The 72,089-nt window shown below is 35.8% G+C and overlaps 4 protein-coding genes across 5 annotated transcripts in view; 2 read left to right on the top strand and 2 right to left on the bottom strand.

Moving 5' to 3' along the window:
• FBP7 (F-box protein 7) overlaps positions 1-10,955 on the top strand; it is a 12,314-nt gene extending 1,359 nt beyond the window's left edge. Inside the window, exons 4-11 of one of the 2 annotated variants that reach the window (XM_028237065.2) lie at positions 1,986-2,102; positions 2,192-2,288; positions 6,320-6,393; positions 6,563-6,616; positions 6,722-6,823; positions 7,005-7,063; positions 8,526-8,736; positions 10,631-10,955. In XM_028237065.2, coding sequence (XP_028092866.1) covers positions 1,986-2,102; positions 2,192-2,288; positions 6,320-6,393; positions 6,563-6,616; positions 6,722-6,823; positions 7,005-7,063; positions 8,526-8,736; positions 10,631-10,690 — 774 coding nt within the window. In that variant the 3' untranslated portion in view covers positions 10,691-10,955. Of the gene's footprint in view, positions 1-1,985; positions 2,103-2,191; positions 2,289-6,319; positions 6,394-6,562; positions 6,617-6,721; positions 6,824-7,004; positions 7,064-8,504; positions 8,737-10,630 lie in introns of both variants that reach the window. The other variant, XM_028237064.2, reaches the window with a different exon arrangement.
• A 272-nt stretch (positions 10,956-11,227) lies between these two features.
• LOC114293041 (acetyltransferase At1g77540) lies at positions 11,228-14,645 on the bottom strand. The gene is made up of 2 exons (XM_028237061.2): positions 14,311-14,645; positions 11,228-11,536 (listed from the first exon to the last, which is right to left on the bottom strand). Exons 1-2 carry the CDS (start codon positions 14,569-14,571, stop codon positions 11,465-11,467), a joined length of 333 nt encoding a protein of 110 aa, XP_028092862.1. The 5' UTR covers positions 14,572-14,645; the 3' UTR covers positions 11,228-11,464.
• Positions 14,646-30,207: 15,562 nt separating this feature from the next.
• LOC114293040 (BTB/POZ domain-containing protein At1g21780) lies at positions 30,208-33,293 on the top strand. Its single transcript, XM_028237060.2, has 4 exons — positions 30,208-30,580; positions 30,714-30,859; positions 32,065-32,180; positions 32,539-33,293. Exons 1-4 carry the CDS (start codon positions 30,465-30,467, stop codon positions 33,142-33,144), a joined length of 984 nt encoding a protein of 327 aa, XP_028092861.1. The 5' UTR covers positions 30,208-30,464; the 3' UTR covers positions 33,145-33,293.
• Positions 33,294-52,750: 19,457 nt separating this feature from the next.
• Positions 52,751-58,070, bottom strand: CH1 (Pheophorbide a oxygenase family protein with Rieske 2Fe-2S domain-containing protein). Its single transcript, XM_028237062.2, has 9 exons — positions 57,660-58,070; positions 56,646-56,882; positions 56,418-56,522; positions 55,974-56,252; positions 55,642-55,789; positions 55,275-55,459; positions 55,040-55,152; positions 53,478-53,772; positions 52,751-53,383 (listed from the first exon to the last, which is right to left on the bottom strand). Exons 1-9 carry the CDS (start codon positions 57,735-57,737, stop codon positions 53,213-53,215), a joined length of 1,611 nt encoding a protein of 536 aa, XP_028092863.2. The 5' UTR covers positions 57,738-58,070; the 3' UTR covers positions 52,751-53,212.
• Between the last annotated feature and the right edge of the window lie 14,019 nt (positions 58,071-72,089).

Here is a 72,089-nt window from a genome sequence, read left to right as displayed (position 1 = left end):
TCTATGTCAATATGTGTGTGTGGACAATTTTGTGGCAAGGGTGTGAGAATGAATTGGTTACGTTCTGAGAGCACCAATTCCCTTGAGTTTGTTCATGGACCTTGAACTTAGTGCTTCATTTAGGCAATTGGTGAATGCAAGGAAGAGCCCTTCGTCTTTGTTTTTTTCTTTTCCTTGAAGAACATAACATAATAATTCAACCAAGTATTTTTGGATAGAGTGGGAGAAGGGAATTAAAGGAACTAAGTTACCAGTTCAAAATGAGCTGGCTGAGTTCTAATTTATTGTAAGATTAAGTGAACTGCATGAAAAGTAAAGATTATTTACAGTAAGGATATACAAAGGAAATATTGGACTGATGGAACTAGATTAATTTACACCAATCACATAGAGGGACAATAAGTGGACAAGCTCCTTAACTTAAGCGAAGTTAACAACCGGACAAACCTCCAGTAGCCCTTTGGATAGAGTAAGATTAAGCGAAGTTGCTTAACTTAATTTTGAACTAACTTAGTGTACTTACTTATCCTATTGAACACAAATCAGTCGTTTAATAATTAAGTCCTCATCTCAAGTTTAAAAGGATCGAAGGGGAAGTTGCATTTTTGTAAGTAATTTTTGTAATTTACATTTCATTAGTGTCCAAGTTGCGAGGCTGTTTAGTTTTGAGTAGCGAATTGCATATTGGTATGCACGTTTCAAAATATGGTACATTTTCGTTCTAAAATGGTAAATTTAATGATCTGTAGCAATCCCTAAAGTTTTTTCTAATATATATCCTTAAATGTTACCTTAGGAGGAAAAAAATCAAATATAATGAATTAAAATCTAAGGTGACTTTAAGTTTTGACAAGACAAAAACTTCAAAAATGAAAAATATATATTATTGGATGTCTAATAGTTAAAAGAAAATTACTCTAGAAGTACTTAAATTCTTAAGTGTAATACATACAAGTCTACCCCTATCGTATCACATTTTAGAACATGTGGCGTTTCACGTTCCCGTTTCACGTACCGAAATGATCCACATTCCAGTTAACATAGGTTTGGAAGTAGTTGAGTCTTAATTATTTTAAGAAAATTCTATGCAGTTTTTCATCTTGTGTTTTTTGCAGTTTCTTTGCATCGACCTTTTTTAATTTGTAAATATTACATTATACCTTTACATTCTCGAGATTCTTTTGCCAAATCAGCATTACATAGGATTTTAAAATTATGTGGGAACATGGTGATGGCTGTAGAATAAGGAGCTGTAAACCCTAAATAAGATGAAGGTCATTGCTTAATCAAAGTTGTTGTAGGTAGAGCTTGATGGCTGAAAAAGGATTCAGGTCCTGTATATTTGGAAACTGATGTCATGATCCTTTTGGTCTATTATTGAGGGATTTCAACTCCTGAAATTATGGTTTTTTTTTTTTTTTTGAAATTTGATTTTGAAATATGGAGAAAAAAATGAGGCGTTCAAGATTAAGAGACATTTGCCTTGGTGGCTTTATTTATTTAAAGTATAAAAATAAAGGAGAATCTGAGCCATATCGTTAATTTTGTAAATTTCAATGCCTGGTGCTTTTGTCTGACTCTAATACACTCCTATCTGTACAAAGTAGCTTTAGGTCAACATATGCATTTATCCACTTTTGTATAGCATATGGATAGGATATTAGCAGCTCATGGCAGCACTAGTTCTTGTTGAAACTACAAAGACCATAGGGGCATTGACTTTATTTAAATATTGTCTAGTTCTCTAAGTTGGTCTTTCAGTACCCACCCAAAAAAAGTTGGTTTTTGAGGAATACTTTTGTTTTTTGGGTCATAATCAACGCTTCATGTTGTGATCGTTTTAGCTTAACATTTAGGTTACAGTCTAATGAATTACACTAATTTAACTAAGTGATAAAGAAGCTTCTACTTTGGAGTTTTTAATTGGCTTATCTTGTATATAAATCAGGAAGTTTTATTAATTTGTCACGATTATTCATGTGCAGATATTTGCAAAAATGACTCCATATAACTTGGGGAGGGCAGCTTGTGTATGTCGAAAATGGAGATATACGATCCGTAACCCTGTGTATTGGCGCATTGCATGCTTGAAGGCTTGGCAGGTAGATCCAATATCCATTAGGATATCTCATTAGACGTGCATCAGTGTTTGTAAAGTCTCAAAGCCTAACCCTGTCTTTTTCTTATGAAGATCTCTGGAGTGGTGGAAAATTACAAGATTTTACAGTCAAAATATGATGGTTCATGGAGGAAAATGTGGCTTTTAAGACCAAGGGTCCGTACTGATGGTAAGATGTATCTGCATACTAACTTTCTAGTGTTGAGGTTTGGTTTGATACATGTTTCCACTTTATTTACCTGTAACTCAATGTATGTATGTGTTTATGTTCTTTTTAATATGCTTCCATGCTGCTGTGATTTCCTTCCCTTTTTTTTGAACCCTGATTTCCTTCCCTTGAAACTTCTTGTCTTATTATATATGCTTTTAGGAAAACTATGTAGTATTTCTTTTAATTTTTTAGTTAGTCTTTTTCTTTTAACAAAAAATATTCTACTGTATTTCTTCTGTTTTTCAATGAGGATAGTTCCAGGTCATAATCCTTTGGATCCATATGTTGAATTTGTATAATGGAAAAGGACCTGGCGTGTACACCTGGAAAGTCTATGGGCTTATACTGGAATTGCCTATGGAATCATTTCCATGTTTCAAATTTTTTTCCCTATCCTCTTTAAGTTCTCTATACTATTTGGTAAACAATTTTTAAATGCAATTGAAAGTATGTGATGACATCATATCTTGAGTATAGTTTAGTTTCTATTTTTGAAATTTATAAATGATTAGTTTTTAGAGGTTAATTGAACTGAAGTTTTTAGCTTCAAGGTATCATGATGCTAATCACTATGTTTAGTTAGTTGCACAAAGCGGGAGTGGAGGCGGGAGCGGGAGCGGGGGAGCATGAGCCGATAGAAGTTTCTTAGGTTGGGAGCGCCTCGGGGAGCGCTTATATATATATATATATATATATGTATATTATGCATATATAAATAAAATTAATTCAAAAATTTTGGAGTGGTTTTATTTAAATATATTAAATTTGATGACTTACATTGCTACACAAAAATATAATAGAATCCCATTAGAAAATTCATCACTAATACAAAATATCATTAATTTTTAATCATCTAATCAAATAAAAAGACTTGACAATATATAACCTTATTTATTATATGTAAAATTTAAAAATATATATTATTTATTTATTTATTTTTAAATTTTATTCATTTACTTGAATATCAAATTTTATTTACAAATTAATTTTTTCTTACAAAAAAAAAAAAATTATTTTATGTATGTTTAAGTTGAAAAAATAAGAATATTCAAAAAAAATAGAAAAAAAAAAAGAAAAAGATGAAAGGAAAAAGAAAGGGGTTTTTTTTGTTAATATATATATAATAAGGAATTAGGGACATCAAACGAATAGAACAGAGGAGAGAAGAGAAGAGAGAGAGAGAGAGAGACGATTGCTCAGAAAGAAGAGAGACAGACCATCGTGCAGAGTTGATGAGTTCAACACAAGCGAGAGACAAAGTCGAAAGCGAGAGAGAGACGATCGCGCTGACTCATGGAGAGAGATGAACAGAAGAAGAAGAAAAATAAAGAACGAAGAAGAATAACAGATTAGGGCTTCAACAGGTTCTTCTTCACCCTTTCTCTTTCTATTTCTCTCTCTCTGTCTATCTCTCTCTCTCTCTATATATATATATTCAATTAGTTAGGTTTTTTATCTCTCTGTATTCGAGTTAGGGTTTCTCTCTGCATATTTAGCGAGTTAGGGTGTATCTCTCTGTTTTGCTTTTCTTTTCCACCAACGATTCCATCTTGGACAGGATCGCGTTTCTCTCTCTACAGAAACGCAATTCTTACACGTTTTTTCTAAGAAACGCGGAATCGCGCTTCTTACGAAGATTCGTCACCTGGTTGAACGAATCCTGCAACTAAGGTTTAGTTCCATTTTTTTGAATTATTTTTCCAAAAAGTGATTTGAAAACTCTATTTTGAAAAAGTATCTTTGTTTGGTTTTCAAAAAAATGCATTTTTGCAAATTCATTTATATGTATGAAAACATAATTTGGTATATATTCATTTAGGGGTACATATCCTACCATTAAATGTGTGACTTTATCATAAAATTTTCACTCATTTCAACCATAAAAAACATAATTTTTTTACAAATTGGCATTAAAATACTTCTTACATAGAATTAAATTTTCATAAATGTTATACAGACAATTTATTTTATCACAAAATATCATTACATTAATACAAACATGTGTAACATCGTTAGAAATTGGCATAAGAAAATGTCCAAATTTTTTGTATTTGATATTGCAAAAGTTTGTAAGTTGGTTACGATTTTTTTTTTATTGCCAATTTGTAAAAGAATTACGTTGTCTGTGGTTGAAATGAGTAAAAATTTTATGATAAAGTCACACATTTAATGGTAGGATGTGTACCCATAAATGGATACGTATATAAAACTAGCATGGGAGTATTTTTTTGATGTGACATTTTTTTTAAAAACATTATCTCTCCTTAAATTGGAGGGAAACTTGAATTTGCAATAATGCATTTTTTTGAAAACCAAACAAAGATCCTTTTTCAAAATAGAGCTTTCAAATCACTTTTTGGAAAAACAATTTTAAAAAATGGAACCAAACATAGTGAATAGTATCCTTGCCTAGAGTTGACAAACTTAACCCAAAACCGTGAACCCACCCAGTTTTATCTGTTTGAAACCTGTTTAAACCTGTTCAAATCCATAAATGTGTTGTAAATGAGTTGCATCTAGTGAACCCATTTAAATGGGTTGGACATAGGTACCCTTTTGGGTTTGGGTAAAAGACAGCAGCAACAAAGCAAGGAACCCACCATCCATTGGACAAAGACTTTAATAAAGTAAACGAGCTGGTCGGGTTGATTTGTCTAACCCATACCCACTTCAACCCAACCACCTTTAAACGATTTATTAAATGGGTTGGGTGGGGTGGGGGGGTGGGTTTGGGTTGGATTGCTTTAATGCATAACCCGTTTTGACCCTGCTCAAATCTGCCAAACCTGTCCATTTGCCACCTGTACTTGCATGATATGAAAGATGTTTAAGGACACTGTCCTCTATATGGCCACATTTTAACTAAAAATAGAGTAGATTACATAACCTTTTTGAGGTCAAAAAAGTTATACCCAAACAAAGTGAAGTACTCTCGAACAGTCTCTTAATGATAAATACTTTGAAGAAGCAAAGAAATAGTCATATACAGAATCAAGAATTATGAAGAGGGGGACAAATTGTTTGGGTAATGGTTGCCTGCCTGGCCTGGGGGTGAGGTTGGTGGTGGTGGTGGTGGTGGTGATGGGACTAAGGAAGAAGGAACATTGAGAATTCATAGTAACTTCTTAGTGTTCAAGTAAAGTATTGCATGGAGAGAAAACTAATATTTATAGGGGTATAATCGGTTTGGTATGGTCGGGGTACAGGGTAAAATTCCCATCAAACTGAATCTGTCAGTTTTATGCATAAGAGCACCAAACCAACCAAACATATTTGAGGTTGTTAATTAATGCTATTCAAATTTGATATTATTTTACTTAAGTATGGTAACACTAAATGCTATTAATCAAACTTTACTATAAATAAAACTTTGGAGGGATGCTCTATCTTCAAGAGGCTTTGAGATAAATTGGACTAGAATAGATATGTAACGCCAAATATAATCTTTGAAAGACTAGGGAAAAAGTAGGATGGTGAAAATTAGGAGGCAGGTGATCATTTTTGTCTCATAGGTTTGGTTATTCATAGAGGATGTGACTTGGCGTGATGACTAGTCCTATTTGTCCCCAACGTTATAATGTGGATTTGAGTAATGAGAATCAGACTACCTACTGTCTCTTCCAGATCCTTTTGTAACCAGGAGCCTTGTATTATTCATTTGGAGGTAGAGATTAGAGAGGATGTTGCTTGTAGAATTGGAAGCAATATCTCTTAAGTGGAGAGTTCTTCAGGAGCATTATATGATCAATATGTACCTTGGAAGTTGAAAGAAAATTTCTTTGATACTAGTTTTGGTGCCTGAAACAATGTCTAAAAGGCATACTTGGGTATACTCTCATTGAGAAATGAAATGCAAAAAGTTGGTGCCTCACTAGTACATACATATCTTTATGCCAAATCCAGACTTTTTGTTCCCAACTATTTAATTTCAGTTTTCTTAATTTCCCAGAATTTTCTTAGTGCTGAAGTTTTGTTTTTTTATGAATCAGGGCTTTACGTCAGCAGAAACACCTACATTCGTGCTGGAGTTGCTGAATGGAAAATTACCAATCCAGTCCATGTGGTATGTTTCTATTTTGTTTCTATTATAGCATGGCATGTAAATTCATCTGAAGTTTCCATTTCATTCAAAAAAGTGTAGTAGTCCCATGAAGATTTTGGCATTGGCTGGTGAATCTATATTCCAGTTCTCATTTTCAGTACTATTCTAAATTTATTTTCTTATATTGCAGGTTTGTTATTTTCGTTATTTGAGATTTTATCCTTCTGGGAGGTTTCTTTATAAGGTTATTTTCTCAACTGGGTTACTGCATACAATACTAGTAACAAAGAGACATGTTTTGCTGCTATACTAGTCACTAAAATATTCGTGGTTGGTCTGTAATTATTAGAATTCGTCACAAAAAGTGAAGGACGTTGCAAGGTGCATGAACTTCCGTGCATCTAAAATTGACTGTGTTCATTCTGGCAATTACACATTGTCTGATGACAAGGTCAGGTTCTATCACTTGCCAAATCTTCAATTCTTCTTATCCCATTATACAAGATATGTTTTCCTTCATGTTTCATGGTATTTCATCAAATTTGAGAATTCAAGCAACACTTTTTGTTCAACAAGCATTTCCGTGTCCTACAAAACTGTGTTTCAATTAAAAGCCGCCCTTACATTTGCAGGTTGAAGCTGCCTTCTTGTACCCAGGCTTGCGTCCCACTGCATGGAGGATCCGTTTAAGGTATTTTAGATGGGTTGGTTCATTCATTTAAAGAACTCTCTCTCTCTCTCTCTCTCTCTCTCTCTCTCTCTCTCTCAGTAACAAGTAATTACTGCCTTCGTTACTCAAGCTAAAGAGATAAAAGTTGTAGAAACTAAAATCTTCTTAATACTTGTGGTGAATGCTAGTGGGCCAATTTTTTTTTATTATTATTTTATTTTTGGGTGGGGGGGATAACGGGTGCAATTATCTGCCTCCTTTTTTAATATATTCACTAAAATTTATTATTGCCAAAAGTTAGCTTCATTTTATGTTCCTTTGGAAAAATTGAAACCTTTCTCATTGATTGTATTCTTTAGATGGATGGGCTGTTGCCCTTAAACTTGAGCATTTTTGAAATGAAGAGAGTGCCCCCAAGTACTCAATCAAACATCAGAGTTTGTATTTTTGAATAGGTATAGTACATATTCATTGGTCAGGTTAGAGCAGAAACATAATTTTTGAACGAGCTCATAATCCCTTGAAATTTGGTAATTTGATTGGAAACGACATTTTAAATCAGACTATCAGATGTGAAAGATTTTGAGGTTGTCCAAAAATTATGGTTCTGCCCTCTCCCACACATCTTCCCTCTCCCTTCCTCCCTCGTCTCCTGTTCCCTTGGCACAACACAGGTTGCGTAGACAAGTAGGAAATGATTTTTCTACTAAAGCCAACAAGCTGACACTTTTTTTTCCCTTCAATATATGACAATGCTCATAGGAAAAATTATAATCGTTATTGTGAAAAATGTCAAAGGGAAAATTATTGCTAAGGGGGGGGATAACGGGTGCAATTATCTGCCTCCTTTTTTAATATATTCACCAAAATTTATTATTGCCAAAAGTTAGCTTCATTTTATGTTCCTTTGGAAAAATTGAAACCTTTCTCATTGATTGTATTCTTTAGATGGATGGGCTGTTGCCCTTAAACTTGAGCATTTTTGAAATGAAGAGAGTGCCCCCAAGTACTCAATCAAACATCAGAGTTTGTATTTTTGTATAGGTATAGTACATATTCATTGGTCAGGTTAGAGCAGAAACATAATTTTTGAACGAGCTCATAATCCCTTGAAATTTGGTAATTCGATTGGAAACGACATTTTAAATCAGACTATCAGATGTGAAAGATTTTGAGGTTGTCCAAAAATTACGGTTCTGCCCTCTCCCACACATCTTCCCTCTCCCTTCCTCCCTCGTCTCCTGTTCCCTTGGCACAACACAGGTTGCGTAGACAAGTAGGAAATGATTTTTCTACTAAAGCCAACAAGCTGACACTTTTTTTTCCCTTCAATATATGACAATGCTCATAGGAAAAATTATAATCGTTATTGTGAAAAATGTCAAAGGGAAAATTATTGCTAACTGGGATTTGTAAGTTACATCTTTGGGTTCCTATATAGTGAGCAATGAGCTGTGCTCAGCTCATTGGCTTCTGTAAACAGGTTGAGGGGAACAATAGCAGGGGCTAACAATCGGATGGATTTGGTTTCGCTTGTTACAAGTGGTGTGAATGATGGTGAGGTTTCGAGCCATGATGAAGACATTCTTGGAGTTGTTGAAGGCTGGGAGGAGGACGAAACACACAACCCAGATGTGCCGGCTGTTTCTCACAGGAGGGGTCTAACACCTTTCGTTTTTGTTCCATTTGAAGAGGTATGTTTGTGATTGATCTGGCTTTGCTACACACATTGTGCAGAAGTATTTATTGTTTCTTGAGAATTGAAGTTATGCTCTAATTGGCAGGATGAACTAGTTATTTGTTCATGAATGGTAATTCAATATTGTCAACATATAGGATTTCCTGTTTATACAAAATTGTATTTTTGGACCTTTCAGTGGAATACAATGTGAAGTTGCTAAGTTCCAAAAACAAGTCATAAAATTAGGTACTATGCTAAGAAGCAAGGATGGTTGCACATCTATGACTGTGCTGTGTCATTATCCCTGACACATGTTGAACACTTTTCTAGATGTGTCTCAACATTTTTAATATTTTTAAAAAAGCTAGACATATTTTGAAACACTTGGAGGATACGAGTGTCTATAGCATAGACACGCATTAAACACATTGGGGGATTGACACAAGTTTTAAGAAAATAACTTGGGGGCTATGTTACATGAACTTGAGTACGGGTGTTGGGTGCGGGTATATATCTAGAGGTCGGACTCGTCAAATCATAAATTTAAGGTTACGCGAATTCGGCAAAAAAATATCATATTTTTATATTTTTAATTAAGTATGTGAGATAAAATGGTGTTATATGTAACTTACAGTGTTAAAAAGACATTCCTAGCAATTATACAACAATATGTACATACAATAATAGTGTTGTTATATACAATTATATAAGTAGTGTCCGTTGAAAAGTATCCAACACATATCTCATACCCTTGTCTAAGTGTCAAGTGTCCGACACGGGTGTTTGATATATTTTGAAGAGTCCGTGTAATATAGCTTGGGGGATAACAAATAAAATCTAAACAATGAGAAACCTTTTAATTCTTCCTTTAGGCATTTTTGAAACCCTAAAGTTTAAAACCTACGCCTGCGTTTGGTTGTATTTTGTAAATGTGATTTGAGACTATGAGTTATATTTTGAGTTTGTGTGTTGTAGAATTATGATTTGAGTGTAGAAAATTTGTTTGGTAAAGAGTTTTGAAAATAGTTTTGGAAAAGAGGTTTGATTTGAGTGGGGAATTGTTGATGTGACATTTGATATGTGATACAAAAATTTACAACTCATAACTAAACATACAACTCAAAATTATTTTAAAGCATATAAAAAATTTAAAAATTTTCAGAAAATATTTTTTCCGATTATATAAATCAATTGCAAAAAAAATAAAAATAAAAAAAAAAAAATCACTGTTTCGGACAGCTGGCCGGACGACCGGCCGGACGTCCCGTTCCCTCAAATGCCCCCTCTGCAACAAACAGAATGCTTTGACATATAGACAGAGCTTCCGGCAGAGTTTTGGAAAATTAATTCCAAAACTCTTACCAAACATCATGCTCAAACTCAAGTGTTGAAAACTATTTTCAGAGCACAAACAAACAGAGCCTACATCTTTTTATCTTCTCTCTCTCTCTCTCTCTCTCTCTCTCTCTTTTTTTTCTTTTTTTTTTTTTTTTTTTTTTTTTTTGGGGGGGGGGGGGGGGGGGGGGTTGTTAATAAAACTCTTAAAATTAGATATTAAAACTTCATGTTCACCCATCTTTGGAACATATATAATGTGGAAAAAAATGAATTAATCCTTACTGCTCATAACATAAAAAATGATTTATTTTTTATTTTTATTTTTAAGCACACATATGAATATATTTCTTCTTTTCGTGTCCATCTCACTTCTTTCTTTCTTTTTTTTTTTTTGGTAGTACTCACATCGTGTCTGTTTCATGTAATTATTTCTTCTTTTCTCCCAAACTATTGTCACAACCCTTGAGGGTTCCAAGTTCTTTTGGGTATTAAAAGAATATTTTTAGTTCATATATTGATTGTTGTTCCAAACCTAACATTTTTCTTTTGTATTGTCTTTTATCATGTAGGCGGAAACATCAGTTCTGAACCTACCAGTGGAAAGGATGGATTATTTTGTACCTGGCTGATAACTGCAACCAACCAAAGATCACCAATCTGTAAATACCTATATATATAGATTCCCTTCACTACAATTTTATATTATTGTTGTACAATGTGTTATTCAGCCGATTGGCTTCTTGCCAGTGAACGCAATGTGTGTTCAGCATGGGTTTTTGTTCTGGTGTTCACCTTGTAAAATAGATCATGGATCAGATGGTCTCCGTTGTGAAGTATGAATTGCATTTTTGGTCTGTGCTACCTTTTCGTCTATGAATAAATATAGCTTGCCTAGAATGTTTGTTAATGTTATGTTATCCTTGAAAATGAGGGGGGGGGGGGGGGGGGGTTTGTTCGGTGTTATTCAGTCACAAAGATTTACAGATCAATTGTTGTTTTTGTAATTCTCACACTTCATGGATTCATTATTCGACCTTGAGTACCGTGTCAAAGTATTGAGTTCATGTTTTGAAACTTTTGAGTAATTTTCTGGATGACAGTATCACGCTCTGAATTCAGAAATTTGCAAAACATGAAAAACAAAAAATAAAATTATGCAAACAATGTGAAGGTTCAACAACTCCTGACGATTATTTGCAAGCAAATCAGAAACATAATTCTAGTTTTTCGATTGCAGTATCTCAGCAGAGATGACTCTGTAACAAGCACAGAGGTAAAGAGAAGAACCACCAGTTAAGATTACAAGCATGTCATAAAAGAAAGAGAAGAATCTTCATTAGGTATTATAGTTTATTTCCTTAAAAGCATGCTAACAGGATAACACATGCACAATGCTGAAAGCTTCATATATTAGATTTGAGATCATCCGAGTGCAAAACAGATTTCCACGATGGGTTTCGAGGAAGAAAAGTGTCCTGCCAACCAGTGAAGAAGATATCATCAACCATTGTAAGAATGAACTATCTTGTCACAAAACTTGTGTAACCATTGTAAGAATGAACTATCTTGTCACAAAACTTGTGTACCTCAAAGACAAAAAGTCAACCAGAAAAAAACCAAATTGTTAAAGGTAAAATATCACATCATACACATTAATCAATCATATTTTTCCCTTCCAAACTACTATTCAGCTAAAAAAATCATTCCACACACTAACTGTAATAAAATTTCAAAAAGTCACTAAAACAAGAAGTTAGTAAACGGGCATGGTTTAGATGTGGAACAGGAGTGCAAATACCTGGTACAGTAGCTGCATGCTCACATTATCACACAGTTGGAATGGATCGAGGCATTTCCAACCATGAGTAAGATGACCCACAATTCACAATAAGGTTAAAATGCACTCGCAATATATATATATATATATATACTTCTACGCAATAAAATTGATGATGATCCAAGTAGCACAAACACTTGTAAGGGGTCATATCTGAGCTAAACACATTGGAAACTGACACCTCATGAATACTACTAAAAATGTGCACAATGTTCCTTGGACATGTCCCAATCTGGAAAAAAGGTTTTATAACTTCACCATTTTGCTAGCACTTCTCGGTCATTTTCTGGCAAATGACTGATCTAGTGAATCCCTTAATAGGAAACCTATCCACGATTCTTAGAAATGCAAGTCACTCACCAACTTGTTCTTACAACACTAATAAAAAATGCATCATACACAAGACCAACACAAAGTAAAGTATGCAAAGGACGCTTCTAATGCAAGGAAAAAGCATGATTTCAAAGCTAAACAAAATACAGTAAGAAAGTAATAGAAATAGAAGCATGCTTTGTGTACATGATATTTGTTAGGCTTCATTTTGTTAGGATTAGTCTACCCATGTGATAAATATGGGTCCCATACAATTATTAGGCTTGTTTAAACATGTATTTGGGTTAGGATAGTGGAGTCCGGAATCTATTGGGAAACTAATATGTGTATGATTTGATTACCTAATTGTATGAAACTAAGATTCTCATGGGTAGGCTATTATAAATAGTCATGTGGACTATTGGGTTTTCTTGAGAAAGATTAAGAGAGTGGTGAGAGAAAAAAGTAACAATGTAAGGGGTGAGAAAAAATAATGTATGGGTACGAGGTGAGCAAGGACACAAACTACCCTTAAGCATAGCGTTCGAGGTGTGGGTTTTGAGTGTTTTGGACATCTCACATGTATTCTCTATTGTATTCATGTAGTGGAAGCTCTCTATCCCATGAATGTAGGTGTTTGGACTGAACCACATAAATCTGTGTAATTATTTTTCTCTTTGGAGAGTGCGTGGGTGTGTTTCCGTTTGTGATGGTAGAATGTGGTATAAATCCCAACACATTTCCCCTGCCATAAAATTGCCAATGTAAGATTGTGAAATTTACATTTTCTTGTATAATATGTTTACCACACACATTATGATGTTGCCATGTCTGTATCCTATTTTGCTAAGATTTTCTATGTTAGCGTGTCTTGTTGGACTTGAGAAGAGTCTTTTTAGTCCAAAGTGTCCATATGGAGTGTTTTCCTAATTTATGTTGGTTTTAGTATGGTGTTGATTACTTTTACTCATGTTTGGTTATGTTAAGACTATTTTAAAGCTTTTGGAATTGGTCTTTATAAGTGGTCTTTTGCGGCCAAGAATAGTCTTGATAGTCAAACCTCCATATGTCCCTATTTTGAATTCCTAGCCTGAGCTCCAAAGTGAACATTAAAAAAAGATACAACAGCTCAAATATACCTGAGAGTGCTATGGTACACATTGGTAGCTCTATTCTTAACAGCTTAAGCATTTAGGGCAAGTGGTAATGCAATATTTTCCTTGTAAGGATTCAATTCAATGGACTGGAGTTTAAAGAAATTGAGATCAGATGAAACCCTTCTTCTTTTCCTTGTATTGGGAATGATATGATACAAATTCTCAAAAGTACAGTGTCTCCAATTTTGATCTTGAAAGTGAATGTATTTAAATCAAAACTCAAAATGTTCAGTATTGCTCAATGTAAGGTAGTTTTAGGCTAAAATTGATAAGTAGACTTCCTTCCTTTTCCACTGAATTTAGCTTCAAAGCCTGTATTTTATTTCCTAATGCACTGAAATTATTATTTGTTAATGAACTGATTCTGTAAATTATTAGCTAATGTTTTCACCAATTCATCAATTCATTGACCTAGGATTAACTTGCAAAGCCAACACAAATATCACTCTAATGACAATTGAACTATCTTTTTCTTATACAGGTTATGACAACCACAAACACAAACAAAACACAAACACAAACATGTCGAATTCATGGAGTTCAAAAGAACCAAAATCTAAATAACATAATTCCCCCAGAGAAAAGAGAATCAAGAAATTGAATCATGGGGGAAAAAAAAACCCCCATAATTGCAGTGAGCAAATTAGCACAACCCAGTAAGAAAACCCAGAATTGCAGTGAACAATTGAGTAGAACCCTCAAAGCAAACTTCATATAATATACATGTGTGTGTATATATATATATATATATATAGAGAGAGAGAGAGAGAGAGAGAGAGAGACGAGAAACCCATAAATGCAGTGAGGAAATCAGCAAAACCCACAAAGGAAACCCAGAAATTTTGTGAACAATTGAGTAAAACCCAGAAAGAAAACTTCATATAATATATATAGGTATGTGCGTATAGAGAGAGAGAGAGAGAGAGAGAGAGAGAGTTCTTACGGAGACGTAAGTGCAGGTGGGGAGGACGGACATGGAATGAGAGTGGGCGTGAGTGAAGGCAGAGACGCAGAGATGAGAGGCCAAACCGAGGCCTCTCTTGGAGGAAGGAACGAAAGTATGAAGTATGTCCATGACTTTGCCGCCATCTCTGAGCTGGTACTGTATGTAAGCTTTCTTGTCCTCCGTTTCAAACCTCTGCTGCCTCTCGTTCCAAACTATCTTCGGTACCTCAGCCCCTCCTCCGCTCACCGTTGTTGCCATCTCTCTCTCTCTCTCTCTCTTCCCTCTCTCTCCGAAATTCTCTTATCAAAATCTCAACCCTTGTTAAATTTTTCATCAAATTGGATTTCAAATTTAACTAAAAAATTTAATTTGATAGGAATTAGACCATTTTTAATCCTTTTATCAAATTTAAATTTAATAAAAAAATTATTGAAATGGTACTCTAAATTTTGATTAAATCAATATCAAATGAAGGAATAGTTAAATTTTTCATCATAACCTTTCATCAAATTTTATAGGTTGTTAGGCTGAACATTCTCCCGAACATCTTTTTAGAATTTTCTTTATCTGAATATTAAATTTTACTCATGGTTGGATGTCAGCCGAGACAACCGGACTTGTAATAAGATTTGATGAAAATTTTAAAATAACCATTGAACTGCATTATATCACATCAAATTTTTACTTAAATTTGACGAAAAATTTGATAAAGGATTGAAGATGCTCTTACTCCAATCCATTCATCAAATTTTTATCAAAATCTTTTTTAAAATTTCAATTTTATCTTAAATTTCTCTTTTCATCAAATTTGATTAAAAAAGATCAAGTCTAATGCTCCATCATTTTATTTTTTCATCAAACAAAAATTTGATAAAAGATTTGATGAGTTCTCAATTTGATAAATAAATTAAAAAAAAAATTCTCTCGCTCAACTTGATGAATATTCGATGAAAGGATTAGAAATAATTTTTAATATTTTTTTATCAAATTTAAATTTAATAAAAAAGAAGATGAAGTATCGAAAATGCTCTTATGTAGGGTTTATGTAGGGTTTAATTACCATTTTACGCTCTATTTGGACGGAGTGTTTTGTGAGGGGAAAAAAAATGAGATAATGGCAATTTTTGTTTAAATAATTGATGAGCCGAGTAATGGTAAGAAATACTAGCGAAAAAGACAATCACACAAAATCTAAGTTTTGTTTCTTATAAAACAATGGTGAGATTTGATGACAAACTAAATTATTTTTACAAAAAGAAATTATAATATCAAGATTATTATCCCTCTAAATACAAAACAAATAAAATAAAAAGACAGGTATCTTTTTTTAGTCATTGTCCATCAAAAGAAGAAAATGGTAAACTACAATTATTAATTTTTTTTCCCATCTCACGATTCGAATGAAGTGTTAATCCTCAAATAATAGGAGTTATATATGGGATGATTTGGGATATTTTAAATAAGTGTATTTTTTACTTTTTATAAATAAAAAAAATGTGTAGAAAAGTAGAGAAAGTTGTTAGAAAAGTGGAGAATAAATGTTGGTAGATATTGATTGATGTGATCCAAACAAGTATATGTATGTAAAAAAAAATATATTTTTTTAGTATATGCCAAACACCTACTTAAAAAGTCAAAAAATTATTAAAAAAGTTAAAAAATTTATACTATTTAAAGGTAGCTTGTGTGGGAAGCTACCAGGGCAAAATAATACTATCCAAAAAGTCAAAAAGGTAAAATGATCATTTTAATTTTACTATAATATTTTATTATATATCTTTTTGTAAAAAATTAAAAAATTATTCCAAATATACATCTTTTATTCTCTACTTTTTTAACTAAAAAGTAAAAAATTGCACTTATATAGCCTTCGTTTGGGAAGTGGGTTAGCTTTTTGGCTTTTTGACTTTTTTGGCTATTTTAGCCTGGGCTTAAAAGCTTGGTTTGGGAAGGGCTTTTTGGCTTTTTGGCTTTTTTGAGTTTTTTTGTGAGAGAAGAATGTAATGATTATGGATTGGATGTGATGTTTTGTTTGTTATGGCTAAAATAGCCTATTTTGTCTTTTGTGGCTAAAATAGCCAAAAAAGCCCAAGAACCAACTTGCCAAACAGAGGCATAGCACATCATGAACAACTACTCTCAATGTTCAAATGTTGTTATTTTAATCCTTAATAGGTAAAAAAAAAAAAAATGTTTTAATTTAATCTTAAAAGTTGTCGTTAAAGCTAAAGTAAATGTAGGAATTTAATTAACAAAAGAGAAATTTGTTGAAAAATCTAATCTGACAATTGTTTAAGGCACTAAATTCAGTCAATATTTTTTTATTGGTAAGAGATCTACCTTTTATAAAATAATTTAGTGAAAAGTCCATTTATTATTTTAAAGGATATTTTATTTTTTATTTTACCCCTTAATCTATAATTTTTTTAACTATTTGTTTAATCTTTTAAACTGTCTATTCAAATGTTCAAATATTTTTTTATCTGTTAAATTTGTATCTATCTGTTGGAATATCTATTTGTTATTTGTTGAAATTAACCAAAATTATTTTTTTCTATATGTTATTTTATCTATTGAAAGAGACAGAATCTATTTAAATTTTTATTTTATCTTATTATTTTATCTGTTGAAAGAGAAAGAAGGAGAACACAAAATATTTGTACAAATAGAAAACACTTTTACTTTCTCTCTCTGCCTGTCTCTCCACAAACTCATTTTCTGGGTCTTTGAATTGCAATTAGATCAACAACAAAAAAGGAAAGCCCAAAACAAAGCTAGGAGAGAAAGAGGTGGGTATGGGATGTCTTTCGGGGTTACCAAGCACGCCCAATAGTTCAGACTCCCGATCTCCTGATCTGGTTTCACAAGTGCAATGCAAAACATAAATGAGAGTCCAGATCCAGCAATTTATGCAGAAAATCTATTTTATTGCAAAATATTTACTCGAAAATGGACTACGTCACTAGATCTCAGAGTCGCCACCTAGGAAACGGGTGACTCATGCCAAAGGTCACTGTCCGTCATAACCAAAGTTTCTCGGCTTCGGAACTTAGGTATGAGAGAGGAAGGTCATGGATTGAGCATCTCCACTCACCCAATCAAAAGATCAGCCTCTACTAAATCATGATATGATTTTTATAGTCTCTATATGTTTATATTTTGGTTTTAATATTGTTAATATTACTATCTGAGGCAAATAAATACAGATTGTATCACTGGTTTTGGTTATGCTATGATTTCATGCATTTTGGAAAAATCTTTTTTGCTCTGCTCCCCAAAAAGGGGTTTTAAAAGCATAAGGATCAACCGCATTCTAACACAAACAACACAACCTCCATGCACTATCATCCAAACAAATATTCCACTTAAGCACATAGCCATATGGTATAATGTAGAATTTAATAAATAACATGTACATGTGGGATGCTAAAACCGAAATAATGCTCACCTAGTACTCCTTGGAGGCAAGCCAAAGAATATGTCAAAAATATATGCATGATCCTATATATAAATAGCTAATACAATACACCCACAACATACAACTAAGGATTCGACTACTAACATATGGCATGTATATCATTTAAGGCATGAGATAACACATATAATCACTTTGGAAACGATAAATCCCATATGAACTGAATCCATATGCATGAAAAATGGATGCAAATCATGAATATGATAAATAAAATGTGATGGTTTACAACATATATGGAAAACATGTAAGTGAAAGGGATAAAGGACATAGGATTGAAAGTTATTACAACAATCAAATAAATAAGACGTGAGATTGGAGATTGTTACAACAAATAAATGAATAAAAGACGTGGGGTTAGAGATTATTACAATAAATGAATAAATAAAAGACGTGGTGTTGGAAATTATTAAAACAAATGAATTGATTCAGTCAAATTGAGTTGAATCTAACAAATCATATTAAAATAAAGGGTAAATTACAAATACACCCTCTGAAGTTTGCTTAAAATACAAATTGTCCCCAATGGTTTGAAAAATTACAAATACTTCATTATTAGAATTTGTTATTTAACAAAATTAACTAAAAAAATGAAATTCATAATTGCTATCCTATATAATAATAAAATTACCTAAATTATTAATTGAAACATATTTTTAACATCATTAAAAACTGTTAATTGACTTGATGATTTATTAATAAAAGAGGCGATTTGTTATGAAATTAAAAACCTCAGAGGGTGGAATGTAATTTTCAAAACCACAGGGGGCAATTCGTATTTTAAGCAAATCTCAAGGAGTGTATTTTTAGTTTACCCTAAAATAAAAGCAAATTACAAACAGCAACCACAAATTGACAGGAGAACATTTCTCAGAAGCTGCCCTATTTTGCTCCACTTTACCTTGGGACAAGGTTTACTGAGCCGTACAAAAAGTCATCCGGCTGAATGAAAATAGGTTCGGCCAGTCCAAACCTCCGAGATGAACGCTGTTTTGTGCAAAACAATAATGTAGAACCAAAACACACCTTCCAGGAGGTGCTCATCCTCTCAAACTCTCTTTTTTATAGATAAAACCTTAACTCACAATTAGCAATACAAGCAAACTACATACAATATGATATTGACAACAATCAATCAAATGACATGAATTAGAGGTTGAAAGAAATTCAAGCCCTAGAAATAAATGAGAACTTACAATCATCTCTTTGTGAATAAGGGTAGGTTAATATCCAAATTCATGTTATTCATCAGAGAGAGTAGATTAATGATCATTATTTCTTGGTGGAAGCTTTGCCTTTAAAGTAAGAGATTCATCAAAGACTATTGAAAACTTCTCTCCTATTCATGGAATGTTTCCATCCCTTTCCATCTTCACAAAAAGATTGATGGGAGAGTTTTCAATATCTTTGACCTAAAACCTCTTAGTTTACTTCCAAGGAAAAATCAATCACAATGAAAGCTAACAACTCTCCTAACACCAAATCTTGAGACTCATCCAACTAGTTCTGTGCCACAACCACAACTACTCATGGGAATTAAGCATGGATTGAGACATATGAACTCACATGTTTGGATGATAAAAAAGATGATGAGAAAGTGAATGAAAAGCAAAGAAATTACACTACATAAGTAAACTTGGGGATGGGTGGCTACTTTTAACTCCCAACTATTTCCACAAAGTTCTAATTAACACATCTATAACCACAATGAATTATACTTCTAAAGGCAAGAAAAACAGTGCCAATATGTAGGAAAAGGAAAGAAACAATCAACTCAATGGATGGTGGCTACTTTCTACTTTCCAACCCATCCATGAGGACTTATCACATGATTATAAAAAGCTAACAACAAAATTCAGGGCTTAAAGATGAAGAAGTAGAGAGGAAAAGTGAGAAAAGTTCAAAAGTTTCACCTATTTGAAGAAGGTGAGCTTTTTTGTTATCAAACTCCTCATTGGCACCCTCAAGGTCCTTTAGATATAGCTTCTGGTTCTTACAATCCTTAGCAAGAAGCTTAAATTTTAGCTTTAATGGAGTTTGGGTGGTTGATATATGAAAATTAAAAGTTAGAAAAGAGGTAGAGTGAGAAGCTCTCAAGAACAAGTCTTTTTTCCTTTGAAAATTTTGTAACCCCCAAACCAAAAGTTGGGTCGTGCTTATATAGACTTTTGGGTTCAAAATATCTAAGATATTTGTGAAAAAGTCACAAAAAAAGCCGAAATTTCCGAAAATGCTCTATATTTTGACATTTCAGCTGGTCATACTATTATTAATCTAGTCGATTACATTTTTCATCCGGCCATGAATTGTTGTACGGCTAGATAAAAAATATACCATAAGATCAATAAGGTAAAACTAACATGATTTGAAAGGAGAGACAAGTATTTTAGAGGATTTCACCATTTCTATTTCCCACTATTTCCTTCGCCCAGTCTACTAAAAAAAGACAACGCTTGAAGTTTGAAATAGAGAGCCTCGGGATATTGTAGAAATGTTTGGAACTGTTCGACCAAACGTATTTTGAAAAAGGGTTTTAATTTGGTCTAAAAAGAGGCCATTTTAGAAATGCCACCACCAAGGACCGAAAAGGAGGTGCGCGGCTTTCTGGGTAAAGTGCAAGTCGTAAGACGGTTTATTTCCAGATTAACCCTGACTTGTGAACCACTATTTGGTCTCCTGAAGAGAAGGAAGAAATTTTGATAGGATTATTGATGTTAGTTTGCCTTTGAATAGAATAAGTAGTACCTCCAGAATCCGCCTGTGTTGTTGCAGCCAGAGTCGAGGAAGCCTTTGATTCTATACTTGTCAGTAACAGACACGACCATGGGATGCATACTCGCTCAGGAATCTGAAGACAAGGTGGAGAAAGCCATTTACTACTTGAGCAAGAAAATGCTAGGTTACGAGACTCGATACACTCCTTTAGAGAAAACTTGCCTAGCCTTGGTATGGGCTACCAGGAAGTTGAGGCACTACTTGTTAGCTCACTATGTAATCTTGGTTTTGAGATTAGATCCTATCAAATATCTCATTGAGAAACTAGTGCTTATGGGTAGGCTGGCTCGTTGGTTGCTTCTTATCTCCGAATTTGATCTCAAATATGTCACCTGTAAGTCAATTAAAAGAAGAACTGTAGCGGAGTTCCTGATAAACCAATTGGTAGAAGGAGATAAGGCAGTGAAATACTTATTCCTTGATGAAGACATTCTACAACTTGAAAAGAAAACTTGGCCGATGTACTTTGATGGAGCGTCCAATCATTACGATTATGAGATAGGTGTATTGCTGATAGCACCCGACGACTCCCATATACCTTTAGCCTTCAAACTCCAGTGCAAAGTGCCCAACAACGAAAAAAAATATGAAATGTGTATTGTTGGTTTAGAAACCGCCCTAGAACTAAGGGCAATAAGGTTGGATGTCATAGGGGACTCGAACTTGGTTGTTTCTCAAGCAAACGGAGACTACAAAGTCAAAGAAGAGAAGATGAAGGTTTACGATCAGACCATGGATGTTCTGATTCCGAAGTTTGAAAAATTGATATTCATGCATCTATTAAGAGAGAATAACAGGTTCGTTGATACTTTAGCAACTCTATCGTCTATGGGCGACATCCCACTTGGAGTCCGGATGTGTCCGATTATCATTGAATACATACATATTAAACATATATTGCACGCAACGATATTAACCAAATGGACGTAATTAACGTACGTTTAAAAAAATTATTAATTTCCATGTCCGGTGACAAGCGGAGGAGAGAAAGCATTATGTTTTGTTAACACGTTATTTAATGTGCGCATACTTACCAGTTTCAACGCTTTGTTGTAATGTTCATCCCGCATTCTGCGCCTTGGTTTCACAGAATTATAATGTTTCCACGTCCCGTTGACCATGTCGTATACCATTACAGTCCAATGATTGGCATGATACACCAGGTAATGCGTGTATCTATGTTCTTTTGCTGCTTTGATTTACACATTCAAATACTTCGCTCGCGACAGTGCGCTCGGATTCCTCATTACATCCTGTACGAATTGCCAAACGAAAAACATTCAACAATTCAAAAAGCCCATGCGTTTCACAAGGCTGGGTAGGTGGATATCCATACGTATAAGTATGTGGTCATAACGTAAAAACACATACCAAGCATACGCTGTTAAAAATGTAAGATGTGTCTACATACTTGGTTTTGTCAACATTTTTTTTTTTTTGCAAGTCCATTAACATGGTTGTGCATACGTCAATCACCTACAACAATTACAGACAACGTTATCACAGTCATACCTAATCATAACTAATCGTTTCTCTTCAATCACAAAGTATAAATTTTATTAATAATAAACTTACGTTCCCTTTAATTGAGGATCGTTGCACTAGGGCACGAATATCTGCAAATAGAACTTGTATACCGCTTTCACCTCCATCCCAGATTACAGCCCTGCAAACAATAACACATCATTATCAATTCATAATATCACACCGTCCCTCATGCATAATTAACTGAAAATGCATATAAACAGGTATTCATTACCCATCGCCATCAAACGTATAGACTCTTTCAAGAAGTTTCATTTCGTCATGTTCAAGCATGTTCCACACAGCATGCTTTCCTTTCATTCCAAACCCTTGTCACGTTTTATTCCCAACTTCAACATCCTCCATGGTGTAAATTACTTCAGGACCAACTCCCTCCATGTTGCCGATATTCATTTTTTTTCACACGGCCAACTACCTTGGGATACTCGTAGCCGCTTAACTGGAACTCACGCCATGCCTTGTTCTTTACTCTTTTAACCAATGATGACATTTTCGGACCAGGACTACTAACATTGCTCTTTCTCATCCCTTCTGAATCAACGTCATCCAAAATGATGTGTCTACCTGCGTACCAACACCGAGATTTCCACCGTTGCCACATATCGCCACAATCTCATTTCTCGTAGACTCAACCCAAGCGTCACTCATATTTGCAACCCAATTCACACCATCAACGTACTCCGTCGAACCTTCCACAACTTGGACATTTTCTACACCAACTATCGCTGACCGTTGCACATTGTCGCAGCTCGGCACATTGCCGGACTAATTACTTTTCCCGGAATAATTTTCTGATAGCGTCCGCTAGTTGGAATTCTCATTCACAGCTAATTGGGTCACTTCATGGACCTCACGATCGTCAACATGGTCTTCTAATGTTGTTATCCTTGTTTCCAGCATCTTTTGCAACAATCACATCATCAAACCCGCTGCATAGATTGCTGGCCTGTGTACCTAGCATCCTCTCTATGGACTCAGCCTTACCATCTAGCTCACACACATAGGCAGACTTTGATCGAACTTCCGTCTCCAACTCATGTACTTTGTTCAAAGCTATAATTAACTGTTCCATTGCATGATTGGTCTCCTTACAAGCATTAGGCCCAAGTGGTGTGCATGATAGGTCTAGGAGATCGGGGATAACACCGGCCATTCTTCCCCAGCTACCAACATCTTCCCAGCCTCGTTGTCACCACTACACGCATGTGATTCGGGAATGCCTTCTTTCTTAATTTCCGATGTCATTTCAACCTCACCACCATGTGACGAATCTAGCTTCCAACAATCAAAACTCGGTACAACAAAGTTTACAGCATCAGTCGTCGTATTAACAGCCCCCCCGTCCCATGTACTCACTGGCTCCATTTCCAACACCTTCCCACTTTCTTCCACACCGCCTTGTGCATCTGCCATCACATTAACAAAATTCCTTTCAATTATAGTTCCACTAAGTTTATCAGGATTAACCCGCAAAACAAACAAAACGGCACCATATTGTGATAACGGAATAACCAAACATGCAACAACAACTCAACAAACAAGTCCTAAAGCATACCTTTATGGAACCCTCCATTGATAATTGCACACTTTTCAATTTCCCGATGAGTTTCCCAATGTTCTAGTGGTAAAATCGAGGTGACGCATTGCACCTATCCGGCTCTATAATGCTCGTGTGCTCACAAACGAGAAACTACAAACATTAAAAACAGTTAATGGTGAACAAAACATCAAATATACGGTGCTGTTGTGTTACACTATGTGTCTTCTCTAACACTTTAAATCAAACAACATACCAGTAACGCCACCACACAACCGGTAACACATTCTGGGCGGTGGTGCATCTCATTCAGTGAACAAATCAGAGCATTTCGAATCATTGCAGTCCAATCATACAAGCGTAGCGTCTCCAACTTATCGGTAGCCCGCACAAATGCCCAACCAATGGACTCACCTGTATTAGCAAAAAATAACTTCGCACATATGTACAGACACATTAGTTTCGCAACATCTTCTTCATCCCACTCTGTCCTCCTATGCATTGCCACCATGAGTAAGTCTCTGATTACCTTTGATGAAATCCTACTGACATTCAGGCAGCGTCTTTGAATAAAATCTAATGAAGCCTTCCCACCATGGACCAAATCCATCTTTTCCTTTCCACATTGCACCACCAAAATTAAGCCAATGTCACTATTAAGGAGCGGCATCCCTTTCCCCCCGATGTAAAATTTTTCATCATTCGGGTTGTATGTCTGAATTACATGGCACACCATTGCATCACACTTTTTATATGCGTTCGGATCCAATTCATGCATTCGAATCGCGTCTATCATGAGCCAAAACAGGGTCTTCTGTAATTGTTTAATATGAACCTCACCAAAATCAAACTCTTATCACTCCGGCAATGTTTGACCGATACATTAGCTTCGATGTGTCTATGGCGACTTTCTTTATAGGCTATGTAACTGTTACTATTTTTTTGCATGGCAGCTTTGCTTGTTGCCTCGTTGCCAACCGGATCGAGGTCTGAACTGCAGAGCGCGACTTTAGAGTTTTACATTCCACCTTGTGCCTCGCACTCTGTCGGCTTGCACTACCTGCAACAATATTAACATCACCAAATCATCACAACGAAAACACAAGTAAACAACAAAAACAATGAAACACAACAGAATCCTTCAGTCAAAATCCTACGTATGCACACTAACACTACTATCCTATCATAAACTTCTAATACTAAATCCTTCAGTCACCATTTAATCGCTTACCTCAACGTGTCTGCGACAATGTTGTCTACAGTTTAGCACTACATATGCAACTACCACAGTCATACATTTGTAATCCAAAACACTATTCAACTAACATTTCCCCCCCCAAAAAAAACACATGTGTGCGACGTCCATTAGCCAAAGAACTATATCGACACAACAAAATCATCAGTACAAACCTCACTGGAATTTAAGGACTTCACTACTTAACATGAACATTGAAATTTTAACCACACTACTCCAACTATTAACTTATTCATATACCCTACAAAAACAAAGGACCACAGCCCACCCAGAAACAACAAAAATCATTTACCAATCATGAACAAAACCTGTGGTCCCTCACCCACGTAAGCAAACACACAAGTGGACCATCACAAAAACAACAGAACCACAACAATGGCTCACTCAAACAAAGACACAAATCCACATTACAGCACAACTACATCATAATAAAGGGCACAATAGATGCAAACATTAACCCTAGCATAGAAGTCCTTCCAATAACACACCAATTTATAACACAGCACACAACATCAACCTAATTATCAACAATCAATGAGGGGTTACAACCTAACATCTCCATTTCGACAATCCCCAACGGGAAATCACAATCACACATTAGAGAGACAAACATTACATACCTGCCGCCATGTGTTCACACAACGATCGTCGACGCTGACAATATCTCACCTCCAGATTTAACGCCAATTGATGGACAAAACGTTATTGAGACCCAACTTGATGACGTTCCAACGTATTTCAACGAATGAGGGTTTGAGCTACCTAGGGTTTTCGGTGGCAAACAAATGAGAAATTTCGAATTTACATCAACATTACCAAACCAAACAACAACAAAATCACAAGAATTACGCGAACAAAATCGCTGCAACGTCGGAATCACAATCCACAACCCAGAAACAACCTTCCACATTCACCTACAGTAGATGGACAACATCGGAACAATGCATTTCAATGTTGGACATTTTGGTAAATTAAACACCAACAAAACTTGTATTTACCCTTAATTTTAGACACGTACCTCATAAAAACATGGGCTGCAAAGTCTTTAACATTGAAATGGGATCTATTTGTCTTCAAAAAAAAGAAGAAGAAATGACTAAATGGTTTAACATTTCAAAAACTAGGATTTAATGGTGCTTATGAGATTTAATTCTTATTAAAAATTCAGAATATAAAATTAATGTCATAAATAAATAAATAAAACTTCCAATGAAAATAGTTAAAATTTAATTAATTCTTAATTATTTTTTCTGTACTTGTCAAATAATTTTATGTTATTATTTAATTTAAAAATTAATTTTTAATTATTTGTTTAACAAGGGTACTATATACAAATTTGATATTATTATTACTATTTTTTTTTCCCCTGATTTCTATATTACTATTCTTAAAAAGTACCTTCTAGGCGCACCAAGATAAAAATAATTAAAAGATAGTCGGTTGTGCTTTTGTGGCAAAATTAAAGTTGAAATCTGAAAGTTAATTTTTAATTATTAAAAAGTAGCTTCTAAAGCTTAGACACACACACACTCATACACAAATTAAAAGCAATGTCGGTTGTGCTTTTGTGGCAAGAAAACTGAAATTGAAATCTTACAAGACTGAAAGGTACAAATAACTTTGTTAAACAAATACGGGTAAATATCACTTAGCCCGATGTTTGGATTTAATATATATTATTTCTTGACATTTAAAAAGTGATATTAAGTTTTTTATTATTGTAATTATTTAGGCGGAATAAAAATATTAAACTCATGCATTCTTTCTTTTTTTGTTTTGCTTTACTTTCTTTTCTTTTTTTTCCTTTTTTTTACTTTTTTTTTTAATGTAATTTCATCTGTTTTTCTATTAAGAGTTATTACCTTTTATATAAGTAGGGAGTTTGTGAAATGAAACTATTAATCACAGGGGTAGAAATGTAATTTTTAAAACTTCAGAGGATGGGTAGTAATTAGACCAAACTTCAAAGGTGTCAATGTAATTTACCCAACAAATATTAACGCCTCATTTCGTAGCTCATTATTTTAGTTTTAAAATTAAAAAATTAATAATTTATTTTAAAAAATAAAAAATAAAAAATAAATTTCCTCTACTTGTCGTAGATTTTTTGTAAAAAATTTAAAAAGTATTCTAAATATATTAATTTTTTTTACCTTATATTTTAATCAAAAAATTACTAAAATAATATATTCGAAAATGAGCGCTAACTGCCAACAATGCATCATGATAGCACAAACAAAGTATAAATTTTTGGTTACAGAAATGATACAGACCCTGCTTTTTTTACTTTTACAACTCCCATAGACACATGTCAACCAAAGAGAAACAAAAAATAAGAAAAATAAAAAGTTGACCGATCACAATATATTGAGGGTGGCTGGGATTCTCCAAAAAGGGAGTCCCAACCTTTTTCTCTTTGGTTAATGTGTATCTTAAAGTGCATGGAAATTCTATAATAGAGACTAGTTTGGAAAGACTAAATAAGTGCACTTTTTGACTTTTTTTGTATTATGTGTAGAAAAAGTAGAGAGGAGATGTTGATTGATGTGACCCAAAAAAGATAAAAAGATGAAATAAGTGCACTTTTTCCTTTGTAGCCAAACTTGGCCTTATTTTGAGAAGTGTATTATAGATATAACGTATGTGAAATTAATTATTATTTAATTATAATTAATTATATTATTAATTATGACTTATTATAATATTAATTATGATATATTGTAATTATTTTTTTCATTATACTTAATATAATGTTTAATTATGACCAACTATTATTTTTTAATTATGACTATAAATAATTTAGTTATAATTACAACACATGTCAATGTAATAACTCGTAAAAGTCATAGCCACAAGAGAAGAGTCCGGATTCTCGGCCGCCCTACCCGGCAGCCCCCCAAAACGACGTCGTTTTGGGGGAAAATTTTAAATAAAAAAAAAACGCAGAGGAAGAGAGGGAGGAAGGAGAGGAAGAGGGAGGAAGGAGGAGGGAGGAGGAGGAGGAGGAGGAGGAGGAGGGCCGGACTGGAGGGGGCCATAACTAGTAGGAGAGGAGGAGGAGGAGGAGGCGGAGGTGGGGCCGGAGGCGGAGGCGGAGGCGACGGCGGTGCAGCTGCTGCGACGAGCTGGATCGGGCGACGATCGGACTGCTGCGATGGCCGGCGGCAAGGCGACGAGCTGCGATGGCGAGCTCGCAGCCTCCTCCCTCCTCCTTCCTCCCTCTTCTCCCTCTCCCCTCCCCTCCCCTCTGGTTTCTGTTCGAAGAGAGAGAAAGCAAGAACAAAGAACGAAGAAGAAGAAAAGAAAAAGAAAAAAAAAAATCAAAAAACCCCCAAAAAGACATCGTTTTGAGGGGCTGCCGGGTAGGACGACCGAGGATCCGGATTCACAAGGGAATGAGCTGTAAATGCATGTTAAGGATTTTGATTCTACATTTTGTATAAAAATAAGTACAGTACAAAAATATAAGGGAGATTGTTGAGATTTTTTTTTTTCGTGATTTCCACTGTTTCTAATGTTGAGATTGGTCAACTTTTTACTTTTTATTTTTTTATATTTTTTTAACTCAGTGAAAGAAAAAAAGAATCGCTATCACTTCTAACATTCAATTCATAAAATAAGAATTTGATTTTTCGTGTGTCTATTGTTTGGACTGTAGTTGTTGTTCTCGTCACGTGCCCATTTTGATCAATTCAAATATTTTGGCATGAAATTTGTCAAGAAGATTATGCATGTAAAAAAAATTAAATTAATTAAATATTAATAGTCATCTAATCACAAAGTCATGCAAAAAATAATTATCTACTTTTAAAGTATACTTAAGCCTCATTTAAAAATATATTATTTTAATAATTTTTTAATTTTTTTATTAAAAGATGTATTAAAAAATAAAAAAAAATGATGTGATAATTTATAATATATTTTTTAATTTTTTAACTAAAATATTTAATTCCCAAACAAAATTTTATTGTATAAAATGAATTATTTGAATCCATCAAGTTAACTCATGATGACTTCACACAACGGCACCTCAATAATGAACCAGAGAAAAGTAAAATATTAAATAATAATCACATAACACACCATCAAAGTGAAATTTCTGACATACATAAATAAATTCACTTTTTTAGAAAATTATAAATAAGTGAAGTAATTTTAAATAATTATGCCAAAAGTGAAATATTTTTTTAGTGCAAGTATGATATGCCAAAAAAAAAAAAAAAATTGTATCATATACAAAAAAAAAAATTTACATCACTATAAAAATATTATATTTTTTTTGACTATCCAATTAAAATGTAATTTTTCTTAACTATTTTTGTACTTTGTGTGGACAAATTGACCGCAATGATCTTTTACCACTTGCCATTATTATTTATTTATTTACGGGCAAGGGAGCAATTAAATAAAAAGATTTAATACATTTTCATATTTTATTGTATTCAATAAATTTTAATAATATTTTTGTATAAATTATATATTTTTTAAGTATATCAAGATTAAGTAAATTAAAAAGAATAAAAAAATTGAGCAAAATATTTTAAAAATTACTAAAAATATAAAAATATAAATAAAAAACTTATAGAAAACTGTTTTTGAAAAAAGTGTTTATTTTTTTATAACAAATATCGGTCAAAAAGCTAACGGGAGAGAGAGAGAGAGCGCTAAGGTTTGAAAAGGAAGTACGAGAGAGAGAGAGAAAAAAATGTGATGTATTTGAGAATTTAGTCATCGTTTAATATATTTATATATGGATGATTTTATCATTTTATCTAAATTTATTTTTTTAGATAAAGTATTTTAATGAAATATAACAAATATGGGTCAAAAAGCTAACGGGAGAGAGAGAGCGTTAGGGTTTGGAGAGGAAGTGTGTGAAACAGAATGTGATGTATTTGAGAATTTAGTCATCGTTTAATATATATATATATATGTGGATATTTTTATGATTTTATCTAAATTTGTTTTTTTAGATAAAGTATTTTAACAATTGAACTCTCGTCAAATAAAATTATGATTTAAAGTCTTATTTGAGTTAAATTATATAAGTATATTATTTTATATAAATATATTTATTTAAGTCACATTAATTAATAACTCTTCTTTATATTTTATATATCATTTTATAAAAAAAATTAAAAAATATATTTATTTACCTCATTCTAAATCAATCTTTAAATTTATGACCTGAGAATTTTTTGAAAAGAGTGAATGAGGTGTGAAAATAGAAGCGTCCAAATCATGTTTATTTTTTCTTTTTGTTTTTAAAAAAAAATCTATTTATAACAAATAATAAAGGTTGACCCCTTCACCTTTTTGCATTTGATTGGTTAATTTATTTATTTTTTATTTTTTTATTTTTTTCCTGATCTCCCGATTCCCAACCCCGTTTGAGGGGATGAATCATTGTATAACAAATATGCGTCAAAAGCTATTTGCAACAAGTCAAACTCACTCTCTCTCTCTCTCTTTTTGTGAATTGGTTTTCGTCTCAGACACGGACAAACTCTCTCTATAAATCGAACTGAGAGCTTCGTAGAGGGTAAAAGTGAGAGAGAGACAGAGCTATGGCTGCCGATTCGAAGGTGGAGACTATTTCGAGATTGGCTCAGTGGAGGATCGACAACTTCGGACCTTCCACTTACAGAAAGTCCGATCCTTTCAAGGTCGGAATTTGGAATTGGTAACCCCCCACCTCTCTCTCTGTCTCTGTCTCTGTCTCTGTCTCTCTCTCTATCTATCTATCTATCTATCTATCTATATATATATATATCTAGTGTATAACTTGATTTGTATGGTGGTTGATTCGAATTCAGGCACTTGTCGATTGAGAAGAATCGGTACCTCTACATTCGTCTCTTTCCAGAGCCGTCTCGTGCCTCCAAAGAACAGCCTCCCATCGCTAGATTTGTTCTCCGTGTCTCCAATACGGGCGCTAATCGCAAACTCTACATCTCTCCAGGTTTCCAATTTCTCATACGTCTTGTGTTTCTATATATATATATATATATTCTTTGATGCTGTCTTGGTAACATATGAGAGCCTATTTTGGTTGGAATTTTGATGTTTATATCCTATGTTGAAGCAAAAAGATTATGACTTTGAAAGTCATGCAGAGTCTTTGGGCTGTTGATGCAATTTTTCCCTTTTGTTTTAAGATTATCGAAGTGTTGGTTAAAATAAAAATTTTACCAAAATAAGCTAAGCAATTATTTTCATGAAAAGAAAAGGAAAAAAAGAGAAAATTAAGGAAGATGGAAAAGGGGTCCTGCCCTACAATTCCATAATCAAATCTTTTCAATTTTAAGTGATTTCCAAATATTCTCAGCAATTGTTTAAAGTACTTACTCCATATGACTTGTTAAGTTGCCAATTGTCTCGAAAGAACCAATCAAATAAGAAGAAACCAAACTGGAGCAGAATACTAAATGCCAATGGAGTGACTTGAACCCAAGACCTTTCAACTTGAGCTCTAATACCATGTTAAGTCGCTAATTTTCTCAAAAGCCTAAGCTGATCGGAAATGGGCTTAAAAATGTATGTCAAGCTATCCAACATGGCTGATTTACTTTTTGCATTGTTCCTTTATTTTCATCAACAATTGTTCTTTTATAAAGTGGTGGTGGGCCTAGTTTGTTTTACTTTGTAATTAGTTATCCACATTGGGCTGATGGTATATTGGTAGCCTCTTATCGAAAGGGTTTCTATTCTCAACTTTCCACAACTCTATTTATTAGGTAGTATGGTAATTGGCAAGTATATGCGGCTCGTCAGTCACTCTAGGGAACTGTGGTTTAGGGAGGTTCTTTTCAATCCTTTTAATTAGTTAATTTAGTAATATGCTTTGTTGTGACCTTTTCCGCTTTCAACCTGGTTTCCTTTTGCTAGTTGTGGTAATGTATGAAGTTGTAAGTCTATATACAGTAGGGTCAATTGTGCTACCTGTGCATATAATATGCTCTTCCAAGGATTCCTATGTGAGAACCAGCCAAAAACTTTGGGTGTTGCCTTTGCTCACAAGGAGTTTAAGAGTGATTAAATTTTTTTGCAATATAGCTTTCAAAAGATTTTTTTTTTTTTTTTTTCCCTTCTTAAAATTGACCCATTAATACAAGACATTTTGGCAATATATATTTCCAATTACGCTATATTGCTTTCATGTTGCAGTTCATGAGAGACTACTTCGGACTAGTGATGACTTTGTCTGGCCAGTGGATTCGACTTTTCTTGGTCGCTTCATCATCGATGTTGAGTTTTTGGACCTGAAATTGTGCTCAATGAATGTGAGGTTCTCTGTCTAGTCATCTATTGTGTCGTACACATTTCAAAGTTAAATTGGATTGGAATTGTTAGATTATGTGATTTTATGTTTTGGTTTGTAAAGCTTCTTTCCAGTCAATAATGAATTGGAAGCATATATTAGGATCCACACAAACAAAAAGTTTATGACTGAGAATCTGCCTATTATGCCTTGTTATGCCTATCTTCGATTTTTTGAGGAATCAAATGCATTTTAGATCTGCACATTTAGAAATAGTGCAACTTCTTACTATGATTGGCTACTGAGAATCACCCACAGAATACAGTGCCTATATTAAACAAGTTGATCTTAATTTCTCATCCTTTCCTTGCTAACCTCAGGGTGGGGAAGCCAGCTCAATTTGGCCTAGTGATGGAAGGATGCAATCTCTTTCAACCCAAAGCAGTCTTCAATGCCTATCTCGTATGCTCAATGAGGCTATCCATGCCGATGTCACCATCAACACTGCTGAGGGCACATTAAGAGCTCACAAGGCTATACTCGCTGCGAGTTCTCCTGTATTCCAGAGCATGTTTCTGCACAACCTAAAGGAGAAAAAATCATCGACAATTGACATAGACGACATGACACAGGAATCTTGCATGGCTCTTCTTAGTTACTTGTATGGAACCATAAAACAAGAGGATTTCTGGAAGCACCGGCTGGCATTGCTGGGCGCGGCAAACAAGTATGACGTTGAAAACCTGAAAGATTCTTGCGAGGAAAGCCTCTTGGAAGACATTAATTCGGGAAATGTCCTTGAGCGGTTGCAGGAAGCATGGCTTTACCAGCTGGACAAGTTGAAAAAAGGATGCTTAATGTACTTGTTTGATTTTGGAAAGATTTATGATGTTAGAGATGAAATTAATCACTTTTTCAAGCAGGCAGACAGGGAACTGGTGTCAGAGATGTTTCGGGAGATACTGACTGTTTGGAAACCAGCATAAATCATCATGGAACAAGTTTGCTCCATTGGGTATTTTTAAATAATCTGTCCTTTTTTGTATGTGATATTTAAGGTTTTACAATGTGTAAATACTCTGGATTCAACAAATATTCCAGGTGTTCAAATATATTTTTTTTTGTATTTTATGAATGTCTGTTTTGGGTTTCCGGAGTGCTTATGCTTGTGAATGTTCAACAATCTCATTACTTATACATGTGAATCCAAAACAAAATAACAGTGTGTGTGTTTGGTTTGAGTTTTTTGAATTAAGTTATACCGATTTTGGTTTTGACCCGGCCCCTGTTACATTATGGATACGGGTTTCATAGTTCTGTACTGTTGATTATGCCATGATTTCCTTGTTTTTCCCTTAATCTTGGCTATTGGGTTGTTGTAGTTGTGTTTGGGACATGTTGGTTGCTTAGTTTCCCAACTCTTGTCGTCTAGAATTTTGCTCTTGCGCTCGAGCAGCACTTCTTGCGCTCGAGTCTTACGCTCGAGAGGGCTTTGCAAACTTTTAGTACTTTTGCAGGTCTACAAAATTACTGGGAGAATGTATTCTACGCTCGAGCAGTTCTTTTTGTGCTCGAGCAGCTATTTCTTGTGTTCGAGCGTTGGTCTGTTCTTTGCAAAATTACTGAGAATGTGTATTTTGCGCTCGAGCGTCACTTCTTGCGCTTGAACGAGCGGAACAACTTATTGTGTCTAACGCTCGAGCGTCACTTCTTACATTTGAGCAAACTGTGCGTATATCAGTTCATAAAAAAAATCATTTTACATCACTTTTTCGGATCTATTTCTCTCTAAACCTTAAAGTTGAGATCCTCTCTTTCTAAAACTTACATTCTCTCTACTTTTTCATCTAGATCTAGTGATTTCTCCACCCTTGTGCCTTTGTTAAAAAGGTAGAGCACCTCGAGAGCTACGTTTTGATCCGAATCAATCTTGGTTTCGGCATCTTTAGAGTTTCTCCACTTCTTCCTTGGTTTTCTAAACTTAGGTAGAGACTTTCTACACTCTCCTATGATTTTTAACTTAGTTATTTGTTATTGTGTAAACCAATGGTGGGATTTGAAGGAGTTTAGACAAATCTAAAGTTTTGGTTTAAAATCAAAAGAGAGATTTTCAAATGAAAGTATTGAAAATGATTGTGGTTGTAGATGTGAGGATGTGTTGTGTGAAAAAATTGATGATTTTAACACGTGGATTGAATTTTAAGAGAAAATGGAGTTTTGACCTAAATAGTTTAAATTAATTATTTGGTATAAATAATGGAATTGGTATGGGGAATGTGAAATCGGATACATGTTTATATGAATGGTGGAGTTAGATATGTATTGCCTCTCACCCATGGAAATTTAGATAATTTATTTGTCTTGAAGTTTGTATATCTGTTTACAAATATCTATTTTGAGCTATTGGTGGAAGATAGTTATGATTGTTGTATAAATTATATAAGGATTAGGTGAATTAGAATTAATTTTTTATTGATTGCCATTGAATATGACTGTGCTTTAATACATTATATATGTATGATGTTTGGAAGGAGAAAGGGGATGTACTCCATGTCGGGAGGAGAAAATGGATGGACTCCAGTAAATTAAGTTGGCTTGTGTGTCCAAGGTGAAAGTCCCGAAAACCGTTTATATACATAGGTGCCAATCCCACGGACAAAATTTCTGTAAAATGACAAATTATTAAGTTTGTATGATAATTATATTGATTTGAAATTCAATGAGTTGAATCCCCAGTATTGGTTGATTGAATGATATGAATAATAAAATGAGATATAAAACTTGGCATAGTATGATCTTGTAAATTATGAAAGATTTTATCACAGGCATTGTATATGCACATCATGCTTATATCTTTGTTAAGATTCATATATTGTGTTAGATTGTTTCTACTGGGTTTCAGCTCACCCTACTTGGGAAAAACCATTTTCAGGTGTTGGTGATATGCCTTCGCCAAAGACTCAGTTTGGGAGGACTGTGGGGCTGAAGACTCATTTTGTTTATTTTGTGTTTTACTTTTGTATAAGCCTAGGGCTTTAATTGTATTGAGCTCTTGACTCATTTTGTTTGTAACCAAACACGTCTTGGAAAGATGTAAGCTTTTAGGGCATTTGGATATCCATTTAGCTTTCATTTCTTATTACTATTTGTAACACATGCTGTAGATTCAGGATGAACCATTTATGAATGTATAATGCATGTGTCATCTTTTGTATACCAACTTTGATTAATGAAAATATCTTGTTTCAACTTTATATCCTTTTATGAGACATGTTTATTCTATTTATTTTGGGGCGTTACAACTTGGTATCAGAGCGTACCGGGTTTGAATATTTTGGGTACGTGGGAAGTGGTTATTACCACAATGGGTTTATCTCGCTTGATAGAGACATTAGTAAGTATGGTATGTTATGTGATAACATGTATGTGATTATGTGAGTATAGAATTTAGTTCCTAAGATATTGATTGGGTCTACGGATTTCTAGAAGTCCTATTAGAAAAGCACTTGATCACTGCTGTTTCTAATTGGAACTCTAGCAATGTCGTGGGACGGTCATTATCCAAGAATGAAATTCGTATGTGTTTATGTGACTACGTGCTTATGTGGAGTGAATTATTGTTGTCCACCGCATTCGGAAATGAGTAAGTTAGCTTCGGCATATTTGTAAATGTGCTAATCTCTATTGTTACCTTCATTAGGATGTTAGGACATAGACGTAGTGGGGTAGGCGTGGTAGTCTTAGGAGGCATGAAGTGCCTTTACCGGATGAAATTTCGACACAGGAAAAATGGGTTGGTCAGGCCAATGTGGCCAAACCAGTGGGTCAACAGGCCATGGACGCCTTAGCCCGCGAAATGGCTGGAGCATTGTGGAAATCCATAGACATCCTCAGAGTTGAGAATCCAGTCTAGCCCCAAGTAACTAAGGCAGGGCCGTTTTTCTTAAAGCGAGAGATTTTTTGGTCAAACTCAGAAGAATTTGTGGGTGATCCTAAGGAGCCATTGAAGACAGATGAGTAGCTGGAATAGATGATAAAAACATTCGAGATGCTTGGCATCGAGGACGACCAGTTGAGAGTGACCTTGGCATCCTTCCAACTGAAGGGAGATGCGGGTCAGTGGTGGAAGTATACGCGTGGATGCATTGGGGTGACTTGGGAGGCCTTTGTCAGTGCCTTCCAGGATGAGTTTTTGTCTCCCACGGTTCGAGAGAAGTTGAGAGACTAGTTCTTTAAGCTTGTGCAGTTGAACACTCCGGTGGCCGAATTTGAGGCCATATTCACTAGCCTATCTAGGTTTGCACTAGAGTTAGTGGCGACAGAGGAGCACCGTTGTTTGGAGTTTGAGAAGAGATTGAAGACTGAGCTCATGTTTAAGGTAGCCGAGTCGATGATTAGGGACTATGGACGCCTTGTGGAGGCAGCGGCTCATTTGGAGACCGTGATGCAGATGGAGGAAGAGATGATGAAGGGCTCTAGGAGGAGTTAGGACATTCAAGGGGATAGTAAGAGACAAAGGGGTTCTAACCCCTAGTCGTCCCAGGGAGCTTAGTCGAGGTCCATCTTTTTAATGCCAAGTTCGGGTTCTGTGAGAGGCAGTCAGGGCAATGTTACATATTACAAGTGTGGCTAGGTGGGCTATATATCTCCAGCTTGCCCGCAGAGAGGAGGAGGGCAATGATCTGCACCGTTTTCGGCTCGTTCATGAGGCCAGAGTCAAGGGGGAGGCCAACCCCTCACTTGTTATCAATGTGGGCAGGCGGGGCACATGAAGAGGTTTTGCCCTTAACTGGGTGATACATCTAGTGCGTCTGGTTCGAGGTAGACACAGAGCCACCAGCTAGCACAGTCAGCACAGGCCTCGAGGGCCAACCAGGGAGCCTCTTCAGCTCAGTCAGTGCATCCGGCTTTTGCTCCAAGGGGTGAGCAAGTAGATCAGAGACCTACAGGGCGTGTGTATGCTGTTATAGTGCCAGATCTTGTACCAGCTCCTTCAGTAGTGAGAGGTACCTTCTTGTTTCACAATTTAGTTGCTAATGTGTTAATTGATATGGGTTCATCTGTATTTGTATCGGTTTTGGGGTTAGAGTTGGCTTGGTTAGCATTTTCTATCTGTGTAGAGTCATTTATTGGTGGTGAGATGGCTTTAAAGCAGGGGTGTCGGGGTTGTGACATAAAGGTTGTCGGTTGCCAACTTCTTTTTTCATTTGTGTTGATTGACATGTCTTGCTTTGATGTTATTTTGGATATGGACTGGATATCTTCATATCAGGCTATCATAGATTGCTACTGTCAGAGGGTTACTGTATGTACCTTGAGCGGGGATTGTTTTTATTTCTTGGGGAATCGGGTTGATAGAGTCTTATCACTGGTGTATGATCTGCGTGAGCGGAGTGAACTTAGTTGCCTTCTTGCCAATTTCTTAGGTAGTGAGTGTGATGAGGTCCGGGTTGAGTTACCAAGGGTGGTTTGTGAATACTCTGATGTATTTCCTAAGGATCTTACCAGTTTACCACCTCACCGAGAGATCGAGTTCTTTATTAATTTAGTGTCTGGCACGACACTAATTTCCATGGCACCATATAGGTTTGCATCTGCTGAGTTGAGTGAGTTGAAGGTTCAACTTCAGGAATTGTTAGATTTAGGTTTCATCTGCCCTATCACTTTGTCGTGGGGAGCACCAGCTCTTTTTGCCAAAAAGAAAGATGGTACATTGCGACTTTGTATAGATTACCAGAAGTTAAACCAGGTAACCGTCAAGAACAAGTACCCAATGCCTCATATAGATGATTTGTTTGATCAGTTAAAGGGGACTTGTTGCTTCTCTAAAATAGGCCTGAGATCGGGCCATCACCAGTTGAGAGTAAAGAGGAAGATATTCCGAAGACGACATTTCGTACGCGGTATGGCCATTATGAGTTTCTAGTGATGCCCTTTGGGCTAACCAATGCTCCAGCTGTGTTTATGGACTTAATAAACCAGATCTTCCGTGAATTCCTAGACCATTTTTGGTCCTTTTTGTGGACGACATCTTGATTTACTCACCCTCTGAAGAGGAGCACGAGGAACACTTGCGAGTGGTGCTTGAGTTGCCTAGAGCCCATAAACTATATGCTAAGTTTGGGAAATGTGAATTCTGGCTGAGAGAAGTTAAGTTCTTAGGCCATGTGGTATCCAGGGAAGGAGTGACTGTAGATTCATCCAAAATAGAGGCAGTGCAAGATTGGGAACAACCTAAAAACGCTTTTGAGATCCATAGTTTGTTGGGATTAGCCGGGTATTACTGTCGATTTGTGAAGGATTTCTCAAGGTTAACCTCACCATTAACTAGACTGACAAGGGAGGGAGTTAAGTTTGTGTAGAATGAGACTTGTGAGAAGTCTTTTCAAGAGCTTAAAGTTAGACTTATCACTACTCCAGTATTGGTTATTCTGAAAAGAGGTTTGGGCTATTCGGTGTATTGTGATGCCTCACAGGAAGGTTTAGGTTGTGTATTGATGCAAGAGAGGAAGGTAGTAGCCAATGGCTTACAACAGTTGAAAACTCATGAGAGGTACTACCCTACTCACAACTTAGAGTTAGCGGTGATGATCTTTGCCTTGAAGATTTGGAGGCATTACCTGTATGGTAAGAAGTTTGAAGTGTTTTCTGATTATAAGAGTCTGAAATATCTATTTACCTAGAAAGACTTGAATTTGAGATAGATGAGGTGGACGGAGTTTATAGAGGATTATAACTTTGAGTTACATTATCATCCAGGAAAAAGCCAATGTTGTGGCCAATGCTTTGAGTAGGAAATCCATTGGTAGTGTGGCTAGTGTTTCCATCCGGGAATGGGAGATATTGGGTGCCACTGAGGAATTTGACTTGCGTCTTGGCGAGTCCGTTGAGTCCGTAGCCCTATTTTCGATAGTCGCACAACCTACACTTGTGAACCAAGTAATAGAAGCACAGAAGGGATGACTTTGAGGTGGAATCCCTCCAAGAGAAACTCTCTAGTGAGAAGGTAGAGAGAGGCTTGAATGTGCATCCCGACCTGAGTGTGAGATACCGTGTCACGACCCAAACCCGCCCCTATGGGTTTAGCACTGTAACCGGCCAGTAATCTGAGATTACCGAAGGCCTGCTTAACAGTAATACAGAAAAACAGAGTATAGGGGCCCAGCGGAAGCCAAAACAGTAAATAGCCAATGTCCAATGAGCTGTGACAATTTGTATGCAAAAAGACTTTTCATTCAAATATATATACAGTCGAACAAAACAGTATGTACATATATACAATCATTTAGTTCAGGGACCTAATCCCTATAAAACAGTACAGTACAGTAAACAAAACAGTTATAGAGACAGAAGGGGGAACTAAAACACCCCTAAGCCATAACTTGACGGGCTCGGAACCTCGCAGTGAGGCACAGTGGTTGGCTTGACAAAACTAGAGCTTACCCCGACGCTTCTAACCACGGTCTGGTGCCTGTACACCTACATATATATATGAGCAGTGAGCTAAAGCCCAGTGAATAACATAAGGCGTAAAGAGGTTTAGAATGAATGTCCTTACAGTAATGAAAACAGTTCATCAAATCAGTATTTCAGTCGTTCAGTCAGTACAGTCATATGTGGTACATCCATTAGCATAACAGTACACTAAACAGTAGGTCTTGAAAGACCGAACAGTCAATGATGGCCATCAATCAGTAAACAGTAGTGGTTCTAACAAGGGAACCGACAGAGATCTCTGTAACAATAACAGTCAGTAACAGTAGTTGCTAAGGATGCCACAATACAGTTCAGAATATAGGACATACATTCATTCAATTAACAGTATCAGTTCAGAAAGCAGTACAGTTCAATTGTTCAGAAGATAATCATTTTGAACATATCTTTATACAGTTGTTACTCACAGAGTTCTGGGCTACAGTAAAGCTAGAGTGCGTCCCCAGTCGCCAACCCTACACAGTTACAGATTGAACACACATTAAGCTACATAGTTGGGAAAGATAATAACTTAATCCCTAATTTGCCTCGGTGTGTTCTACATCTATATCCTCATTAAGATGTCTTAAACTAGGCCTAAGAATGCCTAGGATAGGATGAGGATGCAAAGATGCACTTAAAAAGCATTTTCAGAATTTTCAGAAAACAGGGGTCACGCTCGAGCGTAGATTACTCCGCTCGAGCGGACATGCAGACAAAGGTTTCCGCTCGAGCGTATACTTACCCGCTCGAGCCTTCTGCAAAACAGTCAAAAGTGCTGGATAGGTGAAAATCACGCTCGATTGGGCGCTCGACACCCGCTCGAGCATGAGACACAACGTCACGCTCGAGCGTCAATTATTCCGCTCGAGCGGACTTCAAAACAGTGCAAAGTACTGAGAGCACGAATTTCACGCTCGAGCGCCAGTAACCCCGCTCGAGCGTGAGTTCAAAATCTGGAATTCCCATATTTGAACCTCAAGCTCAAATTCAACTTTTAAAACATAAACTTCGATCCTCTTGGGCCAATTTTTCAGAAAACATCCCAAAACTCATAGTTTAACATGATTCCAAAGCTCAATTGTAAAATCAAAACCCAAGGGTGTTTCAAACAACTCAATTTCAAACCAATTTTCAAGAATATAATTCAAACATAACATGCATGAATTTAGACCATTTCAAAGCTTCAATTTCATGCTGTAATGAGCCAATTCTTCCAAGAACAAGATGAAATCATGGACTTAAACACAATATGAACATGCATGTAACATTTTGCTATGAAAACAACTTAAAATTTAACAATCCAAACATGCATGCATGGAATGAGCTCCAATTCAACATTATTAGACTAAGACATGACTTAGCTCTCTAGAGGCTCAAGAACCATGCAAGAACAATCTTAAATACATCAATGAAAAGGTGAAATCCTTACCTAAGCCTTGAATTATAAGGTGTAGGAGCTCAAATTCACAATTATCTTCTAAAATCTCCAAGTCTACAAGCAACTATCAAGGAGGAACTCACTTTCCCTCACTCTAACTCTCTTGGTCGGCAAGAACAAGGGAAATGAGCTGAGCAAATGTTTGATCTAGGTGTAATGAGGCTCAAAGGTGGTCTTAGATAGTGGCCACTCACAATGGCAAAATAGTAATTAAGTCAACAATGTAATTTAACCCATTTTAATCTAATTAAAACATACCAAATCAATTTTCAGATAAATATGCCATAATTTCACATTAATTCTAACGATCATAGAACATCAATCAATTTCAGATTCGGCCGCCAATAAGGCCTTCAATTCGCAATTTAAACACAAAAACGTGAACAGATAATTGAACGACAAACAGATAGACATACAATTAAACAGGTATACTTAATCAATTCAGTCCCAGATTTCAATCAATCAGTTCAGTACTTCAATCAATTCAGTTACCAATCATAATCAGTCTCAGTTTAGCAGTAATCAGTGGTTAATCGGTAAACAGTGACGGGGGTTGTTACAGTCTCCCCTTCTTAAAAAGAGTTTAGTCCTCTAAACTTGAGTTACCTTCGCTCTGGAAGAAAACAGGATTCAGTGGAAACAGTTCAGGATATCTTTTAGCCATTTCATCTTCCCTCTCCCAAGTGGCATACATGCCACCATGGTTTTGCCAGTCAACTTTCACTAACGGGATCTCTTTGTTTCTCAACTTCTTGATCCGTCTGTTTACAATCTGAATAGGCCGTTCCTCGTAAGTGTAGTTATCACTCAGCACTACACGAGTAGGCTCTATTACAGGGAAAGGATCCCGGAGGTAGTCCCTCAACATAGAAATGTGGAAGACATTATGCATATGTTCCATTTCAGGAGGAAGCGCAACTTGATACGCCACCGGATTAATTTTCTCAATAATCTCATATGGTCCGACGTATCTCGGCGCTAACTTGCCTTTGGCTCCAAAACGAGTCTGGCCTTTCATCGGTGTCACTTTCACAAATACGTGATCACCCACTTCATATTCTCTATCCCGCATTCTAACATTAGCATAACTTTTCTGTCTGCTCTGTGCGGTTTTCAGTCTCTGTTGTATCAGTTTCACTTTCTCAGTCATTTCGTATACAATCTCGGGCCCAAGCAAAAGCTCATCTCCGACTTCTGCCCAGCAAATCGGAGATCTATATTTTCTGCCATACAATGCCTCGAAAGGCGCCATACCAATATTTGAATGATAGCTGTTGTTGTAGGTGAATTCAGCTAAGGGCAAATGACTTTCCCAGTTTCCCTAAAAATCAAGGACACACATTCTCAGTAAATCCTCCAGAGTCTGGATGGTCCTTTCTGATTGGCCATCGGTCTGAGAATGATAAGCACTACTCAGTCTCAATTTGGTACCCAATGCAGTCTGTAAGCTTTGCCAAAATCTCGATGTAAACTTCGAATCCCTGTCAGAAAAAATAGACACAGGCACTCCATGCAGTCTGACAATTTCATCCATATAGAGTATAGCCAATTTGTCCGCATTATAAATTGTCTTAACGGGTAAGAAGTGAGCAGATTTAGTCAGTCTATCAACAATAACCCAAATTGAGTCCATACCTTTATTGGAGCGAGGCAATCCCAAAATAAAATCCATGGTGATATGCTCCCATTTCCACTCCGGTATCGGTAAGGGCTGCAATAAGCCTACGGGTCGTTGATGTTCGGCTTTGACTTGTTGACAATGAAGACACTTCGATACAAAGTCAGCAATTTCTTTCTTCATTCCCGGCCACTAGAAATTAAGTTTCAGGTCTTGATACATTTTCGTATTCCCTAAATGGATAGAAAATTTTGAATTGTGCCCCTCTTGCAGAACTTTTCTTTTCAATTCAGAATCATTTGGTACACACAGTCTTTCTTGAAATTTCAGCACATTACTTTCAAATTTGAAACCCAGTCTTGGTTTAGTTTCCCTTTCTTCGATGATCTTCTTCAAGAAGTCATCCGATTGTTGTTTCTCTTTAATTTCTTCAATTAGTGCCGGTTGAGTAGAAATAGCAGCTATTGTTCCACCTTGTTCTCGTAAAACAATTTCAATTTCAGATTTTTCAAGGTCACAAAGTAGTTCTTTCTGTCCAGTAAGCAAACAGGCTAAGTTTCCAATTGATTTCCAGCTCAGTGCATCGGCAACGGTATTGGCTTTCCCGGGATGGTACAAAATCTGTAGGTCATAGTCTTTAATTAGTTCTAGCCATCTCTGCTGTCTTATGTTCAGTTCTTTCTGTGTGAAGAAATATTTCAGACTCTTGTGGTCGGTATATACTTCACATGTCGCCCCATACAGATAGTGACGCCAGATTTTCAGTGCAAATACTACTACAGCAAGTTCCAGATCATGGGTCGGGTAGTTCTTTTCATGCGGTCTCAGTTGTCGGGAAGCATAAGCAATAACTCTCCCATTCTGCATTAAAACACATCCCAAACCCTTATGAGAAGCATCACTAAATACAGTAAAACCATCCGTACCTGAAGGTAGGGTAAGAATCGGTGCAGTTACAAGTCGAGTCTTCAACTCTTGGAATGCTGATTCTCTTTGGTCAGTCCAGTCAAATGACATCCCCTTCTGAGTTAACTGAGTCAACGGTAAGGCAATTTTGGAGAAATCTTTGACAAATCTTCTGTAATACCCGGCTAGTCCCAAAAAGCTTCGGACTTCTGTCACATTTGTTGGTCTAGGCTAGTTTACTACAGCTTCAATTTTCTGTGGATCAACAGAAATTCTATCTTTGCTAACAACATGCCCCAAAAACATAACATGATCGAGCCAAAATTCGCATTTAGACAGTTTAGCATAAAGTTTCTATTCTCTTAGGGTTTGTAGGGTAAGTCTCAGATGATGTTCATGTTCTTCTACACTTTTGGAGTAAATTAGTATGTCATCAATGAATACTACAATAAAGTCATCAAGGTTTGGTTTAAAGATTCTGTTCATGAGGTCCATAAATGCAGCAGGTGCATTGGTAATTCCGAAGGGCATAACTAAAAATTCGTAATGTCCATATCTCGTTCGAAAAGCAGTTTTGTCAATGTCTTCTGGTTTAACTTTCAACTGATGGTATCCTGACCTGAGGTCGATCTTAGAGAACACTTGAGCACCCTGTAACTGATCAAATAAGTCATCAATACGTGGCAATGGGTATTTATTTTTCATAGTTACCTTGTTCAGTTCACGGTAGTCGATACACAGTCTCAGTGAGCCGTCTTTCTTCTTCACAAATAAAACAGGAGCGCCCCATGGCGAAGTGCTAGGCTTGATGAACTTCTTATCTAGCAGTTCTTGCAGTTGCACTTTCAATTCCTTCAGTTCAGTTGGAGCCATTCGGTAAGGAGCTTTAGATACTGGCTGCGTTTTCGGAATCACATCAATGGTAAATTCAATCTCCCTGTCAATCAAATCCCCTGGCAGATTATCTGGAAAAACATCTGGGAATTCTCTGACTATAGGAATGCTGTTCATGCTAGGATTATCATCAGTAGATACAGTCAATACAGAACACAGATATCCGTTACACATCTTTCTAATCAATTTAACAGCTTTCACAGATGAAATCAAATACGGAGGAGGTACTACTCCAACCCCATTAAACACAAATTCGGGTAAACCCAGTGGACGGAAAACTACTTGTTTCGTTACATAGTCTATGGTAGCATGGTATTTCGTTAACCAGTCTATTCCCAATATTACATCAAAATGATCAATGTTCAGAGGCAGTAAGTCAATAAACAAATGTGCATCTCCAACAATAATTTCAAAAGCAGGGTACATATATGCACAGGTCATAGATCCCCCAATGGGTGATGATACAGCTAACAGATAATTCATGGGTTCTAATGGTCTATTCAGTTTTCGCGAAAAAGCATGCGACACATATGAATGCGTAGACCCCGAATCAATCAGTACATAAGCATTTTGAGTACAAATAGAGAGAATACCTGACACAACAGTCTCGGTATTTTGCACGTCTCCCGGTACTAGGGCGAACACTCGGCCCTGCCTCATGGGCTCTTTCCCGGTAGCTTTGGGGTTCGATTTTGGTGTAACAGTTGATGCTGCCACGCTTGGTGCAGCTTTACTACTGGCTTGTGGAGCAGAGGGGTAGTCTTTAACCATGTGGCCCACCTTGCCACACCTGTAACAGGCTCTAGATATTTTGTAACAGACCCCTTTGTGCTTCTTGCCACACTCAGAACAGGGTGGTATGAAACCACTCCCTTGGCTGGGGCTAATTGTTGATCCCGTATTCTGTTTCTTGTTCAATGGGTTATACTTGCCTTTCTTGAATTTAAAACCCTGCCTTTTACCACGCCATTCAGATGCTGGTGTTTCAGTTTTCAGTGCTTCGATGTTCGATTCAGCCATCAAGGCTCGGTCAAAAACATTTACATAGTTCGGTAATTTCAGAACATTTATTCTGTTGAGTATTGCAACATTAAGGCCGCCTTCAAACTTTCTGGCCTTCTTGTAGTCAGTGTTAACCATATGTGGTGCATAACGGGCAAGTTCAGTAAATTTTGTCTCATATTTAGCAATGGACATCGTGCCATGTCTCAGCTGTTCAAATTCAGTTACTTTTCTGTCCCTAACACACTGAGGGAAGTACTTTTCAAAGAAGGCTCCTTTGAATTGAGCCCAAGTCATAACAGTATTGTCATCACGGATAAGCATCCACCACCTTCTAGTTTCTTCTTGCAGAGTAAAGGTGGCCAATAGCAATTATGTGCTTCGGAGCACGGAAAAACCTCGAACAATTTTTCTGTCTCGAGAACCCATGCTTCAGCTTTTAACGGTTCAAGGCCTCCCTGGAAGGATGGTGGTTTCATTTTGCTGAACTTATGGGTGAGAGCAATTATGTCCCCATCATTAACATTCACATTCTGCTCCGGCTGTACCGGAGGAAGAGGTAGGGGTTGTTGATTCTGTTGTTGATCTAGTCTCTCAGTTATTAGTTCCATCATTATTTCTAGCCTTGTCATTCTCGCCTCAGAGGATGAGGATGAGGATTCATTTGCAGTTCTCGCATTATCCATTTCACTATAGGTAGTTATAGCAGTTATCAACATAGGCAGTCATTTGTTTAAACAGATTAACACATTAGCATACATTCAGTCATGTCATAGCCACACACTTATCATGCTCATGTAATGCCCTAATCGCTTTTCTAGGACATCCTATAGCTCATTGGGACACGTGTGTGCGGTATAACTCGTGGTAAGTATCGCTTTGATACCATTTTGTCACGACCCAAACCCGCCCCTATGGGTTTAGCACCGTAATCGGCCAGTAATCTGAGATTACTGAAGGCCTGCTTAACAGTAATACAGTAAAACAGAGTACAGGGGCCCGACGGAAGCCAAAACAGTAAATAGCCAATGTCCAATGAGCTGTGACAGCCTTTATGCAAAAAGACTTTTCATTCAAATATATATACAGTCGGACAAAACAGTATGTACATATATACAATCATTCAGTTTAGGGACCTAATCCCTATAAAACAGTACAGTACAGTAAACAAAACAGTTACAGAGACAGAAGGGGGAACTAAAACACCCCTAAGCCATAACTTGACGGGCTCGGAACCTCGCAGTGAGGCATAGTGGTTGGCTTGACAAAACTGGAGCTTACCCCGACGCTTCTAACCACGATCTGGTGCCTGTACATCTACATATATATATGAGCAGTGAGCTAAAGCCCAGTGAATAACATAAGGCGTAAAGAGGTTTAGAATGAATGTCTTTACAGTAATGAAAATAGTTCATTAAATCAGTATTTCAGTCGTTCAGTCTGTACAGTCATATGTGGTACATCCATTAGCATAACAGTACAGTAAACAGTAGGTTTTGAAAGACCGAACAGTCAATGATGGACATTAATCAGTAAACAGTAGTGGTTCTAACAAGGGAATCGACAGAGATCTCTGTAACAGTAACAGTCAGTAACAGTAGTTGCTAAGAATGCCACAATACAGTTCAGAATATAAGACATACATTCATTCAATTAACAGTATCAGTTCAGAAAGCAGTATAGTTCAATTGTTCAGAAGATAATCATTTTGAACATATCTTTACACAGTTGTTACTCACAAAGTTCTGGGCTACAGTAAAGCTAGAGAGCGTCCCCAGTCGCCAACCCTACACAGTTACAGATTAAACACACACTAAGCTACATAGTTGGGAAAGATAATAACTTAATCCCTAATTTGCCTCGGTGTGTTATATATCTATATCCTCATTAAGATGTCTTAAACTAGGCCTAAGAATGCCTAGGATGGGATGAGGATGCAAAGATGCACTTAAAAAATATTTTCAGAATTTTCAGAAAACAGGGGTCACGCTCGAGCGTAGATTACTCCGCTCGAGCGGACATGCAGACAAAGGTTTCCGCTCGAGCGTATACTTACCCGCTCGAGCGTTCTGCAAAACAGTCAAAAGTGCTAGATAGGTGAAAATCATGCTCGATTGGGCGCTCGACACCCGCTCGAGCATGAGACACAACGTCACGCTCGAGCGTCAATTATTCCGCTCAAGCGGACTTCAAAACAGTGCAAAGTACTGAGAGCACGAATTTCACGCTCGAGCGCCAGTAACCCCGCTCGAGCGTGAGTTCAAAATCTGGATTTCCCAGATTTGAACCTCGAGCTCAAATTCAACTTTTAAAACATAAATTTCGATCCTCTTGGGCCAATTTTTCAGAAAACATCCCAAAACTCATAGTTTAACATGATTCCAAAGCTCAATTGTAAAATCAAAGCCTAAGGGTGTTTCAAACAACTCAATTTCAAACCAATTTTCAAGAATATAATTCAAACATAACATGCATGAATTTAGACCATTTCAAAGCTTCAATTTCATGCTGTAATGAGCCAATTCTTCCAAGGACAAGATGAAATCATGGACTTAAACACAATGTGAACATGCATGTAACATTTTTCCATGAAAACAACTTAAAATTTAACAATCCAAACATGTATGCATGGAATGAGCTCCAATTTAACATTATTAGACTAAGACATGACTTAGCTCTTTAGAGGCTCAAGAACCGTGCAAGAACAATCTTAAATACATCAATGAAAAGGTGAAATCCTTACCTAAGCCTTGAATTATAAGGTGTAGGAGCTCAAATTCACAATTATCTTCTAAAATCTCCAAGTCTATAAGCAACTATCAAGGAGGAACTCACTTTCCCTCACTCTAACTCTCTTGGTCGGCAAGAACAAGGGAAATGAGCTGAGCAAATGTTTGATCTAGGTGTAATGAGGCTCAAAGGTGGTCTTAGATAGTGGCCACTCACAATGGCAAAATAGTAATTAAGTCAACAATGTAATTTAGCCCATTTTAATCTAATTAAAACATACCAAATCAATTTTCAGATAAATATGCCATAATTTCACATTAATTCTAACGATCATAGAACATCAATCAATTTCAGATTCGGCCGCCGATAAGGCCTTCAATTCGCAATTTAAACACAAAAACATGAGCAGATAATTGAACGACAAACAGATAGACATACAATTAAACAGGTATACTTAATCAATTCAGTCCCAAATTTCAGTCAATCAGTTCAGTACTTTAATCAATTCAGTTACCAATCATAATCAGTCTCAGTTTAGTAGTAATCAATGGTTAATTGGTAAACAGTGACGAGGGTTGTTACATACCGTGACCGTTTGTTCGTGCCGGAGTCTTGCCAAGAGGAAGTATTCCGAGAGTTTCACCACTCACGCCTTGCGGTGCATCTGGGAAGCACAAAGATGTATCACGATCTTAGTCGCCAGTTTTGGTGGAGAGGTATGAAGAAGGATGCAGCTGTGTTTGTATTGAGATGCCTTACTTGTCAATAAGTGACGGCCGAGCATCAGAGGCCAGCGAGTCTATTGTAACCCTTGCCATAACCGAGTGGAAGTGGTAACATGTCATAATGGATTTTGTTGTGGGCCTCCCGAGGACTCAACAGGATAGTGATGCAATTTGGGTAGTAGTTGACCGGTTGACCAAGCCGGCGCACTTTATTCTTATGCGTGTGATTGACTCGGTAGATCATCTTGCCGACCTTTATATTAGGGACATAGTGAGGTTGCACGGGGTCCCTGTGACGATACTTTCAGATAGAGATCCGTGTTTCATAGCTCGGTTGTGGTAAAGCCTACAGAGTGCCTTGGGCATGAGACTGACTTTTGGTACTGCGTATCATCCTCAGACTGATGGGCAGTCAGAGCATACAATTCAGATTTTAGAGGATATGCTTCAGGGTTGTGTCCTTGATTTTAAAGGTTCGTGGAATGGGCACTTGTCCTTAGTGGAGTTTGCCTATAATAATTGTTTCCAATCGAGTATTGACGTGGCACCGTTTAAGGCCTTGTATGGCCGACCGTGTAGATCTCTTGTGTGTTGGGCCAAGGTGGGTGATGTACCAATATTAGGCCCGGAGTTTGTCTGAGAAACGACGAAGAAAGTTGCACTTATCCGTAAGAGATTGGCTACTGCCCAGAGTCGCCAGAAAAGTTATGCCGACCGTAGGAGGAGACCATTGTCTTTTGAGGTGGGAGATCATATCTTCTTGAAGATATCACCTAGGAGGGTTTGATGAGGTTTGGAAAAAGTGAAAAGTTGTCCCCTTGATTCATTGGGCCTTTTGAGATCCTTGAGCGGATTAGAGAGGTTGCTTATCGTCTGGCCTTGCCACCACAGCTTTCCGGGGTTCATGATGTGTTTCGTATTAGCATGCTTCGGAAGTATGAGCTGGATTCATCGCACATGTTGAATTGGACTAACTTAGAGATAGATGATGATGTAACGTATAAGGAGAGACTGATGAGAGTCTTGGATACTCGGGACCAAGTCTTGCGAGGCAAGACAATTCCCTTGGCTAAGGTATTATGGAAACATCACGGAGTCGAGGAAGCAATTAAGAGACATGAGTTGGAAGTTCGTGAGAAATATCTAGTTTTATTTGTTGATGTTTGAACATGTATTGAGATTATATTACGTTAATGAAATATGACAACATTGTATATGTTTTGAGATTATGGAAACATTATATATGTTGTATATGTTTTGGAAACACGGGTTTAATATAAACATTGTATATATTATGAAAATACGAATTGTGTATTCAATATTGAGAATTTGTTTATCATGTTGATGGGATTGAATGATCGGATGGTGATGGAATTAAATGATTGTCATTGTTATAATTGGTTTTAACTCAGTTTTTAAACTCGATTTAAAATTTCAGGGATGAAATTCTTTAAGGGGAGGAGATTATAGCGATTCCGATTTTGACCCGACCCTTGTTGTATTATGGATATGGGTTTCATGGTTCCGTACTATTGATTATGCCTTGCTTCTCTTGTTTTTTCCTTAATTTTGGTTATTGGGTTTGTTATGGTTGTGGTTGTGTTTGGGACAAGTTGGTTGCTCGGTTTCCCAACTCTTATTGCCTAGAATTTTTCTCTTATGCTCAAGCGGGCTTTGCAAACTCTCAGTACTTTTGTAGGTCTGCAAAACTACTGAGAGAGTGTATTCTACGCTCAAGCGGTTCTTTCTGCGCTCGAGCGGGCTCAGTTCAAGCGGCTATTTCTTGTGCTTGAGCGTTGGTCTATTCTCTGCAAAACTATTAGAAATGTGTATTTTGCGCTCGAGCATCACTTCTTGCGCTCGAGCGGACTGTGCGTATATCAGTTCGTAAAAAGGTCATTTTACATCACTTTTTCAGATCAATTTCTGTCCAAACCCTAAAGTTGAGACCCTCTCTCTCTAAAACTTACATTCTCTCTACTTTTTCATCTAGATCTAGTGATTTCTCCACCCTTGTGCCTTTGTTAAAAATGTAGAGCACCTTGAGAGATATGTTTTGATTCGAATGAATTTTGGTCTCGGCGTCTTTGGAGTTTCTCCACATCTTCCTTGGTCTTCTAAACTTGAGGTAGGGACTTTTTACACTCTCCTATGATTTTTAACTTAGTTATTTGTTATTATGTAAACAAATCGTGGGATTTGGAGGAATTTAGACAAACATAAAAATTTGGTTTAAAATCAAAAGAGGGGTTTTCAAATGAAAGTATTGAAAATGATTGTGGTTATAGATGTGAGAATGTGTTGTGTGAAAAAATTACTAATTTAACACGTGGATTGAATTTTGGGAGAAAATAGAGTTTTGCCATAAATTGTTTAAATTAATTATTTGGTATAAATAATGGAATTGGTATGGGGAATGTGAAATTGGATACATGTTTATATAAATGGTAGAGTTAGATATGTATTACCTTTCACCCATGAAAATTTAGATAATTTATCTGTCTTGGAGATTGTATATCTGTTTAGAAATATCTGTTTTAGGCTATCAGTGGAGGATAGCTATGATTGTTGTAGAAATTACATGAGGATTAGGTAAATTGAAACTAATATTTTATTGATTATCATTAAATATAACTGTGTTTTAATACATTATATATGTATGATGTTTGGAAGGAGAAATGTGATGTACTCCATGTCAAAAGGAGAAAGGGGATGGACTCCAGTAAATTAAATTGGCCTATGTGTTTAGGGTGAAAGTCCCGAAAACTGTTTGTATACATGGATGCTGATCCCGCAGACGAAATTTCCGTAAAATGGCAAATGATTGAACTTGTATGATAATTACATTGATTTGAAATCAAGTGAGTTGTGTCCTTAGTATTGGTTGATTGAATGATATGAATAATGAAATGAGATATAAAACTTAGCATAGTATGATCTTATAAATAATGAAAGATTTTATCATAGACATTGTATATGAACATCATGCTTATATCTTTATTAAGATTTATATATTGTGTTAAATTGTTTATACTAGGCTTTACCTCACCCTACTTGGGAAAAATCATTTTCAGGTGTTGGTGATATGCCTCCGTTAAGGACTTAGCTTGGGAGGACTGTGGAGCTAAAGGCTCACTCTGTTTATTTTGTGTTTAACTTTTATATAAGTCCTAGGACTTTAATTGCATTGAGCTCCTAACTCATTTTGTTGTAACTAAGCACGGTCTTGGAAATATGTAAGCCTTTAGGGCATTTGGATATGTGTTTAGCTTCCATTTTTTATTACTATTTGTAACATATGCTGTAGATTCAGGATGAACCATTTGTGAATGTATAATGCATGTGTCATCTTTTGTATACCAACTTTGGTTAATGAAAATATCTTTTGTTTCAACTTTATTTCCTTTTATGAAACGAGGTTTATCCTATTTATTTTGGAGAGTTACATAAGGTTTTTGAAAGTTAAGTTTTTTCTTTTTTTTCTTTTTAGTGAATATTTTTAAAATTTTAAGCATTTTTTTTTTATTTTTTTAGTTGCACCTTACTTAGATGTATTTAAAAAATAAAAACTTTGAGAAGAAATATTTTAAAAAATTAATGGATACATAAAAAAATGAAAAATATACTGAATTCTTATATTTTTTTTGGTATTTTTGATATTTAAAAATTCACAAAAATTATACTTTTTATGTGTATTTATGTTAGGTATGTCTAAAAATTTAAAAAATTGTTTAAAATATTAAAAAATTTCAATAAAAATAAAAAAACACAGAAAACAAGAAAGTAGAATTTTCTGAAAAAAGTTTTTAGAAAACCAGAAAACAAGCAAAGTGACTGATACTAGTATCATGTTGTAACCACATTACAGAGAATCTGGAGTTTCATTTTGAATACAAGAACACGGTGATGCTATTATCGTACAACAGACATTTCATGCCACTGGGTAAGAAATGAAAGACTAGCCTCACCAAAAGAATCGACAAGGAAAAGAAAAAGAAAAGGATTCAAGACTGTACACAAAACAATAAAAGATAGTGTACAGTTAATTTATTTTTACAAGGGTGTTTGTATTGTCGGGTAGGTTCCATCTCTCTTCTGCCTCGAATCAAATTACAGTTTCCGGTGAGTTGCTTTGGGGGAAGCGTGGAGGGGAGCATCAAACTGCAGAAAATTGTAAAGGAGCTGTTGAGTGTCTGCAGTTCAGCATGAGAACTGATGGCTTTCAAAAGAAGTTAGAATCCATCATCGAGACTCGAATTAGCTTTCTATGTTCTTTTGCTGAAAGGCAATTGCTTAGCTCCTTGGTCCACAGCGTCTCTCCATAACCTGTATCTTACTCCTAGCTTGTCATATGAAACCGGTAAATTCCATACATTTGCCCCATTGAGCATCCGGTCTTGTTGGCCAATAACAATTCGGAGATCCTCATTCAAAACCTGTAATAATTCAATACAATCAAAAACTCAACCAGAATATTAATAAGAGATTTTTATATGTTGGTAAAGGAAACTTGTTTTTTTTTTTTTTCACCTTCTCTGCGAAATACTTCCACAGATACTGCATGAAAGGGACGTGCTTTAGCATGGGAGCAAAATCCAGCGACATTCTGTACAATAACCTTGTCTTCTGTCTAGATGATGGTAAGCACACATGAAGTTGGTGAAGATGCGTAGAGCACTGCTCAGTGCTCTGTCCTTCCAATTTCCCGGGCTTAGAGATTCCTATTGTTGATAGCACCATACAAGGGGGTCGAAATTCCATATCTATCGGATACGGATCCCAGTATCCTTGGAGGCCGGATGCTGGTGTCAAGAATTTCACCAGGCTGAAAAACACACAGGAGAAAGCAATAACGATGAGTAAGTTCTACAAGTTTTTTGTTTTTCCTTTTTCTTAACATCTGCCCTTTCTTTCATCCTCACTTCAGAATTTGGGCAGATTGATTATATAAATAATAAAAAGAATAAATTACAAATACACCCCATAAGATTTAATTAAAATACGAATTATCCCTATAGTTCTGGAAATTACATTCCACCCCTTAATATTTCTAATTTCATTACAAATCGTCTATTTTATTAATAAATCATAAAGCTAATTAACAATTTTTTAATAATGCTAAAATTATGTTTCTATTAATAATTTACATAATTTTATTATTGTATAGGAGAGCAATCATGAATTTCATTTTTTTAGTTAATTCTGTTAAATAAAAAATTCTGACAAGAGAGTATTTGTAATTTTTCAAATCACAAGGGATAATCTGTATTTTAAGCAAACTTCAGGGAGTGTATTTGTAATTTGCCCATATAATAAAAAGCCTAACTCATGCCTCCTCTCTCTCGGCAGGCTAAACCCAAAAAAATAAAAAATAAAATAAACGGAAAGGAAAAAGAAAAAAAAAGAAACTAATTTGATGCTAAGAACTTAATTCCGTACTATATTATATGCATTTTTATTTATCAAAAAAATATTATACGCATTTATACTATGAATAGTTTATTTAAGAGATAACAAAAACCACGCCGTTCAAAAGCTTTGCCAAACAAATGGAAGGATTTGTTTCACCCAATGTTAATAGAAAACCCCGATACTAACAAATTATGTTTTGGAACGAAACATAGTATACTTTCGTTCTAAAATGGTAAATTTAGTTGTCCAAAAGATCCTAAAAGATTTTTTCCAATATATATATATTTTTTGTCAAATCTGATGATCTAAATATACAGTGAGTGAAGTTTTCACATGAGAAATCGTAAAAAATGGTCATAATGCTCATAGAAATGTGTTGATATATAATTAATTTAGAGAAAAAAAGAAAAAAAAAACTACATTTTATTGGATAGCGTAATCTATACAAGTCTACCCCCTATTGTACCACAATTTAGATCATGTGGCGAATTGCATTCCGGTTCTTGTTTCCAGTACCAGAACAATCCATGCTTCAGATAATGCCCAGATGCTCAAGAATCTCATGAGTGGCTTTTTCATATTCAATTTAAATATGGGTGATGAAGTAACAGGTATATAAAAGGTTCTACTACAACTATTTTTTTATATTTTTTGATCATTTTATGAGTAATCAAACAAACCTGGGAACACTCCATCCCTTGGCAAAGGTGGAAGTGTGAGTAAAAGGGGCATGTGCAAGATCCAAAAGGTTGTCCAGAAGCAACCCATGTTCCACAGGGAGTTCCATGACAATCTGAAATTTCCAAGCCCATCAGAATTGAGATGATACATGAGCTTTTGTAAAATATTGAAACATGCTTCAATAATAATTGCACTTGCAACAACTGAGAAAACCTAAAAGCATTTGTAACAAACCTCAGCATGTATTTTAAATCCCGGGGGAGGTTGTAAAGAAGGAATGGTGGCTGTTGGAGCGTCATTGCCAGGCCAAATCCAAATCATCCCCTCTTGCTCAAAGCATGGCAATGCTTTTATCTTGGCATTAACTAATCTTGTAGATGGCATTTTCTCGCATTTTCCATCTGTCGAGTATTCCCACCCTGTGTTCATCCAAAACATGTTTGAAGAATTAGAAACATAAATATATTGATTCATCTTCCTTCTTATAGTAAACATTACTAATTATCTTATGCACTTCATGATCGTTCTGTCCTTGGTTCTTAATTTCTTCAATATGGGCTATATAAACGTTGGATAATTGCTTCCTTTCCTTCTTACTCACCATGGTAAGGACATTGTATACGACCCTCATTTATTGAGCCAAGGTGAAGAGGACATGCTCTATGGGCACAGGTATTCTGGACACATCCAGGTTTCCCATCTTTTCCACGAAAGATAACCCAAGGTTCCTCAAAGCAATCAATGGGAACCTGAAACAGAGAAGTGACAAGGCAATTGTAAAGAAGAAATTCACTGATCAATGGAGAACACACACACACAAAACAAAACAAACGTGGACATTGGTCAATTTTTGGTAAAACCATGAAGTTCTGTAAAGTAAACCATCAGAAAAGTAAAATAAATACAACACAATATTTTAGAGAACTGGCTTACCATGGTGTCATCCTTCAAGTCCGTAGAGAAAGCAACAGGGTACCAAAAGTTCTTCAAACGGGGATGATAAGGTTGAACAGGACCAGACACGTTCAGGATTTTCCGGGATAGCTTATTTCTAACAGTATCTAGAGATTCGGTGGAAGTACTGGATGAAGGGGACATGCACTCAGATTCTGTTGTTGTTGGTTTGTCTTGTAACAGTCTATCATGAACCAATTCTTCCATGTAAGCTAGCTTATCTAAAGCAGTGGACACTCTTGCTTCAGATATATGAACCTGTTATATTCATTCCAAACATAAAAATGGCTATTAGATTACTGTTGGAGAAATAGCATCTATAAATTGGACGACACAAATTGGAATTTATGTTCATGGATGTACTTAAAAAAGCTTTTCAAATTGTCATCGTTTTTCATTTCATTAGTGGGAAATTTCCAAAACCTGTTTATGAGCTTGTGCAAGCTCGTCTTGCAACTCTGCAAGATCCTTCTTCAACGTGCCGATCGATTTGTAGTCCCGGGCTAGAGGGTTTAGTACTTCCACAACCTACAACCAGTGAGAAATACCCGAACAACAATTAGAACTCAAAATGAAAAGAACATTCACAAATTATCATATAAAAACCTTCAATATTCAATATTCAACTTTCAGAAGGGATGAAATATAGACCTTTTCATGGAGTAGCATGATTGTGAGTAGATCTTGTCGAGCCCGCCAATCGCAGTACTGGATATCAAATCTAACCAATTCTAGGGCTTGATTTACATCCAAGAACTTCCCTTTACACTGTGGGACTTTAGACCTTGGATCTTCCACATCAAAGAGTGTGCCCCATGCACTCTTCTTGTCTACTAACCCGCCTTCTTCCCCAAAAACGGCGAAAACCCCAAACCCTGCCCTAACACCCTGAAATTACAATCACCCACTTGAATGTTAGCCAAGAATCACACTTAGAAGTTAACTAGACCAAGAGACTGCTTGGTGCAGCATGTATAGCTACTTATATTTTTTTATTTTTTAAATTGTACAACTTATGAGACAGATATAGCTTTAAAAAAAAAAAAAAGTTGATTATTGAGAAGGAGGGGAGAGGTGCTTTTAATTTTTACTATTTTGACTATCAACTTTTGGCTTATTAGAGGCGCACGAAACAGGCCCTAAGTTGTCCTCCATATTAAGCATGTACCCACATAATTTTAGCCCTTTCTTGAAGTTCATTACACAAAATAATCTACAATTCCAAGTCAACTAACAAGTCAACTCAAATTTTCTCTAGTTTTCTGCAGATACCCAGATAAGTATGTTTTAGGCAACCAACAATACTACGAACCCAGAAAAATTATCATGAATTTGAAATATATGGATCAAATTCATCAAAGTGTGGCCGATATGATATCTAAATCTGCAACATACATACATTCAAATTCTGAGTATTTGTTTCTAACATTTTGCACAAAATAGCTAACTAATCACAAAATTCAGAGGCCATCAACAATTTGAAAATAATATCTTCTAGAACTCTGTAGTACGTTCAAAGCCACAATTCAACAAACCAACTTACCCACTTAAAAAAAAAAAAAAAAAAAAAAAAAAAAAAAAACCAACTCAACTGATCAATTTCCTCTAGTATTGGCTGATGCCCAGAAAAATTTAGCAAAGGAAAAAAAAGATGAGAGAGCATACCCGTTTGTTGCTAAATTTGGAGGATCGAGAAAGAGAGATGGGGAGAGAGATAGTCGCAACTGTAGCAATGGCAGACATAGCGTTCAAAGCTGACGAGACTCTCGACCAAAGGGAGAGAGAGGAGAGAGAAAATTATGGGAATTCAAGTGAGCGAGATTTATTTAATTTTTTGGGGGATTTTTGGTTGTTGATAAGAGGTGGGTGTTGAGCGCGATCTCGCCTGGCATCCATGGCCTGACATGTGGAAGACGGTGGGACACCTGTGTTTTCCATGTGGCGTTCTCTTCTTCCACATGCTCTCTCTGTTTCTGTTTCTGGGGGTTGAGTATCTCCCTCTCTCGGTCTCTGTTGGCTGCTTTGATATCTTGCCACCTAGGATGGATAAGATATCATTCTCCAACCTTTTTTTTTTCTTCTTTTTTTTGGGTTTCTTTGTTCTTACTTTTACTTTCTAAGAAAAACATATACAACAATACTATCAATTTTGATGTAACTATTCAAAAATTATCATCTTATTATTCAAATTTATTTTATATATATATATATATATATTCTACAATATTATATAAATTTAATTTCTATCACCCAATTACTCATTCAAATTTTTCTGAGTGCTTAAGTTTGGCACCACAGCCTTTTTCAAAACAATATATATAAAGTTTGAATTTATTAAAGTTGAAAAGCTCAACTTTATAATTGACCTATTATCAAACTAATTTGAATTTATTTAGTGATCTAAACTATTCATATTATAATAAAAAAATATTCATATAAAAAATCAAATTTATCCAATACTGATCATCATACTATTATGGTTTTTATTTTATTTATAAGGTTTATATATTTTAAGAATAAATCGTTTATTTATTATAATATATATATATATGATTTGATTATACATTTATATCTGATCAATCTAATTTTTTACATATATATTCTTATCAGTTTGTTATATGAGATGAATATTTCAGATTATTGATATGGGTACAAATTAGCCCCCATAATACACTAATTTGGTAATCCAATTGTCAAAATTAGGAAATTTAGATAAAATCCCTTAGCCCCAACATATGCTAGTGTGTAAAGGATAACCCCAAATGTTTTGTTTCCTAAACTCCTTAAGCAAGAAGCGTGTTCTTTATGAAGAACAGGCTAATATTTTTTACCTCTTTTTTTGGACAATCTTGACTTGGATATATATCTCAAGTGAAAGTTGGGTAGGGAAGTCTCTCCATTGTTCTGACAACGTTTAAATCTAAAGGAAATTGTCTCGTAGATCAAATTTTGTGGCTCAAAAGTGGCTCAAATGGCCAAAACGACGTCGTTTTGGCCATTTTTATGTTGTTCTGTACTCAAAACGACGTCGTTTTGGCCATTTGAGTCACTTTTGAGCCACAAAATTTGAGTTACGTAGCATTGTCGAAATCTAAATTGCGTATTTCAACTCCATGAATGTGAGGATTTTGTAAATAGAGTATTGCATCTCAGTGATGTAACCATGTTTTTAGAAATTTGAGCTGTGGGAGACTATTCAATGTTTGAGTTGCGAAAGCCGTTGTTTGGTTGTAATGAAATAAGCCCCAGCGGAGGAAGCAAAAGCTCTAATTGAAGGCCTCAATGTCGCTATCAGTTTGGGTATTTGTTGAGTTTGTTGGTTGTTGATTGCTATTTGTTGAGCTTCCTTCAAGTATGTTGAATTGATGTTGATTTGTTGTTAAATTGTTGTTGGTTGATTGTTGTTGAATTTTATTAAAAATCAACATTTCGATCAAAAGTTATATCATTTTAAAATTTAAAATATAAAATTATTCACTAAAGATATTTTGGTAATAGTAATGTGTGCTAAACTTTTCATAGAAAACTTTTTGTGCTCCTTAATGCATTAAAATTTTATTATGGGGAGTTCTTGAACAAATTTCCCAATCATTTTTTGATTCAATTCATATTTTTTTATGTTTAATGATTTTTTTTAATATTGTGAACATTTATAATTTTTTTTTAAATACATCTATTCTAGATAGATATACTCAAAGAGTAAAATATTTGTGAAGAAATTTTTAAAAAATTAATAAATACAACAAAATAAGAAAATATATTAAAATTTTGTATTTGTTTTATATTTTGTAGTATTTATTAAATTTTTTAAAGTTTTTTTTTTTCGCAAATACTTTTCCTTTTGAGAACATCTGAATTAGTTGCATCTAAAAAAATCTTTAAAAAAAATTGATCAAAATGTTAAAAAAATTTCATTATAAATTAAAAAATATAAATTATTAAAAACTCAAAATCTAATTTTGAAATTGGATAGACAAACAGAATTTGACTTTTAAACTTTTTTTTAAATGAAAGTTGGGCCTTTTTTTTTTTAATATTACCAAATGGGAAATTCTAACATACACACTCTTAAAAATGGTGTATTATATATACCCGTAATTATATTATTTTCTTCTTTAGTTATGATCAATTTTTTTCTTTAATTATAACATTATTTTAGTTATAACTTACGAATTCTTTAGTTATATCTCATATTGTGTTTAGTTATGAATTTTTTTTTAATTATAACTTAAAAAATATAAAATTATGTTTTTTTTTTAAAAAAAAAGTTATAAGGTGGATATGCCTATTTGAAAAGTTGAAGGAAAAGTTAATTATTGTATTTATTTATTTATTTGAACTAAGTTAGACACAAAACAAGAGAATGCCATTTGTCTCCAATTTTTTTCCTCCATTCAAATAATCAAACAAAGGAAAATTTACCCATAAGTCATAGTTTCTGAAAAGTTGAACCATTTAGTCCTAAAAGTTTTATTATGCTCCATTTAGTCCCATTTGCACATCAATCTAATATTCGAAACATTAATCTGATGTTCGAAAGCTAATGTTCGAAACATTAATTTGATGTTTAAAATCTAATGTTCGAAACATTAATCTAATACTTGAAACATTGTAATGGGACCTTTCAGTCTATAAGAAAACTTTTAGGACTAAACAGTGTATAAATTATTAATTTGAGATTTATTGGTGCATCTCCCCAAAAAAATTACATTATTTCTAATGATTTTCTTTGTGTTCTTTTACTTGCCTCTTTACTTTTACAAGTTTCAAACGTACTGATAATAGGATAAACTATATTGACCTTCTCTAACTTTTTTTTTATGTTTTTTAATACAACAAAGTCTGCTAATTTGACAATAAATAATTCTACTTACACCACATATTTATCTCCTTACACCACCTTTCATCTCATTACACTCTCCATAATTCCCAATATATGCTCATCCTTACCAATTCATCCTCTTTTTACAACCATTCACATTTGAAACCCTAATTTGATCACATTATCTCCCATTGCCTTCTCTTTCACTCTAGCCACCACCACCTCCACTTAGCCCTTATCACAACAATCCCCCTCACCATCATCAGGGCAATCGCAACTACTAGTCATCCATCGCATCATCACTCACTATGATTACCATCTATCTTGAACCTAGTCCCACAGGCACCCACCACCGCTCACAAACCCAACCTTCATAGCCGCCACCATCACGAACACACCCTTGCAACCTAAAGAGAGAGAGAGTTTCAGATCTAGGGTTTTGAGAAGAAGGAAGAAGATGTGGTCGCAGTTGGTTGCAGAGGAATGAGATGGGTGGCCAAGGGTTGTGGCGGTTCTAGGGAGGTAAAAGGTGGCGGTATAAAGTGAAAATATTAATCTTTCATTGATTCCCTTTAATAACGACTAACCACCTCATGACATACAATGAAAAAGCGAAAACTTACAAAATATTAATCTTTCATTGATTCTCTTTAATAGTACAAAAGATGTCATATACATGTATATATTCATAAATCCTAAATCCTGAATCTATAACATATGATATGTATGAATAACTTGAAACAAAAGGAAACACAAATAAGTTTATGCCCTAATGGTTACATATTTCCAAGATGATGCTCGAGAGCAACAAGAGTAAGTCAAACTCCATATATATAAGAAGCCCAAAACTTATACAAAAGAGTATTTACACAAAAGAAAACAAAGGGAGCTCTCGGCTCCAAGGTCGTCCCAAGCTACTTCCGCTGTACCTAAAAGTTGGTTCCATATAGGGTGAGTTAAACCCCAGTAGATAATACTATAACACACTATATGATACTTAACAATGTCATATGGTAAATGCATATGAATGCCATTCAGCAAAAACGTTACACTTTTCTCATTTAAAATAATGTAATGCCATGATTATAATTTCATTCGTAAAACAATAGTTTTAAAATCAGAAAACAGAGTAGTGGATACACAACACTGAGAATATCTAAGTACATGTCTGCAAATAGGCTATACAAGCATTACCAAAGTCATTTTACTGGTACTAATCGGAAGGATCAGTATCTAACTGCACGGGTTTCTGAACTTTCACCAAGAACACTCAGGCCAACATAATAAAACCATAACCACACCCCTTAATCAGATTCATCAAGGTATTCACACATTTTTCTCAAAAATAATACATTTTCAGTGTAAGAATATGAAACACTGTTCAATGAAAAATGAATGAGTAATTAACCTAATTCTCATGCAACTTCTACAACAATCAAAACTATCCTCCATTGATAGCCCAAAACAAATATCTCTAAAAATAAATTTTTAAACACAGATATAATTTTCAAAATCTCAACATAGGAGTGATAACACATACTCAACTCGATTCTCATCATCAACACGTATGTTCAGATTATTATTTTAAAACTCAATATCTTTCCTCTTTCTCCTTAGTTCAAAACCAAAGACTTCCAAGATTTTCCAACAAAACATATATTCCTTTTTTCAAAACACATTTAAAGAAAAGATTTTCAAGATTTCAACCCGATTTATCAATATAACCATCTCCACAACCTTTCCCCTCAACTGATTTGAAAACCCCTCTTTTATACCTCCAAAACCAATCCAAAACCCATAACTCTCAAATCCCCCACCCTTTCAAAGAGCACTTAACTAAGCTAAAAATCATACAAAGAGGTTAAAAAAAATCGCACCTCAAGATTAGAAGAATAGATGAACAAGACCCAAAGTTGGACGAAGCTAAAACTTAGACTTTCTCCAATCAAAACGACCACCTCTATGCACTCTACCTTTTCTCTCAAAGCACCAAGGTCATGAGGCTTACAGATTAGAATGTATAGGAGGGTTTATGTGAAATTTTAGAGAGAGAGAGAGAGCAAGAAATTTTGGGTGGAGAGCTTTTAGAGTGAGGGATTAAAAAGTGACTGAAAAGTTTTTTTCCCTATACTAGTATATGCATTGATCGATCAAGCGACCAAAATGCCATTCGAGCGTCAAACAAGAGGAACTGCTCAAGCGACCAAAACATGGCTCGAGCGCATGATGATTCACTTCCAGATTTTTTACAAACATGCAAAAGACCGCTCAAGCGAAAGAAACGTTGCTTAAGCAAAAAACACCCTACTCCCAGTAGTTTTGCATACCTGCAAGAGATACTAGAAGGAACCAAAGACTACTCGAACGAAAGAAAGACCACTCGAGCAAACTTGTGAAGAGACAGACAAGATTTCTTTGAAAAACTAACTCCCAACCTATTCAAAACACAACCAACAACCAAACCCATAAGACAACAAGACAATAAGAAGTGTAGACAACAATACAGAACACTAGATCTCGGATTTCAAAGAGTATAAAGGGTCGAGTCGTGACTTGAGCTGCTATAATCTCCATCCCATAGGAAATTTCGTTCCCAAAATTGATAACATAATTCATGCCCAACAGTATAAAAATGGAACAACTCAACTCAATACAATTTGATCTCCAATCTCCAAAACATTTATAAAAGTTACATGTTACAACAAAAAGTGAAGGAAGTATACAAGCCTTAAACACTAACAAACAAGTCCAGATACTTTTCACGTACCTCAACCTCACGCTCCCAAGTCGCCTCCTCGACTCCGTGGTGTCGCTACAACACCTTAACCAATAGAATAGTCTTGCCTGGCAAAACTTGATCTTGAATATCTAAAACCTAGACTGGTCTCTCCTTATACAAGGCATCCCCATCTACCTCTAACTCAGTACAATCCAATATATGTGAAGGATCAAGCTCGTACTTCCGGAGCATACAAATATGAAACATGTCATGAACCTCGGAAAGTTGGGGCGACAAGGCCAAATGATAAGCTACCTCTCCGATCCGCTCTAAAATCTCAAAAGGGTCAATAAACCTTAGAGATAACTTCCCACTCTTTCTAAATCTCATCAAATCTCATCTTGATGAAATCTTAAGAAACACAAGATCCCTCATCTCAAAAGACAAATGCCTCATTCTCTAGTCAGCATAACTTTTCTAGCGACTCTGAGCTGAAACCAACCTCTTACGAATAAGTGCAACTTTCTCCGTTATTTCATGAACTAGTTCAAGACCTAACATAGGTGCGTCACCCATCTTGGCCCAATACAGAGGAGATTTACAAGATCAGCTATATCGGGCCTTAAAGAGTGTCATTCCAATACTCGCCTAAAAGCTATTATTGTAGACAAACTCTACCAAAGGAAAATGTTTCTCCCTCAAGCCCTTATAATAAAAAATGCAAGCACGAAGCATGTCCTTTAGAATCTGAATGGTGCCTTCAGACTGCCCGTCAGTCTGAGGATGATAGGCGGTGCTAAAAATCAACTTAGTGCTTATAGGCTCTACCACAATCAAGTTGTGAAATGTGGATCCCTATCCGAGACGATTGTCACCAGGACCTTGTGAAGTCGTACTATGTCCTTAACATACAGATCGACAAGAAAGTCTATCAAATCACTCATGCGCATAGGTATCAATTGTGTAAACTTAGTTAACTGGTCGACAATTACCCACACGACATCATTACCCCATTGAGTTCTCGAAAGGCCTACGACAAAGTCCATTATGACATGCTCTTACTTCTACTTGGCTATAGGTAAGGGTTGTAACAAACCCACTAGTTGCTGGTGCTTGGCCTTTACTTGTTGACAAGTAAAACACTTTGAAATAAATAAAGCCACATATCTTTTCATTCTCCTCCACCAAAACTGATGGTAAAGATCATGGTACATCTTATGCCTCCCGGGTGGAGCGTAAGGCATGAATGGTGACACTCTCAAAGTACTTATTCTCTACAAGACTCTGGCATAAAAAGACAGTTTAAGTGTCTCACATTTGAATCAGAATGAACATTCAACCTCTTCTCTACCTTGCTATTGGAGATCTTCCCCCAGATAATCTCTACCTCACGATCATACAGTTGTGTCTCCATAACTCGACTTATCAAGGTAGGTTGTGTGATAACAGTAAATAATGTAGCTAACTCAATAGACTCACCAAGATGCAAGGCAAACTCACCGATCACACCCAATATCTCCCATTTCTGAATGGCAACACTAGCTATAGTGCTGATGGACTTCTTACTCAAAGCATCAGCGATCACATTGGCCTTCCCGAATGATAATGCAACTTGAAGTCATAATCCTCCATAAACTCCATCCACTCCTTTGCCTCAAGTTCAAGTCTTTCTATGAAAAAAGGTATCTCAAAATTTTATGATCAGAAAATACCTCAAATTTCTCCTCGTACAAATAATGCCTCTAGATTTGTAAGGCAAAAATTATTGTTGCTAACTCTAAGTCGTGCGTAAGGTAGTTTCTCTCGTGTGTTTACAACTGTCGAGAACCGTAGGCTATAACCTTTTCCTCTTGCATCAAAACACATCCCAAACCCTTACGAGATGCATCACAATACATTGATTAACCCAAGCGCCTCTTCGGTATAATCAAAACTGAAGATGTGATAAGTCTAATCGTAAGTTCTTGGAATGACTTCTTACATGCCTCACTCTACATAGACTTAATCCCCTTTCTCGTCAATCTATCAAAGGCGAATCCAATCTAGAGAAATCTTTCACAAAATGTCGATAATGTCCTGCTAAGCCCAAGAAACTACTAATCTCAAAGGCATTTTTAGGTTGTTTCCAATCTTGTATTGCATCCATGTTAGATGAATCCACTATCACACCTTTCCCGGATACCACATGCCCTAGAAATTTAACCTATTTGAGCCAAAACTCACACTTATTAAATTTAACATACAAACGGTGTGCCCTAAGCAAATCAAGTACAACCCACAAGTGTCCCTCGTATTCCTCCTCGAATGGTGAATAAATCAAGATGTCATTGATGAAGACAACCACAAACTGGTCTAGAAACTCTCGAAAGACTCGATTCCTCAAGTTCATCAACAAGGTTGGTGTATTGGTCAACCCAAAAGGCATCACTAAGAACTTGTAGTGGCCATACCCTGTACAGAATACCGTTTTTTGAATGTCCTCCTCCTTTATTCTCAATTGGTGATACTCTGATCTCAAATCAATCTTAGAAAAGTAACGTGACCTCTTCAACTGGTCAAATAAATCATCTATTTGCAGCAATACATAACCGCAATGTACCATCCTTCTTCTTAGAACGAGAGTCGATGTTTTCCAGGGCGAGGTACTAGGACGTATGAAGCCCTTATCTAACAAATCTTGAAGTTGAACCTTCAACTCGCATAACTCGGCTGGTGCAAATCTATACGATGCCAAGGAAATCTAAGCCATTCCTGGCATCAAGTCAATAGAGAACATAATCTCTCTATGTGGTGGTAAACTGCTGAGATCCTCAGGAAAAACGTTCGAATAATCTCGAACTACCCTCGTAAATCATCATGAACAACATTGCTCTCATATACTAAAGTGATAGCAAAGAGAAAACCCATCTCTCTTCGACCCTCAAGGCCATACAACGGATTAATAGCACTATCTTTCCGGTCACACAAGAAGTAAAAGCTATCCCCAGACGGTGTACACACTGATACCCTCCCACGGAGACAATCTATTGAGGCCCAAAAATATGTCAACCAATCCATACCTAATATTACATCAAAAGCATGCATATCCAAAACAATAAAATCAAAGAAAAGTTGATGATCTACGACCTCAATCTCACAAGAGTGGCATACTCATCCCAGTGCTACCTTACCCCTAACAGGTGTCTCTATATACAGAGGAGACTCTAATTGATCCAACTCCAAACCCAAAGCAAATGCAAAGGAAGGTGAGACAAATGAATGAGATACACCCATACCTACCAACACATTTGGCCACAGAATTAAACAACAAAAAGTTACCTCTCACAACGGAAAGTACCGGCAACTGATCCAGAGTGATAACAACATACACACGCCATGAAGGTCTTTGATCAACCTGCTCACCACTCAGAGCATAGGCCAAATACACAGATTAAGCCGAAGTGGCTCCCTAATTGGCCCTCAAGGCCTGAGCTGACTATATTTGGTTGATGGCTTTAAGTCTATCTCGAACTAGACGTGCTAGACATGCCACTAGGCTGAGGGAAAAACCTCTTCAAATGCCCAATCTGCCCACACTGATAACAGGTAGGCGAATACCTTTTCCTCTAACTCTGGCTCTAAGAATGAGCTGAACACTACGCCGGTTGCTGCCCTCCTCCTCTTTTCTACAAGCATACCGAAGATTTGTAGCCTAATTGACCATATCTAAAACACATGAATCCACCTTGGTTGCCTTTCCCCAAACCAGAACTCGGTACAGGAAAGATGGACCTTGATTGCGAAGCCTAAGACTGCTGCATCATGGAACTCCTTTGCCGTTTGTTGTCCCTCGCATCTCTTTGAACATCCTGACCCTTTTTCTTGGAGCCCCTCATCTGCTCATCCTCAGTCTAAGTCACTGTCTCTAAATGAATTGCCGACTCCACCAAACAGCTGTAATCCCTAATCATAGACCCGGCCACCTTGAAGAGGAGTTCTGTCCGTAACCTCTTCTCAAACTCTATACAATGGCATTCTTCCGTTGCCACAAGTTCCAATGCAAACCTTGAAATGCTAATGAAAGTCGTTTCAACTCGGCCACTGGTGTGCTCAACTACTTGAGCTTCAACAACTGCTCTCCCAACTTCTCCCTCACTGTGGGTGGCAAAAACTTATCTTGTAAGACATTGAAAAAGGCTTCCCAAGACACCCTGATTCAGTTCCTCACAAACTTTCACCACTGACCTATGTCGTCTCTAAGCTGAAAGGACACCAAGGTCACCCTCAAACTATCGTCATTAATGTCAAGCATCTCCAACGTCTTTACCATCTACTCTAGCCATTCGTCAGCCTTCAATGGCTTCTTCAATGCCCACAAACTCGTCCGGATTAGATCGAAAGAACTCCCTCTTAAGAAATGATGGCCCTGTCTCTGCCACATGGGCCTGAACTTAATTCTTAGCTCTGATAATGTCCATGGATTCTCGCAATGCCCTGCCATGTCCCAGGCAAAGGCGCCCATGGCTTACGTGGCTCAGCCACGTTTTCCTCTTGTACCAAAATCTTACTTGGAATCGACATTTCTTGCCGTATAGGCTTACCTCGCCTACTACCTCTACGTCCGCGTCCTGACATTCTAATAAAGGTAACACAAATATTTAGCTCATTCACAAATGTGCCGAAACTAGTTCACTCATGTCCCAATATAGTGGACAACACAATAATTCATTCCACATAAGCACCGAATCACATAGTCACAAACGAATTTTCTTTCTAGATAATAATTATTCCGCGATATTGCCAAAGTTCTGGTTAGAACCAGTAATGATCAAATGCTTTTCTAATAGGACTTCTAGAAATTCGTAGACATAATAAATATCTCAGAAACTAAATCTCATACTCATTTAGTCACATAATCATGTTATCATATAGCATACTAGGCCTACTTTTGATACTATCTAGCGAGACAAACCCATTGTGGTAAAAATCACATCCCACGATCTGAAAGTATTCAAACTCGATAGCTCTGATACCAACTTGTAACGCCCCCAAATCATAACAACTAACCACCTCATGACATACAATGAAAAAATGGAAACTTACAAAGTATTATCCTTTCATTGATTCTCTTTAACAGTACAAAAGATGTCATATACATTTATAGATTTATAAATCCTAAATCCTGAATCTATAGCATATGACATGTATGAATAACTTGAAACAAAAAGAAATACAGATAAGTTTATGTCCTAATAGCTACATATTTCCAAGACGATACTTGGGAGCAACAAGAATGAGTCAAACTGCATACATATAAGAAGCCCGAGACTTATACAAAAGAGTATTTACATAAAAGAAAACAAAGGGAGCTCTCAGCTCCTAGGTCCTTTCAAGCTACTTCCGCTGTACTTGAAAGTTAGTTCCACATAGGGTGAGCTAAACCCCAGTAGAGAATATTATAACACACTATATGATACTTAACAATGTCATAGGGTAAATCCATATGAATGCCATTTACCAACAACATTACACTTTCCTCATTTAAAACAATGCAATGCTATGATTATAGTTTCATTAGTAAAAAACAGGGCAGTAGATACACAATATTGGGAATCTTTAGGTACGTGTCTACTAGTAAGCTATAAAAACACTACCAAAGCCCATTTACCAGTACTAACCGGAAAGATCGGCACTGTGACGCCCCAATTTCTACTATACGGATTAGGGTAGCATCACTACAGAGTCCTTTGGTCAATAGCCAAGTAAAATCCCAGGAAGGTCGAAGGAGTTAATATAGTCTCTCTTTTAAGTCCAACCACCTTAGATAGCAAGCTATCTTGTTGACAGATCTTGAGAGGTATTAACACAAGGTCTCATAAGTAACGCAGAGATAGTTATAGGATTACAAAAGCAAATGATAATTACAGTGTTCAAATCTTAAATTACAAAACGAGTCTCATTACTATTACAATCCAAAAATAAAGGCACGAATAGACTCATCAGCAAAATGGCTACTAACTATCTCTAAACAAACACACAAGTCTTCAAATGTCTCTGGCTTTTCATCGGCCTTATATGTTTCTTTGATACCTGGCATGAAACACCATGAGCTTTGAATACCCAGTAAACGCATACACACCCTGTCCTCTTTTTCCAATCCAATACACAATTACAATTACAACAATAGGGAAAGAAACATGATATTCAAGTAAATAATAAGGGTTACAAGGTTAGTTGTTAATAGTCTAGAAATCTCACAAAGAGATTTCATCCTCCCAACCACAAGAATCAGACGTAGATTATTTAATATGCCCCCTCTTTTGCTGCTTTGTTACAGACCTTACCTCAGATGCCAACTAATAGTTATATATCGTGTAGCGCCAACCACAAATCCTCAAAAGAGACGGTAAAATAGGGCCTTGCCCATTCCCTCCTCACACCAAAACCATCTAGGGTCCGAATACAACCGCTTCGTTCAAGAGTTCCAATTAACCACTTGCACAAGAGTTTATTTTTCAAAAGGGAACACACTCTGCTAACCAATTCAATTTGCACACAACATTATCTCATAACAATACTCATATGATCGAAACCCCATTAGCTACCCCATTAAGTTTCCTTTTAGATTAACGTTTTAAGTTAGTTAGTACAAGCAAGTAACAAAAGAATAAATTTGCATAAATGTGAGCATCATCGAAGGACTGAAATAAAAGGTATATAACCATGACATATTTAATATCATACTAAGACATGATCATATATTAATAAGTATATTCATGAACACAAGAGCATAAAACACCAATGCAAAACAGAATTTCCAGATTCAGTACCACTTAAAGATTAAAATTAAAAGGGTTATTTCAAATTATTCCCGAACCTGGTGAGGTTCAGAAAATTTTTCTACATTTTTTTAGATTTTTCAAAAGTTGGCTATAAAACAGGTTTTTCATGCACAATACTCAAAATAAGAAGATTGGTGAGAAAATAGGCTAACTGAGGGAAATTTTTCACTTCTTTTGTGAGGAAAACATACTAAATAATGCATCAATAACTTAGATTTTTAGAGTGATGGTATGCCTTTGGAAATAATGTGAGATATGAGAAGAAAAATGTAATTTTGCATCTATTAAGAGAAAATATGAGTATAAGAAAGATCAAAGCCCAATTCATCAACTTTGAACACATGAACACCATTACAACACATTTGAAAATATGATTTTAAATCTCTAATAACATGTATTTGATGAACACATGAATACCATTACAACACATCTGAAAATATGTTTTTAAATCTCTAATAACATGTATTTGAAAAAGGAAATAAAATGAGAGATGGTGATGTGGCTTACTTGTTGTCTAATTGAAGAGTTTTCACAAAGGTTTTTCTCTTTTCCTCTCCTCCACTACCAAAGTTCACTCTCTTTTCATCTCCTCCACTACCAAGGTTCACTCTCTTTCTCTTCTTAATCTCTCAACCACATATGTAAGTGTGTGAGTGTGTTTTATGCTCAAAAGTGTAGAGAGGATTGGTGTATTTATAGGGGAGAAAAAAAAAAAAAAGAATGGTGAAAAGTCTAAAATGTCCTTAGTTCCAATTCAATTGAATAGGCTTGGATTTAATTAGGATGGAATGGAATGTATGATGATTAGAGCCTTAATTACACCTTTAAACATGATCTAGTTAGGCTTAGGTTTAATCAAAGTTGAATTGGTTACAACCACAATATATATATATATATATATATCAATATATAATCATATTTGTACCCTAGGTCAAATTTTCTTCCCTAAATCAAGCAAATTGTCCCCAAAAGGACATCATCTATATATATACATAGCATAGCTGGCCTTGAGAGTGGATTTGAGGGGATTTGTTTTGATTTTTTTGTATAAAATTTGAAGATATTTTGTGTACAAAATTATTTATGTAAGAAAAGTACAAGTATATATGTGTATATATATATATATATATATGCATGTATATATAATGGTACTAGTTTGGGGTCAACATGTGATTCAAGAAAAATATGAGGGCCAAAATCTTAATTTATGAATTTGAACATTTAATTAAGTGTAGTATTTAACTTATTTAAGGTCTAGAATTTTAATTCGGTTAAAGTTTCTTTATTTTAAATTAACTGGCGAATTGTACTGAGAACCGAAAACCTAGGGTTTATTGTATGGAAAATATACTTAGAAAATTAATTTAATTATTTTTTAGGGTTTTAGAAATGGTTCTTGAGTTCCCAGATTCAATTTAGGGTTTGCGAGTTTTCGGTTGGCGCATGTTTTTTATTCTAGGGTTAAAATTAAGATTGATTAAGAAATTAAGGGACTACAAAGAAGTAATTTAAAAGTAAGGGTTAAAAAAATTTGCAAAGATCAAAGACCTCACAAGCACCTAACCGATCAGGTTTTTAGACTTTCACCAAGGACACTCAAGCCAACATAATAAAACTACAACCACACACTCTAATCAGATTTACCAAGGTATTCACACATTTTTCTCAAAAATAACTCATTTTCGGTATAAGAATATGAAACAATGCACAATGCAAGATGAATGAGTAATGAA

The sequence above is a fragment of the Camellia sinensis genome, chromosome 3, assembly GCF_055761805.1.
Source record: "Camellia sinensis isolate YWXY chromosome 3, ASM5576180v1, whole genome shotgun sequence".
In the NCBI taxonomy this organism is placed as follows: Eukaryota; Viridiplantae; Streptophyta; class Magnoliopsida; order Ericales; family Theaceae; genus Camellia; species Camellia sinensis.
The sequence above is the reverse complement of the archived record's forward strand: the minus strand, read 5'-3'. Positions and strand labels throughout refer to the sequence as shown.

Excerpts from the sequence above, each read along its gene's own strand:
- LOC114293041 (XM_028237061.2), bottom strand. The coding sequence starts at position 14,571 with ATGGCAACAACGGTGAGCGGAGGAGGGGCTGAGGTACCGAAGATAGTT. Across the intron at positions 11,537-14,310 it reads CCACCTGCACTTACGTCTCC|GACACTTTTCTTCCTCGAAA; the intron begins GTAAGAACTCTC and ends ACTGGTTGGCAG.
- LOC114293040 (XM_028237060.2), top strand. The coding sequence starts at position 30,465 with ATGGCTGCCGATTCGAAGGTGGAGACTATTTCGAGATTGGCTCAGTGG. Across the intron at positions 30,581-30,713 it reads AAGGTCGGAATTTGGAATTG|GCACTTGTCGATTGAGAAGA; the intron begins GTAACCCCCCAC and ends ATTCGAATTCAG. Across the intron at positions 32,181-32,538 it reads TGAAATTGTGCTCAATGAAT|GGTGGGGAAGCCAGCTCAAT; the intron begins GTGAGGTTCTCT and ends TGCTAACCTCAG.
- CH1 (XM_028237062.2), bottom strand. The coding sequence starts at position 57,737 with ATGTCTGCCATTGCTACAGTTGCGACTATCTCTCTCCCCATCTCTCTT. Across the intron at positions 56,883-57,659 it reads CCAAATTTAGCAACAAACGG|GGTGTTAGGGCAGGGTTTGG; the intron begins GTATGCTCTCTC and ends TTGTAATTTCAG. Across the intron at positions 55,790-55,973 it reads ACTTGAAGGATGACACCATG|GTTCCCATTGATTGCTTTGA; the intron begins GTAAGCCAGTTC and ends TCTCTGTTTCAG.